Here is a 61581-nt window from a genome sequence, read left to right as displayed (position 1 = left end):
ACACATCTCGTGAGAGTAGATCGAAAATATTGCATGACTTTTTTGTTATTAAAGATAGAGGTTTCATTTAAAAACAGTCAAGTACTCCTAGCGAAGGGGCACCTTGCACATAAATATCAAAATTGAAAAAATTATAGTTTTTGAGAAAAATCGAAATTTCGGTTTTTTACAATTAACATGTACTTTTTTAGATCGAAAATTTTGCATAACTTTTTTGTTATTAAAGATAGAGCTTTCATTTAAAAACTGTCAAGTACTCCTAGCGAAGGGGCATCTTGCACATAATTATCAAAATTGAAAAAATTATAGTTTTTGAGAAAAATCGAAATTTCTGTTTTTTACCATTAACATATACTTTATAAAATCGTAAATTTTGCATAACTTTTTTGTTATTAAAGATAGAGCTTTCATTTAAAAACTGTCAAGTACTCCTAGCGAAGGTGCACCTTGCACATAATTATCAAAATTTAAAAAATTATAGTTTTTGAGAAAAATCGAAATTTCGGTTTTTTTACAATTAACATGTACTTTTTTAGATCGAAAATTTTGCATAACTTTTTTGTTATTAAAGATAGAGCTTTTATTTAAAAACTGCCAAGCACTCCTAGCGAAGGGGCACCTTGCACATAATTATCAAAATTTAAAAAATTATAGTTTTTGAGAAAAATCGAAATTTCGGTTTTTTTACAATTAACATGTACTTTTTTAGATCGAAAATTTTGCATAACTTTTTTGTTATTAAAGATAGAGCTTTCATTTAAAAACTGTCAAGTACTCCTAGCGAAGAGGCACCTTGCACATAATTATCAAATTTGAAAAAATTAAATTTTTGAGAAAAATCGAAATTTTGATTTTTTACAATTAACATGTACTTTTTTAGATCGTAAATTTTGCATAACTTTTTTGTTATTAAAGATAGAGCTTTCATTTAAAAAACTGTCAAGTACTCCTAGCGAAGGGGCACCTTGCACATAATTATCAAAATTGAAAAAATTAAAGTTTTTGAGAAAAATCGAAATTTCCATTTTTTACAATTAACATGTACTTTTTTAGATCGAAAATTTTGCATAACTTTTTTGTTATTAAAGATAGAGCTTTCATTTAAAAACTGTCAAGTACTCCTAGCGAAGGGGCACCTTTCACATAATTATCAAAATTGAAAAAATTATAGTTTTTGAGAAAAATCGAAATTTCGGTTTTTTACAATTAACATGTACTTTTTTAGATCGAAAATTTTGCATAACTTTTTTATTATTAAAGATAGAGCTTTCATTTAAAAACTGTCAAGTACTCCTAACGAAGGGGCACCTTTCACATAATTATCAAAATTGAAAAAATTATAGTTTTTGAGAAAAATCGAAATTTCGGTTTCTTTACAATTAACATGTACTTTTTTAGATCGAAAATTTTGCATAACTTTTTTGTTATTAAAGATAGAGGTTTCATTTAAAAACAGTCAAGTACTCCTAGCGAAGGGGCACCTTGCACATAATTATCAAAATTGAAAAAATTATAGTTTTTGAGAAAAATCGAAATTTCGATTTTTTACAATTAACATGTACTTTTTTAGATCGTAAATTTTGCATAACTTTTTTGTTATTAAAGATAGAGGTTTCATTTAAAAACAGTCAAGTACTCCTAGCGAAGGGGCACCTTGCACATAATTATCAAAATTGAAAAAATTATAGTTTTTGAGAAAAATCGAAATTTCGATTTTTTACAATTAACATGTACTTTTTTAGATCGTAAATTTTGCATAACTTTTTTGTTATTAAAGATAGAGGTTTCATTTAAAAACAGTCAAGTACTCCTAGCGAAGGGGCACCTTGCACATAATTATCAAAATTGAAAAAATTATAGTTTTTGAGAAAAATCGAAATTTCGATTTTTTACAATTAACATGTACTTTTTTAGATCGAAAATTTTGCATAACTTTTTTGTTATTAAAGATAGAGCTTTTATTTAAAAACTGCCAAGCACTCCTAGCGAAGGGGCATCTTGCACATAATTATCAAAATTTAAAAAATTATAGTTTTTGAGAAAAATCAAAATTTCGGTTTTTTACAATTAACATGTACTTTTTTAGATCGTAAATTTTGCATAACTTTTTTGTTATTAAAGATAGAGGTTTCATTTAAAAACAGTCAAGTACTCCTAGCGAAGGGGCACCTTGCACATAATTATCAAAATTGAAAAAATTATAGTTTTTGAGAAAAATCGAAATTTCGATTTTTTACAATTAACATGTACTTTTTTAGATCGTAAATTTTGCATAACTTTTTTGTTATTAAAGATAGAGGTTTCATTTAAAAACAGTCAAGTACTCCTAGCGAAGGGGCACCTTGCACATAATTATCAAAATTGAAAAAATTATAGTTTTTGAGAAAAATCGAAATTTCGATTTTTTACAATTAACATGTACTTTTTTAGATCGAAAATTTTGCATAACTTTTTTGTTATTAAAGATAGAGCTTTTATTTAAAAACTGCCAAGCCCTCCTAGCGAAGGGGCATCTTGCACATAATTATCAAAATTTAAAAAATTATAGTTTTTGAGAAAAATCAAAATTTCGGTTTTTTTACAATTAACATGTACTTTTTTAGATCGAAAATTTTGCATAACTTTTTTGTTATTAAAGATAGAGCTTTCATTTAAAAACTGCCAAGCACTCCTAGCGAAGGGGCACCTTGCACATAATTATCAAAATTTAAAAAATTATAGTTATTGAGAAAAATCGAAATTTCGGTTTCTTTACAATTAACATGTACTTTTTTAGATCGTAAATTTTGCATAACTTTTTTGTTATTAAAGATAGAGCTTTCATTTAAAAACTGTCAAGTACTCCTAGCGAAGGGGCACCTTTCACATAATTATCAAAATTGAAAAAATTATAGTTTTTGAGAAAAATCGAAATTTCTGTTTTTTACAATTAACATGTACTTTTTTAGATCGAAAATTTTGCATAACTTTTTTGTTATTAAAGATAGAGCTTTCATTTAAAAACTGCCAAGCACTCCTAGCGAAGGGGCACCTTGCACATAATTATCAAAATTAAAAAAATTATAGTTTTTGAGAAAAATCGAAATTTCGGTTTTTTTAAAATTAACATGTACTTTTTTAGATCGAAAATTTTGCATAACTTTTTTGTTATTAAAGATAGAGCTTTCATTTAAAAACTGTCAAGTACTCCTAGCGAAGGGGCACCTTGCACATAAATATCAAAATTTAAAAAATTATAGTTTTTGAGAAAAATCGAAATTTCGATTTTTTACAATTAACATGTACTTTTTTAGATCGAAAATTTTGCATAACTTTTTTGTTATTAAAGATAGAGCTTTCATTTAAAAACTGTCAAGTACTCCTAGCGAAGGGGCACCTTGCACATAATTATCAAAATTGAAAAAATTATAGTTTTTGAGAAAAATCGAAATTTCTGTTTTTTACCATTAACATATACTTTATAAGATCGTAAATTTTGCATAACTTTTTTGGTATTAAAGATAGAGCTTTCATTTAAAAAGTGTTAAGTACGTCTTGCAAAAGGGCACCTTGCACACAATTATCAAAATTAAAAAAATTACAGTTTTTGAGAAAAATCGAAATTTCTGTTTTTTACCATTAACATATACTTTATAAGATCGTAAATTTTGCATAACTTTTTTGTTATTAAAGATAGAGCTTTCATTTAAAAACTGCCAAGCACTCCTAGCGAAGGGGCACCTTGCACATAATTATCAAAATTTAAAAAATTATAGTTTTTGAGAAAAATCGAAATTTCGGTTTTTTTACAATTAACATGTACTTTTTTAGATCGAAAATTTTGCATAACTTTTTTGTTATTAAAGATAGAGCTTTCATTTAAAAACTGTCAAGTACTCCTAGCGAAGGGGCACCTTGCACATAATTATCAAATTTGAAAAAATTAAAGTTTTTGAGAAAAATCGAAATTTTGATTTTTTACAATTAACATGTACTTTTTTAGATCGTAAATTTTGCATAACTTTTTTGTTATTAAAGATAGAGCTTTCATTTAAAAACTGTCAAGTACTCCTAGCGAAGGTGCACCTTGCACATAATTATCAAAATTGAAAAAATTAAAGTTTTTGAGAAAAATCGAAATTTCCATTTTTTACAATTAACATGTACTTTTTTAGATCGAAAATTTTGCATAACTTTTTTGTTATTAAAGATAGAGCTTTCATTTAAAAACTGTCAAGTACTCCTAGCGAAGGGGCACCTTGCACATAATAATCAAAATTTAAAAAATTATAGTTTTTGAGAAAAATCGAAATTTCGGTTTTTTTACGATTAACATGTACTTTTTTAGATCGAAAATTTTGCATAACTTTTTTGTTATTAAAGATAGAGCTTTCATTTAAAAACTGCCAAGCACTCCTAGCGAAGAAGCACCTTTCACATAATTATCAAAATTGAAAAAATTATAGTTTTTGAGAAAAATCGAAATTTCGGTTTCTTTACAATTAACATGTACTTTTTTAGATCGAAAATTTTGCATAACTTTTTTGTTATTAAAGATAGAGGTTTCATTTAAAAACAGTCAAGTACTCCTAGCGAAGGGGCACCTTGCACATAATTATCAAAATTGAAAAAATTATAGTTTTTGAGAAAAATCGAAATTCCGATTTTTTACAATTAACATGTACTTTTTTAGATCGAAAATTTTGCATAACTTTTTTGTTATTAAAGATAGAGGTTTCATTTAAAAACAGTCAAGTACTCCTAGCGAAGGGGCACCTTGCACATAATTATCAAAATTGAAAAAATTATAGTTTTTGAGAAAAATCGAAATTTCGATTTTTTACAATTAACATGTACTTTTTTAGATCGAAAATTTTGCATAACTTTTTTGTTATTAAAGATAGAGGTTTCATTTAAAAACAGTCAAGTACTCCTAGCGAAGGGACACCTTGCACATAATTATCAAAATTGAAAAAATTATAGTTTTTGAGAAAAATCGAAATTTTGATTTTTTACAATTAACATGTACTTTTTTAGATCGTAAATTTTGCATAACTTTTTTGTTATTAAAGATAGAGGTTTCATTTAAAAACAGTCAAGTACTCCTAGCGAAGGGGCACCTTGCACATAAATATCAAAATTGAAAAAATTATAGTTTTTGAGAAAAATCGAAATTTCGGTTTCTTTACAATTAACATGTACTTTTTTAGATCGTAAATTTTGCATAACTTTTTTGTTATTAAAGATAGAGCTTTCATTTAAAAACTGTCAAGTACTCCTTGCAAAGGGGCACCTTGTACGTAACAATAAAAAACTAAAAAAATTTTAGTTTTTGAAAAAAATCGAAATTTCGGTTTTTACCATTAACATATACTTTATAAGATCGTAAATTTTGCATAACTTTTTCGTTATTAAAGATAGAGCTTTCATTTAAAAACTGCCAAGCACTCCTAGCGAAGGGGCACCTTGCACATAATTATCAAAATTAAAAAAATTAAAGTTTTTGAGAAAAATCGAAATTTCGATTTTTTACAATTAACATGTACTTTTTTAGATCGAAAATATTGCATAACTTTTTTGTTATTAAAGATAGAGCTTTCATTTAAAAACTGTCAAGTACTCCTAGCGAAGGGGCACCTTTCACATAATTATCAAAATTGAAAAAATTATAGTTTTTTAGAAAAATCGAAATTTCGGTTTTTTACAATTAACATGTACTTTTTTAGATCGAAAATTTTGCATAACTTTTTTGTTATTAAAGATAGAGGTTTCATTTAAAAACAGTCAAGTACTCCTAGCGAAGGGACACCTTGCTCATAATTATCAAAATTTAAAAAATTATAGTTTTTGAGAAAAATCGAAATTTCGATTTTTTACAATTAACATGTACTTTTTTAGATCGAAAATTTTGCATAACTTTTTTGTTATTAAAGATAGAGCTTTTATTTAAAAACTGTCAAGTACTCCTAGCGAAGGGGCACCTTGCACATAATTATCAAAATTGAAAAAATTAAAGTTTTTGAGAAAAATCGAAATTTCCATTTTTTACAATTAACATGTACTTTTTTAGATCGAAAATTTTGCATAACTTTTTTGTTATTAAAGATAGAGCTTTCATTTAAAAACTGCCAGGTACTCCTCGCAAAGGGGCACCTTGCACATAATTATCAAAATTGAAAAAATTATAGTTTTTGAGAAAAATCGAAATTTCGGTTTTTTACAATTAACATGTACTTTTTTAGATCGAAAATTTTGCATAACTTTTTTGTTATTAAAGATAGAGCTTTCATTTAAAAACTGTCAAGTACTCCTAGCGAAGGTGCACCTTGCACATAATTATCAAAATTGAAAAAATTAAAGTTTTTGAGAAAAATCGAAATTTCCATTTTTTACAATTAACATGTACTTTTTTAGATCGAAAATTTTGCATAACTTTTTTGTTATTAAAGATAGAGCTTTCATTTAAAAACTGTCAAGTACTCCTAGCGAAGGGGCACCTTGCACATAATTATCAAAATTTAAAAAATTATAGTTTTTGAGAAAAATCAAAATTTCGGTTTTTTTACAATTAACATGTACTTTTTTAGATCGAAAATTTTGCATAACTTTTTTGTTATTAAAGATAGAGCTTTCATTTAAAAACTGCCAGGTACTCCTCGCAAAGGGGCACCTTGCACATAATTATCAAAATTGAAAAAATTAAAGTTTTTGAGAAAAATCGAAATTTCCATTTTTTACAATTAACATGTACTTTTTTAGATCGAAAATTTTGCATAACTTTTTTGTTATTAAAGATAGAGCTTTCATTTAAAAACTGTCAAGTACTCCTAGCGAAGGGGCACCTTGCACATAATTATCAAAATTGAAAAAATTATAGTTTTTGAGAAAAATCGAAATTTCGGTTTTTTACAATTAACATGTACTTTTTTAGATCGAAAATTTTGCATAACTTTTTTGTTATTAAAGATAGAGGTTTCATTTAAAAACAGTCAAGTACTCCTAGCGAAGGGGCACCTTGCACATAAATATCAAAATTTAAAAAATTATAGTTTTTGAGAAAAATCGAAATTTCGATTTTTTACAATTAACATGTACTTTTTTAGATCGAAAATTTTGCATAACTTTTTTGTTATTAAAGATAGAGCTTTTATTTAAAAACTGTCAAGTACTCCTAGCGAAGGGGCACCTTGCACATAATTATCAAAATTGAAAAAATTATAGTTTTTGAGAAAAATCGAAATTTCTGTTTTTTACCATTAACATATACTTTATAAGATCGTAAATTTTGCATAACTTTTTTGGTATTAAAGATAGAGCTTTTATTTAAAAAGTGTTAAGTACGTCTTGCAAAAGGGCACCTTGCACACAATTATCAAAATTAAAAAAATTACAGTTTTTGAGAAAAATCGAAATTTCTGTTTTTTACCATTAACATATACTTTATAAGATCGTAAATTTTGCATAACTTTTTTGTTATTAAAGATAGAGCTTTCATTTAAAAACTGCCAAGCACTCCTAGCGAAGGGCACCTTGCACATAATTATCAAAATTTAAAAAATTATAGTTTTTGAGAAAAATCGAAATTTCGGTTTTTTTACAATTAACATGTACTTTTTTAGATCGAAAATTTTGCATAACTTTTTTGTTATTAAAGATAGAGCTTTCATTTAAAAACTGCCAAGCACTCCTAGCGAAGGGGCACCTTGCACATAATTATCAAAATTAAAAAAATTATAGTTTTTGAGAAAAATCGAAATTTCGGTTTTTTTACAATTAACATGTACTTTTTTAGATCAAAAATTTTGCATAACTTTTTTGTTATTAAAGATAGAGCTTTCATTTAAAAACTGTCAAGTACTCCTAGCGAAGGGGCACCTTGCACATAAATATCAAAATTTAAAAAATTATAGTTTTCGAGAAAAATCGAAATTTTGATTTTTTACAATTAACATGTACTTTTTTAGATCGAAAATTTTGCATAACTTTTTTGTTATTAAAGATAGAGCTTTCATTTAAAAACTGTCAAGTACTCCTAGCGAAGGGGCACCTTGCACATAATTATCAAAATTGAAAAAATTATAGTTTTTGAGAAAAATCGAAATTTCTGTTTTTTTACCATTAACATATACTTTATAAGATCGTAAATTTTGCATAACTTTTTTGGTATTAAAGATAGAGCTTTCATTTAAAAAGTGTTAAGTACGTCTTGCAAAAGGGCACCTTGCACACAATTATCAAAATTAAAAAAATTACAGTTTTTGAGAAAAATCGAAATTTCTGTTTTTTACCATTAACATATACTTTATAAGATCGTAAATTTTGCATAACTTTTTTGTTATTAAAGATAGAGCTTTCATTTAAAAACTGCCAAGCACTCCTAGCGAAGGGGCACCTTGCACATAATTATCAAAATTTAAAAAATTATAGTTTTTGAGAAAAATCGAAATTTCGGTTTTTTTACAATTAACATGTACTTTTTTAGATCGAAAATTTTGCATAACTTTTTTGTTATTAAAGATAGAGGTTTCATTTAAAAACAGTCAAGTACTCCTAGCGAAGGGGCACCTTGCACATAAATATCAAAATTTAAAAAATTATAGTTTTTGAGAAAAATCGAAATTTCGGTTTCTTTACAATTAACATGTACTTTTTTAGATCGAAAATTTTGCATAACTTTTTTGTTATTAAAGATAGAGCTTTTATTTAAAAACTGCCAAGCACTCCTAGCGAAGGGGCATCTTGCACATAATTATCAAAATTTAAAAAATTATAGTTTTTGAGAAAAATCAAAATTTCGGTTTTTTTACAATTAACATGTACTTTTTTAGATCGAAAATTTTGCATAACTTTTTTGTTATTAAAGATAGAGCTTTCATTTAAAAACTGCCAAGCACTCCTAGCGAAGGGGCACCTTGCACATAATTATCAAAATTTAAAAAATTATAGTTATTGAGAAAAATCGAAATTTCGGTTTCTTTACAATTAACATGTACTTTTTTAGATCGTAAATTTTGCATAACTTTTTTGTTATTAAAGATAGAGCTTTCATTTAAAAACTGTCAAGTACTCCTAGCGAAGGGGCACCTTTCACATAATTATCAAAATTGAAAAAATTATAGTTTTTGAGAAAAATCGAAATTTCGGTTTTTTACAATTAACATGTACTTTTTTAGATCGAAAATTTTGCATAACTTTTTTGTTATTAAAGATAGAGCTTTCATTTAAAAACTGCCAAGCACTCCTAGCGAAGGGGCACCTTGCACATAATTATCAAAATTAAAAAAATTATAGTTTTTGAGAAAAATCGAAATTTCGGTTTTTTTACAATTAACATGTACTTTTTTAGATCGAAAATTTTGCATAACTTTTTTGTTATTAAAGATAGAGCTTTCATTTAAAAACTGTCAAGTACTCCTAGCGAAGGGGCACCTTGCACATAAATATCAAAATTTAAAAAATTATAGTTTTTGAGAAAAATCGAAATTTCGATTTTTTACAATTAACATGTACTTTTTTAGATCGAAAATTTTGCATAACTTTTTTGTTATTAAAGATAGAGCTTTCATTTAAAAACTGTCAAGTACTCCTAGCGAAGGGGCACCTTGCACATAATTATCAAAATTGAAAAAATTATAGTTTTTGAGAAAAATCGAAATTTCTGTTTTTTACCATTAACATATACTTTATAAGATCGTAAATTTTGCATAACTTTTTTGTTATTAAAGATAGAGCTTTCATTTAAAAACTGCCAAGCACTCCTAGCGAAGGGGCACCTTGCACATAATTATCAAAATTTAAAAAATTATAGTTTTTGAGAAAAATCGAAATTTCGGTTTTTTTACAATTAACATGTACTTTTTTAGATCGAAAATTTTGCATAACTTTTTTGTTATTAAAGATAGAGCTTTCATTTAAAAACTGTCAAGTACTCCTAGCGAAGGGGCACCTTGCACATAATTATCACAATTTAAAAAATTATAGTTTTTGAGAAAAATCGAAATTTCGGTTTCTTTACAATTAACATGTACTTTTTTAGATCGTAAATTTTGCATAACTTTTTTGGTATTAAAGATAGAGCTTTCATTTAAAATGTGTTAAGTACGTCTTGCAAAGGGGCACCTTGCACACAATTATCAAAATTAAAAAAATTACAGTTTTTGAGAAAAATCGAAATTTCTGTTTTTTACCATTAACATATACTTTATAAGATCGTAAATTTTGCATAACTTTTTCGTTATTAAAGATAGAGCTTTCATTTAAAAACTGCCAAGCACTCCTAGCGAAGGGGCACCTTGCACATAATTATCAAAATTAAAAAAATTAAAGTTTTTGAGAAAAATCGAAATTTCGATTTTTTACAATTAACATGTACTTTTTTAGATCGAAAATATTGCATAACTTTTTTGTTATTAAAGATAGAGCTTTCATTTAAAAACTGTCAAGTACTCCTAGCGAAGGGGCACCTTTCACATAATTATCAAAATTGAAAAAATTATAGTTTTTGAGAAAAATCGAAATTTCGGTTTTTTACAATTAACATGTACTTTTTTAGATCGAAAATTTTGCATAACTTTTTTGTTATTAAAGATAGAGCTTTCATTTAAAAACAGTCAAGTACTCCTAGCGAAGGGGCACCTTGCACATAAATATCAAAATTTAAAAAATTATAGTTTTTGAGAAAAATCGAAATTTCGATTTTTTACAATTAACATGTACTTTTTTAGATCGAAAATTTTGCATAACTTTTTTGTTATTAAAGATAGAGCTTTCATTTAAAAACTGTCAAGTACTACTAGCGAAGGGGCACCTTGCACATAATTATCAAAATTGAAAAAATTATAGTTTTTGAGAAAAATCGAAATTTCGATTTTTTACAATTAACATGTACTTTTTTAGATCGAAAATTTTGCATAACTTTTTTGTTATTAAAGATAGAGCTTTCATTTAAAAACTGTCAAGTACTCCTAGCGAAGGGGCACCTTGCACATAATTATCAAAATTGAAAAAATTATAGTTTTTGAGAAAAATCGAAATTTCTGTTTTTTACCATTAACATATACTTTATAAGATCGTAAATTTTGCATAACTTTTTTGTTATTAAAGATAGAGCTTTCATTTAAAAACTGCCAAGCACTCCTAGCGAAGGGGCACCTTGCACATAATTATCAAAATTTAAAAAATTATAGTTTTTGAGAAAAATCGAAATTTCGGTTTTTTTACAATTAACATGTACTTTTTTAGATCGAAAATTTTGCATAACTTTTTTGTTATTAAAGATAGAGCTTTCATTTAAAAACTGTCAAGTACTCCTAGCGAAGGGGCACCTTGCACATAATTATCACAATTTAAAAAATTATAGTTTTTGAGAAAAATCGAAATTTCGGTTTCTTTACAATTAACATGTACTTTTTTAGATCGTAAATTTTGCATAACTTTTTTGGTATTAAAGATAGAGCTTTCATTTAAAATGTGTTAAGTACGTCTTGCAAAGGGGCACCTTGCACACAATTATCAAAATTAAAAAAATTACAGTTTTTGAGAAAAATCGAAATTTCTGTTTTTTACCATTAACATATACTTTATAAGATCGTAAATTTTGCATAACTTTTTCGTTATTAAAGATAGAGCTTTCATTTAAAAACTGCCAAGCACTCCTAGCGAAGGGGCACCTTGCACATAATTATCAAAATTAAAAAAATTAAAGTTTTTGAGAAAAATCGAAATTTCGATTTTTTACAATTAACATGTACTTTTTTAGATCGAAAATATTGCATAACTTTTTTGTTATTAAAGATAGAGCTTTCATTTAAAAACTGTCAAGTACTCCTAGCGAAGGGGCACCTTTCACATAATTATCAAAATTGAAAAAATTATAGTTTTTGAGAAAAATCGAAATTTCGGTTTTTTACAATTAACATGTACTTTTTTAGATCGAAAATTTTGCATAACTTTTTTGTTATTAAAGATAGAGGTTTCATTTAAAAACAGTCAAGTACTCCTAGCGAAGGGGCACCTTGCACATAAATATCAAAATTTAAAAAATTATAGTTTTTGAGAAAAATCGAAATTTCGATTTTTTACAATTAACATGTACTTTTTTAGATCGAAAATTTTGCATAACTTTTTTGTTATTAAAGATAGAGCTTTCATTTAAAAACTGTCAAGTACTACTAGCGAAGGGGCACCTTGCACATAATTATCAAAATTGAAAAAATTATAGTTTTTGAGAAAAATCGAAATTTCTGTTTTTTACCATTAACATATACTTTATAAGATCGTAAATTTTGCATAACTTTTTTGGTATTAAAGATAGAGCTTTTATTTAAAAAGTGTTAAGTACGTCTTGCAAAAGGGCACCTTGCACATAATTATCAAAATTGAAAAAATTATAGTTTTTGAGAAAAATCGAAATTTCGATTTTTTACAATTAACATGTACTTTTTTAGATCGTAAATTTTGCATAACTTTTTTGTTATTAAAGATAGAGGTTTCATTTAAAAACAGTCAAGTACTCCTAGCGAAGGGGCACCTTGCACATAAATATCAAAATTTAAAAAATTATAGTTTTTGAGAAAAATCGAAATTTCGGTTTCTTTACAATTAACATGTACTTTTTTAGATCGAAAATTTTGCATAACTTTTTTGTTATTAAAGATAGAGCTTTCATTTAAAAACTGCCAAGCACTCCTAGCGAAGGGGCACCTTGCACATAATTATCAAAATTTAAAAAATTATAGTTTTTGAGAAAAATCGAAATTTCGGTTTTTTTACAATTAACATGTACTTTTTTAGATCGAAAATTTTGCATAACTTTTTTGTTATTAAAGATAGAGCTTTCATTTAAAAACTGCCAAGCACTCCTAGCGAAGGGGCACCTTGCACATAATTATCAAAATTAAAAAAATTATAGTTTTTGAGAAAAATCGAAATTTCGGTTTTTTTTACAATTAACATGTACTTTTTTAGATCAAAAATTTTGCATAACTTTTTTGTTATTAAAGATAGAGCTTTCATTTAAAAACTGTCAAGTACTCCTAGCGAAGGGGCACCTTGCACATAAATATCAAAATTTAAAAAATTATAGTTTTCGAGAAAAATCGAAATTTTGATTTTTTACAATTAACATGTACTTTTTTAGATCGAAAATTTTGCATAACTTTTTTGTTATTAAAGATAGAGCTTTCATTTAAAAACTGTCAAGTACTCCTAGCGAAGGGGCACCTTGCACATAATTATCAAAATTGAAAAAATTATAGTTTTTGAGAAAAATCGAAATTTCTGTTTTTTTACCATTAACATATACTTTATAAGATCGTAAATTTTGCATAACTTTTTTGGTATTAAAGATAGAGCTTTCATTTAAAAAGTGTTAAGTACGTCTTGCAAAAGGGCACCTTGCACACAATTATCAAAATTAAAAAAATTACAGTTTTTGAGAAAAATCGAAATTTCTGTTTTTTACCATTAACATATACTTTATAAGATCGTAAATTTTGCATAACTTTTTTGTTATTAAAGATAGAGCTTTCATTTAAAAACTGCCCAGCACTCCTAGCGAAGGGGCACCTTGCACATAATTATCAAAATTTAAAAAATTATAGTTATTGAGAAAAATCGAAATTTCGGTTTCTTTACAATTAACATGTACTTTTTTAGATCGTAAATTTTGCATAACTTTTTTGTTATTAAAGATAGAGCTTTCATTTAAAAACTGTCAAGTACTCCTAGCGAAGGGGCACCTTTCACATAATTATCAAAATTGAAAAAATTATAGTTTTTGAGAAAAATCGAAATTTCGGTTTTTTACAATTAACATGTACTTTTTTAGATCGAAAATTTTGCATAACTTTTTTGTTATTAAAGATAGAGCTTTCATTTAAAAACTGCCAAGCACTCCTAGCGAAGGGGCACCTTGCACATAATTATCAAAATTAAAAAAATTATAGTTTTTGAGAAAAATCGAAATTTCGGTTTTTTTACAATTAACATGTACTTTTTTAGATCGAAAATTTTGCATAACTTTTTTGTTATTAAAGATAGAGCTTTCATTTAAAAACTGTCAAGTACTCCTAGCGAAGGGGCACCTTGCACATAAATATCAAAATTTAAAAAATTATAGTTTTTGAGAAAAATCGAAATTTCGATTTTTTACAATTAACATGTACTTTTTTAGATCGAAAATTTTGCATAACTTTTTTGTTATTAAAGATAGAGCTTTCATTTAAAAACTGTCAAGTACTCCTAGCGAAGGGGCACCTTGCACATAATTATCAAAATTGGAAAAATTATAGTTTTTGAGAAAAATCGAAATTTCTGTTTTTTACCATTAACATATACTTTATAAGATCGTAAATTTTGCATAACTTTTTTGTTATTAAAGATAGAGCTTTCATTTAAAAACTGCCAAGCACTCCTAGCGAAGGGGCACCTTGCACATAATTATCAAAATTGAAAAAATTATAGTTTTTGAGAAAAATCGAAATTTCTGTTTTTTTACCATTAACATATACTTTATAAGATCGTAAATTTTGCATAACTTTTTTGGTATTAAAGATAGAGCTTTCATTTAAAAAGTGTTAAGTACGTCTTGCAAAAGGGCACCTTGCACACAATTATCAAAATTAAAAAAATTACAGTTTTTGAGAAAAATCGAAATTTCTGTTTTTTACCATTAACATATACTTTATAAGATCGTAAATTTTGCATAACTTTTTTGTTATTAAAGATAGAGCTTTCATTTAAAAACTGCCAAGCACTCCTAGCGAAGGGGCACCTTGCACATAATTATCAAAATTTAAAAAATTATAGTTTTTGAGAAAAATCGAAATTTCGGTTTTTTTACAATTAACATGTACTTTTTTAGATCGAAAATTTTGCATAACTTTTTTGTTATTAAAGATAGAGGTTTCATTTAAAAACAGTCAAGTACTCCTAGCGAAGGGGCACCTTGCACATAAATATCAAAATTTAAAAAATTATAGTTTTTGAGAAAAATCGAAATTTCGGTTTCTTTACAATTAACATGTACTTTTTTAGATCGAAAATTTTGCATAACTTTTTTGTTATTAAAGATAGAGCTTTTATTTAAAAACTGCCAAGCACTCCTAGCGAAGGGGCATCTTGCACATAATTATCAAAATTTAAAAAATTATAGTTTTTGAGAAAAATCAAAATTTCGGTTTTTTTACAATTAACATGTACTTTTTTAGATCGAAAATTTTGCATAACTTTTTTGTTATTAAAGATAGAGCTTTTATTTAAAAACTGCCAAGCACTCCTAGCGAAGGGGCACCTTGCACATAATTATCAAAATTTAAAAAATTATAGTTATTGAGAAAAATCGAAATTTCGGTTTCTTTACAATTAACATGTACTTTTTTAGATCGTAAATTTTGCATAACTTTTTTGTTATTAAAGATAGAGCTTTCATTTAAAAACTGTCAAGTACTCCTAGCGAAGGGGCACCTTTCACATAATTATCAAAATTGAAAAAATTATAGTTTTTGAGAAAAATCGAAATTTCGGTTTTTTACAATTAACATGTACTTTTTTAGATCGAAAATTTTGCATAACTTTTTTGTTATTAAAGATAGAGCTTTCATTTAAAAACTGCCAAGCACTCCTAGCGAAGGGGCACCTTGCACATAATTATCAAAATTAAAAAAATTATAGTTTTTGAGAAAAATCGAAATTTCGGTTTTTTTACAATTAACATGTACTTTTTTAGATCGAAAATTTTGCATAACTTTTTTGTTATTAAAGATAGAGCTTTCATTTAAAAACTGCCAAGCACTCCTAGCGAAGGGGCACCTTGCACATAATTATCAAAATTTAAAAAATTATAGTTTTTGAGAAAAATCGAAATTTCGGTTTTTTTACAATTAACATGTACTTTTTTAGATCGAAAATTTTGCATAACTTTTTTGTTATTAAAGATAGAGCTTTCATTTAAAAACTGTCAAGTACTCCTAGCGAAGGGGCACCTTGCACATAATTATCACAATTTAAAAAATTATAGTTTTTGAGAAAAATCGAAATTTCGGTTTCTTTACAATTAACATGTACTTTTTTAGATCGAAAATTTTGCATAACTTTTTTGTTATTAAAGATAGAGCTTTCATTTAAAAACTGCCAAGCACTCCTAGCGAAGGGGCACCTTGCACATAATTATCAAAATTAAAAAAATTATAGTTTTTGAGAAAAATCGAAATTTCGGTTTTTTTACAATTAACATGTACTTTTTTAGATCGAAAATTTTGCATAACTTTTTTGTTATTAAAGATAGAGCTTTCATTTAAAAACTGCCAAGCACTCCTAGCGAAGGGGCACCTTGCACATAATTATCAAAATTAAAAAAATTATAGTTTTTGAGAAAAATCGAAATTTCGGTTTTTTTACAATTAACATGTACTTTTTTAGATCGAAAATTTTGCATAACTTTTTTGTTATTAAAGATAGAGCTTTCATTTAAAAACTGTCAAGTACTCCTAGCGAAGGGACAACTTTCACATAATTATCAAAATTGAAAAAATTATAGTTTTTGAGAAAAATCGAAATTTCGGTTTTTTACAATTAACATGTACTTTTTTAGATCGAAAATTTTGCATAACTTTTTTGTTATTAAAGATAGAGCTTTCATTTAAAAACTGCCAAGCACTCCTAGCGAAGGGGCACCTTGCACATAATTATCAAAATTAAAAAAATTAAAGTTTTTGAGAAAAATCGAAATTTCGATTTTTTACAATTAACATGTACTTTTTTAGATCGAAAATATTGCATAACTTTTTTGTTATTAAAGATAGAGCTTTCATTTAAAAACTGTCAAGTACTCCTAGCGAAGGGGCACCTTGCACATAATTATCAAAATTAAAAAAATTATAGTTTTTGAGAAAAATCGAAATTTCGGTTTTTTTACAATTAACATGTACTTTTTTAGATCGAAAATTTTGCATAACTTTTTTGTTATTAAAGATAGAGCTTTCATTTAAAAACTGTCAAGTACTCCTAGCGAAGGGACACCTTTCACATATTTATCAAAATTGAAAAAATTATAGTTTTTGAGAAAAATCGAAATTTCGGTTTTTTACAATTAACATGTACTTTTTTAGATCGAAAATTTTGCATAACTTTTTTGGTATTAAAGATAGAGCTTTCATTTAAAAACTGTCAAGTACTCCTAGCGAAGGGGCACCTTTCACATAATTATCAAAATTGAAAAAATTATAGTTTTTGAGAAAAATCGAAATTTCGGTTTTTTACAATTAACATGTACTTTATAAGATCGTAAATTTTGCATAACTTTTTCGTTATTAAAGATAGAGCTTTCATTTAAAAACTGCCAAGCACTCCTAGCGAAGGGGCACCTTGCACATAATTATCAAAATTTAAAAAATTATAGTTTTTGAGAAAAATCGAAATTTTGATTTTTTACAATTAACATGTACTTTTTTAGATCGTAAATTTTGCATAACTTTTTTGTTATTAAAGATAGAGGTTTCATTTAAAAACAGTCAAGTACTCCTAGCGAAGGGGCACCTTGCACATAAATATCAAAATTTAAAAAATTATAGTTTTTGAGAAAAATCGAAATTTCGGTTTCTTTACAATTAACATGTACTTTTTTAGATCGAAAATTTTGCATAACTTTTTTGTTATTAAAGATAGAGCTTTTATTTAAAAACTGCCAAGCACTCCTAGCGAAGGGGCATCTTGCACATAATTATCAAAATTTAAAAAATTATAGTTTTTGAGAAAAATCAAAATTTCGGTTTTTTTACAATTAACATGTACTTTTTTAGATCGAAAATTTTGCATAGCTTTTTTGTTATTAAAGATAGAGCTTTCATTTAAAAACTGCCAAGCACTCCTAGCGAAGGGGCACCTTGCACATAATTATCAAAATTAAAAAAATTATAGTTTTTGAGAAAAATCGAAATTTCGGTTTTTTTTACAATTAACATGTACTTTTTTAGATCGAAAATTTTGCATAACTTTTTTGTTATTAAAGATAGAGCTTTCATTTAAAAACTGTCAAGTACTCCTAGCGAAGGGACACCTTTCACATAATTATCAAAATTGAAAAAATTATAGTTTTTGAGAAAAATCGAAATTTCGGTTTTTTACAATTAACATGTACTTTTTTAGATCGAAAATTTTGCATAACTTTTTTGTTATTAAAGATAGAGCTTTCATTTAAAAACTGTCAAGTACTCCTAGCGAAGGGGCACCTTTCACATAATTATCAAAATTGAAAAAATTATAGTTTTTGAGAAAAATCGAAATTTCGGTTTTTTACAATTAACATGTACTTTATAAGATCGTAAATTTTGCATAACTTTTTCGTTATTAAAGATAGAGCTTTCATTTAAAAACTGCCAAGCACTCCTAGCGAAGGGGCACCTTGCACATAATTATCAAAATTGAAAAAATTATAGTTTTTGAGAAAAATCGAAATTTCGATTTTTTACAATTAACATGTACTTTTTTAGATCGTAAATTTTGCATAACTTTTTTGTTATTAAAGATAGAGGTTTCATTTAAAAACAGTCAAGTACTCCTAGCGAAGGGGCACCTTGCACATAAATATCAAAATTTAAAAAATTATAGTTTTTGAGAAAAATCGAAATTTCGGTTTCTTTACAATTAACATGTACTTTTTTAGATCGAAAATTTTGCATAACTTTTTTGTTATTAAAGATAGAGCTTTTATTTAAAAACTGCCAAGCACTCCTAGCGAAGGGGCATCTTGCACATAATTATCAAAATTTAAAAAATTATAGTTTTTGAGAAAAATCAAAATTTCGGTTTTTTTACAATTAACATGTACTTTTTTAGATCGAAAATTTTGCATAACCTTTTTGTTATTAAAGATAGAGCTTTCATTTAAAAACTGCCAAGCACTCCTAGCGAAGGGGCACCTTGCACATAATTATCAAAATTAAAAAAATTATAGTTTTTGAGAAAAATCGAAATTTCGGTTTTTTTACAATTAACATGTACTTTTTTAGATCGAAAATTTTGCATAACTTTTTTGTTATTAAAGATAGAGCTTTCATTTAAAAACTGCCAAGCACTCCTAGCGAAGGGGCACCTTGCACATAATTATCAAAATTTAAAAAATTATAGTTTTTGAGAAAAATCAAAATTTCGGTTTTTTTACAATTAACATGTACTTTTTTAGATCGAAAATTTTGCATAACTTTTTTGTTATTAAAGATAGAGCTTTCATTTAAAAACTGCCAAGCACTCTCAGCGAAGGGGCACCTTGCACATAATTATCAAAATTGAAAAAATTAAAGTTTTTGAGAAAAATCGAAATTTCGATTTTTTACAATTAACATGTACTTTTTTAGATCGTAAATTTTGCATAACTTTTTTGTTATTAAAGATAGAGCTTTCATTTAAAAACTGTCAAGTACTCCTAGCGAAGGGGCACCTTTCACATAATTATCAAAATTGAAAAAATTATAGTTTTTGAGAAAAATCGAAATTTCGGTTTTTTACCTTTAACATGTACTTTATAAGATGGTAAATTTTGCATAACTTTTTTGGTATTAAAGATAGAGCCTTCATTTAAAAACTGTCAAATACTCCTTGCAAAGGGGCACCTTGTACGTAATTATTAAAATCTAAAAAAATTATAGTTTTTGAGAAAAATCGAAATTTCGGTTTTTTACAATTATCATGTACTTTTTTAGATCGAAAATTTTGCATAACTTTTTTGTTATTAAAGATAGAGCTTTCATTTAAAAACTGCCAAGCACTCCTAGCGAAGGGGCACCTTGCACATAATTATCAAAATTAAAAAAATTATAGTTTTTGAGAAAAATCGAAATTTCGGTTTTTACCATTAACATATACTTTATAAGATCGTAAATTTTGCATAACTTTTTCGTTATTAAAGATAGAGCTTTCATTTAAAAACTGTCAAGTACTCCTAGCGAAGGGGCACCTTTCACATAATTATCAAAATTGAAAAAATTATAGTTTTTGAGAAAAATCGAAATTTCGGTTTTTTACAATTAACATGTACTTTTTTAGATCGTAAATTTTGCATAACTTTTTTGTTATTAAAGATAGAGCTTTCATTTAAAAACTGCCAAGCACTCTCAGCGAAGGGGCACCTTGCACATAATTATCAAAATTGAAAAAATTAAAGTTTTTGAGAAAAATCGAAATTTCGATTTTTTACAATTAACATGTACTTTTTTAGATCGTAAATTTTGCATAACTTTTTTGTTATTAAAGATAGAGCTTTCATTTAAAAACTGTCAAGTACTCCTAGCAAAGGGGCACCTTGCACATAATTATTAAAATTGAAAAAATTATAGTTTTTGAGAAAAATCGAAATTTCGGTTTTTTGCCTTTAACATGTACTTTATAAGATCGTAAATTTTGCATAACTTTTTTGTTATTAGAGATAGAGCTTTCATTTGAAAACTGTCAAGTACTCCTGGCAAAGGGGCACCTTGCACATAATTATCAAAATTGAAAAAATTATAGTTTTTGAGAAAAATCGAAATTTCGTTTTTTTACAATTAACATGTACTTTTTTAGATCGAAAATTTTGCATAACTTTTTTGTTATTAAAGATAGAGCTTTCATTTAAAAACAGTCAAGTACTCCTAGCGAAGGGGCACCTTGCACATAATTATCAAAATTTAAAAAATTATAGTTTTTGAGAAAAATCGAAATTTCGGTTTTTTTACAATTAACATGTACTTTTTTAGATCGAAAATTTTGCATAACTTTTTTGTTATTAAAGATAGAGCTTTCATTTAAAAACTGTCAAGTACTCCTTGCAAAGGGGCACCTTATACGTAATAATAAATAACTAAAAAAATTGTAGTTTTTGAAAAAAATCGAAATTTCAGCTTTTTACAATTAACATGTACTTTTTAGATCGAAAATTTTGCATAACTTTTTTGTTATTAAAGATAGAGCTTTCATTCAAAAACTGCCAAGCACTCCTAGCGAAGGGGCACCTTGCACATAATTATCAAAATTGAAAAAATTAAAGTTTTTGAGAAAAATCGAAATTTCGATTTTTTACAATTCACATGTACTTTTTTAGATCGAAAATTTTGCAAACTTTTTTGTTATTAAAGATAGAGGTTTCATTTAAAAACAGTCAAGTACTCCTAGCGAAGGGGCACCTTGCACATAAATATCAAAATTTAAAAAATTATAGTTTTTGAGAAAAATCGAAATTTCTGTTTTTTACCATTAACATATACTTTATAAGATCGTAAATTTTGCATAACTTTTTTGTTATTAAAGATAGAGGTTTCATTTAAAAACAGTCAAGTACTCCTAGCGAAGGGGCACCTTGCACATAAATATCAAAATTTAAAAAATTATAGTTTTTGAGAAAAATCGAAATTTCTGTTTTTTACCATTAACATATACTTTATAACATCGAAAATTTTGCATAACTTTTTTGTTATTAAAGATAGAGCTTTCATTTAAAAACTGCCAAGCACTCCTAGCGAAGGGGCACCTTGCACATAATTATCAAAATTGAAAAAATTAAAGTTTTTGAGAAAAATTGAAATTTCTGTTTTTTACCATTAACATATACTTTATAAGATCGTAAATTTTGCATAACTTTTTTGTTATTAAAGATAGAGGTTTCATTTAAAAACAGTCAAGTACTCCTAGCGAAGGGGCACCTTGCACATAAATATCAAAATTTAAAAAATTATAGTTTTTGAGAAAAATCGAAATTTCTGTTTTTTACCATTAACATATACTTTATAAGATCGTAAATTTTGCATAACTTTTTTGTTATTAAAGATAGAGCTTTCATTTAAAAACTGCCAAGCACTCCTAGCGAAGGGGCACCTTGCACATAATTATCAAAATTGAAAAAATTAAAGTTTTTGAGAAAAATTGAAATTTCTGTTTTTTACCATTAACATATACTTTATAAGATCGTAAATTTTGCATAACTTTTTTGTTATTAAAGATAGAGGTTTCATTTAAAAACAGTCAAGTACTCCTAGCGAAGGGGCACCTTGCACATAAATATCAAAATTTAAAAAATTATAGTTTTTGAGAAAAATCGAAATTTCTGTTTTTTACCATTAAGATATACTTTATAAGATCGTAAATTTTGCATAACTTTTTTGGTATTAAAGATAGAGCTTTCATTTAAAAAGTGTTAAGTACGTCTTGCAAAGGGGCACCTTGCACACAATTATCAAAATTAAAAAAATTACAGTTTTTGAGAAAAATCGAAATTTCGATTTTTTACAATTAACATGTACTTTTTTAGATCGAAAATTTTGCATAACTTTTTTGTTATTAAAGATAGAGGTTTCATTTAAAAACAGTCAAGTACTCCTAGCGAAGGGGCACCTTGCACATAAATATCAAAATTTAAAAAATTATAGTTTTTGAGAAAAATTGAAATTTCTGTTTTTTACCATTAACATATACTTTATAAGATCGTAAATTTTGCATAACTTTTTTGTTATTAAAGATAGAGCTTTCATTTAAAAACTGCCAAGCACTCCTAGCGAAGGGGCACCTTGCACATAATTATCAAAATTGAAAAAATTAAAGTTTTTGAGAAAAATTGAAATTTCTGTTTTTTACCATTAACATATACTTTATAAGATCGTAAATTTTGCATAACTTTTTTGTTATTAAAGATAGAGGTTTCATTTAAAAACAGTCAAGTACTCCTAGCGAAGGGGCACCTTGCACATAAATATCAAAATTTAAAAAATTATAGTTTTTGAGAAAAATCGAAATTTCTGTTTTTTACCATTAACATATACTTTATAAGATCGTAAATTTTGCATAACTTTTTTGTTATTAAAGATAGAGCTTTCATTTAAAAACTGCCAAGCACTCCTAGCGAAGGGGCACCTTGCACATAATTATCAAAATTGAAAAAATTATAGTTTTTGAGAAAAATCGAAATTTCGATTTTTTACAATTAACATGTACTTTTTTAGATTGTAAATTTTGCATAACTTTTTTGTTATTAAAGATAGAGGTTTCGTTTAAAAACAGTCAAGTACTCCTAGCGAAGGGGCACCTTGCACATAAATATCAAAATTTAAAAAATTATAGTTTTTGAGAAAAATCGAAATTTCGGTTTCTTTACAATTAACATGTACTTTTTTAGATCGAAAATTTTGCATAACTTTTTTGTTATTAAAGATAGAGGTTTCATTTAAAAACAGTCAAGTACTCCTAGCGAAGGGGCACCTTGCACATAATTATCAAAATTAAAAAAATTATAGTTTTTGAGAAAAATCGAAATTTCGATTTTTTACAATTAACATGTACTTTTTTAGATCGAAAATTTTGCAAACTTTTTTGTTATTAAAGATAGAGGTTTCATTTAAAAACAGTCAAGTACTCCTAGCGAAGGGGCACCTTGCACATAAATATCAAAATTGAAAAAATTAAAGTTTTTGAGAAAAATCGAAATTTCGATTTTTTACAATTCACATGTACTTTTTTAGATCGAAAATTTTGCAAACTTTTTTGTTATTAAAGATAGAGGTTTCATTTAAAAACAGTCAAGTACTCCTAGCGAAGGGGCACCTTGCACATAATTATCAAAATTTAAAAAATTATAGTTTTTGAGAAAAATCGAAATTTCGATTTTTTACAATTAACATGTACTTTTTTAGATCGAAAATTTTGCATAACTTTTTTGTTATTAAAGATAGAGGTTTCATTTAAAAACAGTCAAGTACTCCTAGCGAAGGGGCACCTTGCACATAATTATCAAAATTGAAAAAATTATAGTTTTTGAGAAAAATCGAAATTTCGATTTTTTACAATTAACATGTACTTTTTTAGATCGTAAATTTTGCAAACTTTTTTGTTATTAAAGATAGAGGTTTCATTTAAAAACAGTCAAGTACTCCTAGCGAAGGGGCACCTTGCACATAATTATCAAAATTGAAAAAATTATAGTTTTTGAGAAAAATCGAAATTTCGATTTTTTACAATTAACATGTACTTTTTTAGATCGTAAATTTTGCATAACTTTTTTGTTATTAAAGATAGAGGTTTCGTTTAAAAACAGTCAAGTACTCCTAGCGAAGGGGCACCTTGCACATAATTATCAAAATTGAAAAAATTATAGTTTTTGAGAAAAATCGAAATTTCGATTTTTTACAATTAACATGTACTTTTTTAGATCGTAAATTTTGCAAACTTTTTTGTTATTAAAGATAGAGGTTTCATTTAAAAACAGTCAAGTACTCCTAGCGAAGGGGCACCTTGCACATAATTATCAAAATTGAAAAAATTATAGTTTTTGAGAAAAATCGAAATTTCGATTTTTTACAATTAACATGTACTTTTTTAGATCGTAAATTTTGCATAACTTTTTTGTTATTAAAGATAGAGGTTTCATTTAAAAACAGTCAAGTACTCCTAGCGAAGGGGCACCTTGCACATAAATATCAAAATTGAAAAAATTAAAGTTTTTGAGAAAAATCGAAATTTCGATTTTTTACAATTCACATGTACTTTTTTAGATCGAAAATTTTGCAAACTTTTTTGTTATTAAAGATAGAGGTTTCATTTAAAAACAGTCAAGTACTCCTAGCGAAGGGGCACCTTGCACATAATTATCAAAATTTAAAAAATTATAGTTTTTGAGAAAAATCGAAATTTCGGTTTCTTTACAATTAACATGTACTTTTTTAGATCGAAAATTTTGCATAACTTTTTTGTTATTAAAGATAGAGCTTTCATTTAAAAACTGTCAAGTACTCCTAGCGAAGGGGCACCTTGCACATAATTATCAAAATTGAAAAAATTAAAGTTTTTGAGAAAAATCGAAATTTTGATTTTTTACAATTAACATGTACTTTTTTAGATCGCAAATTTTGCATAACTTTTTTGTTATTAAAGATAGAGGTTTCATTTAAAAACAGTCAAGTACTACTAGCGAAGGGGCACCTTGCACATAATTATCAAAATTAAAAAAATTATAGTTTTTGAGAAAAATCGAAATTTCGGTTTTTTTTTCAATTAACATGTACTTTTTTAGATCGAAAATTTTGCATAACTTTTTTGTTATTAAAGATAGAACTTTCATTTAAAAACTGTCAAGTACTCCTAGCGAAGGGGCATCTTGCACATAATTATTAAAATTGAAAAAATTATAGTTTTTGAGAAAAATCGAAATTTCGGTTTTTTTTCAATTAACATGTACTTTGTTAGATCGAAAATTTTGCATAACTTTTTTGTTATTAAAGATAGAGCTTTCATTTAAAAACTGTCAAGTACTCCTAGCGAAGGGGCATCTTGCACATAATTATTAAAATTGGAAAAATTATAGTTTTTGAGAAAAATCGGAATTTTGTTTTTTTTTCAATTAACATGTACTTTTTTAGATCGAAAATTTTGCATAACTTTTTTGTTATTAAAGATAGAGCTTTCATTTAAAAACTGCCAAGCACTCCTAGCAAAGGGGCACCTTGCACATAATTATTAAAATTGAAAAAATTATAGTTTTTGAGAAAAATCGAAATTTCGGTTTTTTACCTTTAACATGTACTTTTTTAGATCGTAAATTTTGCATAACTTTTTTGTTATTAGAGATAGAGCTTTCATTTAAAAACTGTCAAGTACTCCTAGCGAAGGGGCATCTTGCACATAATTATTAAAATTGAAAAAATTATAGTTTTTGAGAAAAATCGAAATTTCGGTTTTTTTTCAATTAACATGTACTTTTTTAGATCGAAAATTTTGCATAACTTTTTTGTTATTAAAGATAGAGCTTTCATTTAAAAACTGTCAAGTACTCCTAGCGAAGGGGCATCTTGCACATAATTATTAAAATTGGAAAAATTATAGTTTTTGAGAAAAATCGGAATTTTGTTTTTTTTTCAATTAACATGTACTTTGTTAGATCGAAAATTTTGCATAACTTTTTTGTTATTAGAGATAGAGCTTTCATTTAAAAACTGTCAAGTACTCCTGGCAAAGGGGCACCTTGCACATAATTATCAAAATTGAAAAAATTATAGTTTTTGAGAAAAATTGAAATTTCGGTTTTTACAATTAACATGTACTTTTTTAGATCGAAAATTTTGCATAACTTTTTTTTATTAAAGATAGAGCTTTCATTTAAAAACTGCCAAGTACTCCTCGCAAAGGGGCACCTTGCACATAATTATCAAAATTGAAGAAATTATAGTTTTTAAGAAAAATCGAAATTTCGGTTTTTTACCTTTAACATGTACTTTTTTAGATCGAAAATTTTGCATAACTTTTTTGTTATTAAAGATAGAGCTTTTATTTAAAAACTGTCAAGTACTTCTTGCAAAGGGGCACCTTATACGTAATAATAAAAAACTAAAAAAATTGTAGTTTTTGAAAAAAATCGAAATTTCTCTTTTTTACAATTAACATGTAATTTTTTAGATCGAAAATTTTGCATAACTTTTTTGTTATTAAAGATAAAGCTTTCACTCAAAAACTGCCAAGCACTCCTAGCAAAGGGGCACCTTGCACATAATTATCAAAATAAAAAAAATTATAGTTTTTGAGAAAAATCGAAATTTCGGTTTTTTACAATTAACATGTACTTTTTTAGATCGAAAATTTTGCATAACTTTTTTGTTATTAAACATAGAGCTTTCATTTAAAAACTGTCAAGTACTTCTTGCAAAGGGGCACCTTGTACGTAATAACCAAAAACTAAAAAAATTGTAGTTTTTGAAAAAAATCGAAATTTCGGTTTTTTACAATTAACATGTACTTTTTTAGATCGAAAATTTTGCATAACTTTTTTGTTATTAAAGATAGAGCTTTCATTTAAAAACTGTCAAGTACTCCTTGCAAAGGGGCACCTTGTACATGATAATAAAAAACTTTTTCGGAAATTTCGGTTTTTTACAATTAACATGTACTTTTTAGATCGAAAAGTTTGCATAACTTTTTTGTTATTAAAGATAGAGCTTTCATTTAAAAACTGTCAAGTACTCCTAGCGAAGGGGCACCTTGCACATAATTATCAAAATAAAAAAAATTATAGTTTTTGAGAAAAATCGAAATTTCGGTTTTTTACAATTAACGTGTACTTTTTTAGATCGAAAATTTTGCATAACTTTTTTGTTATTAAAGATAGAGGTTTTATTTAAAAACTGTCAAGTACTCCTAGCGAAGGGGCACCTTATACGTAATAATAAAAAACTAAAAAAGTTGTAGTTTTTGAAGAAAATCGAAATTTTGGTTTTTTACCATTAACGTGTACTTTATTAGATCGAACATTTTGCATAACTTTTTTATTTGTACAAGGTCCCTAGGTACTATAATGAGCTAGACAAGGATATTATTATTAAATTAAGTATACTTACCGCATATTCTTTTGTAAGGAGAAAGAGGGGATAAATAAAATTTTCCTTTGTGATATTTAATAAGTACCATTTATTGTATCCAATAGACTGTTAGGAATAGAACGCTTTGAATCTTTATAGTTAAGTGGACATTAAATAATAATAAAATATTAATAAACTTGATTTTGTTATTTCTTTAATTAATAACCCAATTTTTCGTTCAAACTGGTACGACCGTCTCCGGTTTGATCGGTCGGTGGTACCCACATGCTGTAGTTCTCCTTTGAGGCGTCTTCGGCGTAACCCTTGCGTTTCTCTATCTCTTTTTTGTGTTGTCTTTGTTCGTTACGTTTCTAATTCTTCTTCTTTCTCTCGTCCTCGGTGGTCGAGTGGTCATCTGCAAATTTTACAACATTAAAGAAGGAGAAGAAGAAGAAGCGAAATAATGATGGTACTCTAGAAGTACCATCAAATAGAAGCCTAAGTTGGGACAAAAGAATTCAGTTTAATGTACTAAGAAAATTTGACCTTGAAAGGTATTTTCAAGGTCACTTGAAGGTCGAATCAAGGTAAGTAGTTCCTAGAAAAATTGGTGCAAGTGAGTTTGACCTCGCAGATAATTTTCAAGGTCACTAGAAGGGCAAGACAAGGTGAGTAGTTGTTAGAAAAATTGGTGCAAGTGAGTTTGACCTCGCGGATAATTTTCAAGGTCACTACAAGGTCGACACAAGGTGAGTAGTTGTTAGAAAAATTGGTGCAAGTGAGTTTGACCTCGCGGATAATTTTCAAGGTCACTCGAAGGTCGAGACAAGTTAAATAGATCGTAGAAAATAAGTGCAAGTGAATATGACCTCGCGGATAATTTTCAAGGTCACTAGAAGGTCGAGACAAGTTAAGTAGATCGTAGAAAATAAGTGCAAGTGAATATGACCTCGCGGATAATTTTCAAGGTCACTAGAAGGTCGAGACAAGTTAAGTAGATCGTAGAAAAATTGGTACAAGTGAGTTTGACCTCGCGGATAATTTTCAAGGTCACTAGAAGGTCGACACAAGATGAGTAGTTGTTAGAAAAATTGGTGCAAGTGAGCTTGACCTCGCAGAAAATTTTCAAGGTCACTCGAAGGTCGAGACAAGTTAAATAGATCGTAGAAAATAAGTGCAAGTGAATATGACCTCGCGGATAATTTTCAAGGTCACTAGAAGGTCGACACAAGGTGAGTAGTTGTTAGAAAAATTGGTGCAAGTAAGTTTGACTTCGCAGGTAATTTTCAAGGTCACTAGAAGGTCGACACAAGGTGAGTAGTTTGTAGAAAAATCGGTGCAAGTGAGTTTGACCTTGCGGATAATGTTCAAGGTCACTAGAAGGTCGAGACGAGGTGAGTAGTTGTTAGAAAAATTGTTGCAAGTGAGTTTGACCTCGCGGATAATTTTCAAGGTCACTACAAGATCGACACAAAATAAGTAGTTCCTAGAAAAATCGGTGCAAGTGAGTTTGACCTTGCGGATAATGTTCAAGGTCACTAGAAGGTCGAGACGAGGTGAGTAGTTGTTAGAAAAATTGTTGCAATTAAGTTTGACCTCGCAGAAAATTTTCAAGGTCACTCGAAGGTCGAGACAAGTTAAGTAGATCGTAGAAAATAAGTGCCAGTGAATATGACCTCGTGGATAATTTTCAAGGTCACTAGAAGGTCGACAAAATGTGAGTAGATGTTAGAAAAATTGATTCAAGGGAGTTTGACCTCGCGGATAATTTTCAAGGTCACTAGAAGGTCGTGACAAGGTAAGTAGATCGCAGAAATTAAGTGCAAGTGAGTTTGACCTCGCAGAAAATTTTCAAGGTCACCCGAAGGTCGAGACAAGTTAAGTAGATCGTAGAAAATAAGTGCAAGTGAATATGACCTCGCGATTAATTTTTAAGGTCACTACAAGGTCGGCACAAGGTAAGTAGTTCCTAGAAAAATTGGTGCAAGTGAGTTTGACCTCGCGGGTAATTTTCAAGGTCACTAGAAGGTCGACACAAGGTGAGTAGTTGTTAGAAAAATTGTCGCAAGTGAGTTTGACCTCGCGGATAATTTTCAAAAATTGGTGAAGAATTATTTACCTTGATTTGGCCTTTAAGTGACCTTGAAAATTATCCGCGAGGTCAAACTCACTTGCACCAATTTTTCTTCGACGCTGTCACCTTGTCTCGACCTTCTAGTGACCTTGAAAATTATCCGCGAGGTCAAACTCACTTGCACCAATTTTTCTTCGACGCTGTCACCTTGTCTCGACCTTCTAGTGACCTTGAAAATTATCCGCGAGGTCAAACTCACTTACACCAATTTTTCTTTGAACCCCTCACCTTGTGTCGACCTTCTAGTGACCTTGAGAATTAACCGCGAGGTCAAACTCACTTGCACTTACTTTCTAAGAGCTACTTACCTTGTGTCGACCTTGTAGTGACCTTGAAAATGATCCACGAGGTTAAACTCACTTGCACCAATTTTTCTTCGACCCTGTCACCTTGTCTCGACCTTCTAGTGACCTTGAGAATTAACCGCGAGGTCAAAATCACTTGCGCCAATTTTTCTTCGACCCTGTCACCTTGTCTCGACCTTCTAGTGACCTTGAAAATTATTCGCGAGGTCAAAATCACTTGCACCAATTTTTCTTCGACCCTGTCACCTTGTATCGACCTTCTTGTGACCTTGAGAATTAACCGCGAGGTAAAAATCACTTGCACCAATTTTTCTTCGATCCTATCACCTTGTCTCGACCTTCTAGTGACCTTGAAAATTATTCGCGAGGACAAACTCACTTGCACCAATTTTTCTTCGACCCTGTCACCTTGTGTCGACCTTCTAGTGACCTTGAAAATTAACCGCGAGGTCAAAATCACTTGCACCAATTTTTCTAATAACTACTCACCTTGTGCCGACCTTGTAGTGACCTTGAAAATTATCCGCGAGGTCAAACTCACTTGCACCAACTTTTCTAACAACTACTTACCTTGTGTCGACCTTCTAGTGACCTTGAAAATTATCCGCAAGGTCAAAATCACTTGCACCAATTTTTCTAACAACTACTCACCTTGTGTCGACCTTGTAGTGACCTTGAAAATTATCCGCGAGGTCAAAATCACTTGCACCAATTTTTCTAACAACTACTCACCTTGTGTCGACCTTGTAGTGACCTTGAAAATTATCCGCGAGGTCAAAATCACTTGCACCAATTTTTCTTCGATTCTATCACCTTGTCTCGACCTTCTAGTGACCTTGAAAATTATCCGCGAGGTCAGACTCACTTGCACCAATTTTTCTTCGATTCTATCACCTTCTCTCGACCTTCTAGTGACCTTGAAAATTATTCGCGAGGTCAAAATCCCTTGCACCAATTTTTCTTCGACCCTGTCACCTTGTTTTGACCTTCTAGTGACCTTGAAAATTAACCGTGAGGTCAGAATCACTTGCACTAATTTTTCTTCGAAACTCGCACCTTGTGTCAACCTTCTAGTGACCTTGAAAATTATCCGCGAGGTCAAGCTCACTTGCACCAATTTTTCTTCGACCCTGTCACCTTGTCTCGACCTTCTAGTGACCTTGAAAATTATCCGCGAGGTCAGACTCACTTGCACCAATTTTTCTAAGAGCTACTTACCTTGTGTCGACCTTGTAGTGACCTTGAAAATTATCCACGAGGTTAAACTCACTTGCACCAGTGTTTCTTGAACCCTCTCACCTTGTGTCGGCCTTCTAGTGACCTTGAAAATTAACCGCGAGGTTAAAATCACTTGCACCAATTTTTCTTCGACCCTGTCGCCTTATGTCGACATTCTAGTGACCTTGAGATATAACAGCGAGGTCAAACTCACTTGCACCAATTTTTCTTTGAACCTGTCACCTTGTCTCGACCTTCTAGTGACCCTGAAGATTATCCGCGAGGTCAAACTCACTTGCATCAATTTTTCTTCGACCCTGTCACCTTGTCTCGACCTTCTAGTGACCTTGAAAATTAACCGCGAGGTCAAAATCACTTACACCAATTTTTCTTCGACCCTGTCACCTTGTCTCGACCTTCTAGTGACCTTGAAAATTATCCGCGAGGTCAAACTCACTTTCACCAATTTTTTTCCGACCCTGTCACCTTGGGTCGACCTTCTAGTGACCTTGAAAATTAACCGCGAGGTCAGACTCACTTGCACCAATTTTTTAAAGATTGGGAAAATTTTACGTGTAAAAACATATAACTACATGGGTAAAAATACGTTTGGAACGAATTTACCAGTATAAAAATACGCCTGGAAAATTTAGAATCTCTCAACAGGTTTTTCCTCATTTTCTCAAAAACTAGTAGGAAAATGGAAATTTTTCATTCAGCATTAGATTCACAATCGAAAATAGAACAAATCATATATAATAACATTTTTCCCTAAATCGAAAAATAAAGAAGTTATGGAGGATTTTCGAGAAAATGAAAAATTGAAGTGCAAAATTGAAAAAAAAATTTAATTTTTTTTGGGCAAATCGATAAATCACTCAAAATGCGTCAAAAAAGTCTTATAAAACTTTTTTGAAAAATGTACCAGAAAAAAGTTATACCCAAAAAGTCTTCGTCAAAAAATCCAAAGGGGTACCCCTGGAAAAATGTTCATGATTTCGGTTTTTATTTTTATTTTGGAAAACTATTAGTCATAGAAAGAAATTGTTAAAACAAAAGTTGTTGCGAATTTCAATACGCATCAGATGCAATAGAAAAATAATTTTTAGGTCTAACAGTTTTCCAGAAAATTGATAAAAACCTCTAAACAGTTTTTCCTAATTTTCTTAAAAACTAGTGGGAAATTGGAAAATTTTCTTTTAGCATTGGATTCACAATTAAAAATAGAACAAATCATATAGAATAATATTTTGTCGTAAATCAAAAAATAAAGAAGTTATAAAAGATTTTCGAAAAATTAAATAATTTTTGTGCAAAAAAATTTTTTTTGAAAAAAAGTTTTTTTTACTAGCTTAAAAAATCCAACGGTTTTGTCTTAGTTTCGTCGTTCTGAATCCAACGAGACTATTCCCAAAGTCGTAGCTCCTTTAATAACTGAGATACAAATTTTCAGTTTCCATATATGTGCACCAAAAACCCAAAGTTTGGAAATCTATATCTCGACTTCTGTCAGTACTAGCTTTAAAAATCTAACGGTTCTCTCTTAGTTTCGTCGTTCTAAATCCAACGCGACTATTCCCAAAGTCGTAGCTCCTTTAATAACCGAGATACAAATTTTCAGTTTCCATATATGTGCACCAAAAACCCAAAGTTTGGAAATCTATATCTCGACTTTTGTCAGTACTAGCTTTAAAAATCCAACGGTTCTCTCTTAGTTTCGTCGTTCTAAATCCAACGAGACTATTCCCAAAGTCGTAGCTCCTTTAATAACCGAGATACAAATTTTCAGTTTCCATATATGTGCTCCAAAAACCCAAAGTTTGGAAATCTATATCTCGACTTCTGTCAGTACTAGCTTTAAAAGTCCAACGGTTCTCTCTTAGTTTTGTCGTTCTGAATCCAACGAGACTATTCCCAAAGTCGTAGCTCCTTTAATAACCGAGATACAAATTTTCAGTTTCCATATATGTGCTCCAAAAACCCAAAGTTTGGAAATCTATATCTCGACCTCTGTCAGTACTAGCTTTAAAAATCCAACGGTTCTCTCTTAGTTTCGTCGTTCTGAATCCAACGAGACTATTCCCAAAGTCGTAGCTCCTTTAATTACCGAGATACAAATTTTCAGTTTCCATATATGTGCTCCAAAAACCCAAAGTTTGGAAACCTATATCTCGACTTCTGTCAGTACTAGCTTTAAAAGTCCAACGGTTCTCTCTTAGTTTCGTCGTTCTAAATCCAACGCGACTATTCCCAAAGTCGTAGCTCCTTTAATAACCGAGATACAAATTTTCAGTTTCCATATATGTGCTCCAAAAACCCAAAGTTTGGAAATCTATATCTCGACTTCTGTCAGTACTAGCTTAAAAAATCCAACGGTTCTGTCTTAGTTTCGTCGTTCTGAATCCAGCGAGACTATTCCCAAAGTCGTAGCTTCTTTAATAACCAAGATACAAATTTTCAGTTTCCATATTTGTGCACCAAAAACCCAAAGTTTGGAAATCTATATCTCGACTTCTGTCAATACCAACTTTAAAAATCCAACGGTTTTGTCTTAGTTTTGTCGTTTTAAATCCAACGCAACTATTCCCAAAGTCGTAGCTCCTTTAGTAACCGAGATACAAATTTTCAGTTTCCATATATGTGCTCCAAAAACCCAAAGTTTGGAAATCTATATCTCGACTTCTGTCAGTAATAGCTTTAAAAATCTAACGGTTTTATCTTAGTTTCGTCGTTCTAAATCCAACGCGACTATTCCCAAAGTCGTAGCTCCTTTAATTACCGAGATACAAATTTTCAGTTTCCATATATGTGCTCCAAAAACCCAAAGTTTGGAAATCTATATCTCGACTTCTGTCAGTACTAGCTTAAAAAATCTAACGGTTCTGTCTTAGTTTCGTCGTTCTGAATCCAACGAGACTATTCCCAAAGTCGTAGCTCCTTAATTAACCGAGATACAAATTTTCAGTTTCCATATATGTGCTCCAAAAACCCAAAGTTTGGAAATCTATATCTCGACTTCTGTCAGTACTAGCTTTAAAAATCCAACGGTTCTCTCTTAGTTTCGTCGTTCTAAATTCAAGGCGACTATTCCCAAAGTCGTAGCTCCTTTAATAACCGAGATACAAATTTTCAGTTTCCATATATGTGCACCAAAAACCCAAAGTTTGGAAATCTATATCTCGACTTCTGTCAGTACTAGCTTTAAAAATCCAACGGTTTTATCTTAGTTTCGTCGTTCTGAATCCAACGAGACTATTCTTAAAGTCGTAGCTCCTTTAATAACCGAGATACAAATTTTCAGTTTCCATATATGTGCACCAAAAACCCAAAGTTTGGAAATCTATATCTCGACTTTTATCAGTACTAGCTATAAAAATCCAACGGTTCTCTCTTAGTTTCGTCGTTCTGAATCCAACGAGACTATTCTTAAAGTCGTAGCTCCTTTAATAACCGAGATACAAATTTTCAGTTTCCATATATGTGCTCCAAAAACCCAAAGTTTGGAAATCTATATCTCGACTTCTGTCAGTACTAGCTTTAAAAATCCAACGGTTCTCTCTTAGTTTCGTCGTTCTAAATTCAAGGCGACTATTCCCAAAGTCGTAGCTCCTTTAATAACCGAGATACAAATTTTCAGTTTCCATATATGTGCACCAAAAACCCAAAGTTTGGAAATCTATATCTCGACTTCTGTCAGTACTAGCTTTAAAAATCCAACGGTTTTATCTTAGTTTCGTCGTTCTGAATCCAACGAGACTATTCTTAAAGTCGTAGCTCCTTTAATAACCGAGATACAAATTTTCAGTTTTCATATATGTGCACCAAAAACCCAAAGTTTGGAAATCTATATCTCGACTTTTATCAGTACTAGCTATAAAAATCCAACGGTTCTCTCTTAGTTTCGTCGTTCTGAATCCAACGAGACTATTCTTAAAGTCGTAGCTCCTTTAATAACCGAGATACAAATTTTCAGTTTCCATATATGTGCTCCAAAAACCCAAAGTTTGGAAATCTATATCTCGACTTCTGTCAGTACTAGCTTAAAAAATCCAACGGTTCTGTCTTAGTTTCGTCGTTCTGAATCCAACGAAACTATTCCCAAAGTCGTAGCTCCTTTAATAACCGAGATACAAATTTTCAGTTTCCATATATGTGCTCCAAAAACCCAAAGTTTGGAAATCTATATCTCGACTTCTGTCAGTACTAGCTTTAACAATCCAACGGTTCTCTCTTAGTTTCGTCGTTCTGAATCCAACGAGACTATTCCCAAAGTCGTAGCTCCTTTAATAACCGAGATACAAATTTTCAGTTTCCATATATGTGCTCCAAAAACCCAAAGTTTGGAAATCTATATCTCGACTTCTGTCAGTACTAGCTTTAAAAATCTAACGGTTCTCTCTTAGTTTCGTCGTTCTGAATCCAACGAGACTATTCCCAAAGTCGTAGCTCCTTTAATAACCGAGATACAAATTTTCAGTTTCCATATATGTGCTCCAAAAACCCAAAGTTTGGAAATCTATATCTCGACTTCTGTTAGTACTAGCTTTAAAAATCCAACGGTTCTCTTTTAGTTTCGTCGTTCTGAATCAAACGAGACTATTCTCAAAGTCGTAGCTCCTTTAATAACCGAGATACAAATTTTCAGTTTCCATATATGTGCTCCAAAAACCCAAAGTTTGGAAATCTATATCTCGACTTCTGTCAGTACTAGCTTTAAAAATCCAACGGTTCTCTCTTAGTTTCGTCGTTCTGAATCCAACGAGACTATTCCCAAAGTCGTAGCTTTTTTAATAACCGAGATACAAATTTTCAGTTTCCATATATGTGCACCAAAAACCCAAAGTTTGGAAATCTATATCTCGACTTCTGTCAGTACTAGCTTTAAAAAACCAACGGTTTTATCTTAGTTTCATCGTTCTAAATCCAACGAGACTATTCCCAAAGTCGTAGCTCCTTTAATAACCGAGATACAAATTTTCAGTTTCCATATATGTGCTCCAAAAACCCAAAGTTTGGAAATCTATATCTCGACTTCTGTCAGTACTAGCTTTAAAAATCCAACGGGTCTCTCTTAGTTTCGTCGTTCTAAATCCAACGCGACTATTCCCAAAGTCGTAGCTCCTTTGATAACCGAGATACAAATTTTTAGTTTCCATATATGTGCACCAAAAACCCAAAGTTTGGAAATCTATATCTCGACTTCTGTCAGTACTAGCTTTAAAAATCCAACGGTTCTCTCTTAGTTTCGTCGTTCTGAATCCAACGAGACTATTCCCAAAGTCGTAGCTCCTTTAATAACCGAGATACAAATTTTCAGTTTCCATATATGTGCTCCAAAAACCCAAAGTTTGGAAATCTATATCTCGACTTCTGTCAGTACTAGCTTTAACAATCCAACGGTTCTCTCTTAGTTTCGTCGTTCTGAATCCAACGAGACTATTCCCAAAGTCGTAGCTCCTTTAATAACCGAGATACAAATTTTCAGTTTCCATATATGTGCTCCAAAAACCCAAAGTTTGGAAATCTATATCTCGACTTCTGTCAGTACTAGCTTTAAAAATCCAACGGTTCTCTCTTAGTTTCGTCGTTCTGAATCCAACGAGACTATTCCCAAAGTCGTAGCTCCTTTAATAACCGAGATACAAATTTTCAGTTTCCATATATGTGCTCCAAAAACCCAAAGTTTGGAAATCTATATCTCGACTTCTGTCAGTACTAGCTTTAAAAATCCAACGGTTCTCTCTTAGTTTCGTCGTTCTGAATCCAACGAGACTATTCCCAAAGTCGTAGCTCCTTTAATAACCGAGATACAAATTTTCAGTTTCCATATATGTGCTCCAAAAACCCAAAGTTTGGAAATCTATATCTCGACTTCTGTCAGTACTAGCTTTAACAATCCAACGGTTCTCTCTTAGTTTCGTCGTTCTGAATCCAACGAGACTATTCCCAAAGTCGTAGCTCCTTTAATAACCGAGATACAAATTTTCAGTTTCCATATATGTGCTCCAAAAACCCAAAGTTTGGAAATCTATATCTCGACTTCTGTCAGTACTAGCTTTAAAAATCTAACGGTTCTCTCTTAGTTTCGTCGTTCTGAATCCAACGAGACTATTCCCAAAGTCGTAGCTCCTTTAATAACCGAGATACAAATTTTCAGTTTCCATATATGTGCTCCAAAAACCCAAAGTTTGGAAATCTATATCTCGACTTCTGTCAGTACTAGCTTTAAAAATCCAACGGTTCTCTCTTAGTTTCGTCGTTCTGAATCCAACGAGACTATTCCCAAAGTCGTAGCTCCTTTAATAACCGAGATACAAATTTTCAGTTTCCATATATGTGCTCCAAAAACCCAAAGTTTGGAAATCTATATCTCGACTTCTGTCAGTACTAGCTTTAACAATCCAACGGTTCTCTCTTAGTTTCGTCGTTCTGAATCCAACGAGACTATTCCCAAAGTCGTAGCTCCTTTAATAACCGAGATACAAATTTTCAGTTTCCATATATGTGCTCCAAAAACCCAAAGTTTGGAAATCTATATCTCGACTTCTGTCAGTACTAGCTTTAAAAATCTAACGGTTCTCTCTTAGTTTCGTCGTTCTGAATCCAACGAGACTATTCCCAAAGTCGTAGCTCCTTTAATAACCGAGATACAAATTTTCAGTTTCCATATATGTGCTCCAAAAACCCAAAGTTTGGAAATCTATATCTCGACTTCTGTCAGTACTAGCTTTAAAAATCTAACGGTTCTCTCTTAGTTTCGTCGTTCTGAATCCAACGAGACTATTCCCAAAGTCGTAGCTCCTTTAATAACCGAGATACAAATTTTCAGTTTCCATATATGTGCTCCAAAAACCCAAAGTTTGGAAATCTATATCTCGACTTCTGTCAGTACTAGCTTTAAAAATCCAACGGTTCTCTCTTAGTTTCGTCGTTCTGAATCCAACGAGACTATTCATAAAGTCGTAGCTCCTTTATTAACCAAGATACAAATTTTCAGTTTCCATATATGTGCTCCAAAAACCCAAAGTTTGGAAATCTATATCTCGACTTCTGTCAGTACTAGCTTTAAAAATCCAACGGTTCTCTCTTAGTTTCGTCGTTCTAAATCCAACGCGACTATTCCCAAAGTCGTAGCTCCTTTAATAACCGAGATACAAATTTTCAGTTTCCATATATGTGCACCAAAAACCCAAAGTTTGGAAATCTATATCTCGACTTCTGTCAGTACTAGCTTTAAAAATCCAACGGTTCTCTCTTAGTTTCGTCGTTCTAAATCCAACGCGATTATTCCCAAAGTCGTAGCTCCTTTGATAACCGAGATACAAATTTTCAGTTTCCATATATGTGCACCAAAAACCCAAAGTTTGGAAATCTATATCTCGACTTCTGTCAGTACTAGCTTTAAAAATCCAACGGTTCTCTCTTAGTTTCGTCGTTCTGAATCCAACGAGACTATTCCCAAAGTCGTAGCTCCTTTAATAACCGAGATACAAATTTTCAGTTTCCATATATGTGCTCCAAAAACCCAAAGTTTGGAAATCTATATCTCGACTTCTGTCAGTACTAGCTTTAAAAATCCAACGGTTCTCTCTTAGTTTCGTCGTTCTGAATCCAACGAGACTATTCCCAAAGTCGTAGCTCCTTTAATAACCGAGATACAAATTTTCAGTTTCCATATATGTGCTCCAAAAACCCAAAGTTTGGAAATCTATATCTCGACTTCTGTCAGTACTAGCTTAAAAAATCCAACGGTTCTGTCTTAGCTTCGTCGTTCTGAATCCAACGAGACTATTCCCAAAGTCGTAGCTCCTTTAATAACCGAGATACAAATTTTCAGTTTCCATATATGTGCTCCAAAAACCCAAAGTTTGGAAATCTATATCTCGACTTCTGTCAGTACTAGCTTTAAAAATCCAACGGTTTTCTCTTAGTATCGTCGTTCTGAATCCAACGAGACTATTCCCAAAGTCGTAGCTCCTTTAATAACCGAGATACAAATTTTCAGTTTCCATATATGTGCTCCAAAAACCCAAAGTTTGGAAATCTATATCTCGACTTCTGTCAGTACTAGCTTAAAAAATCCAACGGTTCTGTCTTAGTTTCGTCGTTCTGAATCCAACGAGACTATTCCCAAAGTCGTAGCTCCTTTAATAACCGAGATACAAATTTTCAGTTTCCATATATGTGCTCCAAAAACCCAAAGTTTGGAAATCTATATCTCGACTTCTGTCAGTACTAGCTTTAAAAATCCAACGGTTCTCTCTTAGTTTCGTCGTTCTGAATCCAACGAGACTATTCCCAAAGTCGTAGCTCCTTTAATAACCGAGATACAAATTTTCAGTTTCCATATATGTGCTCCAAAAACCCAAAGTTTGGAAAACTATATCTCGACTTCTGTCAGTACTAGCTTTAAAAATCCAACGGTTCTCTCTTAGTTTCGTCGTTCTGAATCCAACGAGACTATTCCCAAAGTCGTAGCTCCTTTAGTAACCGAGATACAAATTTTCAGTTTCCATATATGTGCACCAAAAACCCAAAGTTTGGAAATCTATATCTCGACTTCTGTCAGTACTAGCTTTAAAAATCCAACGGTTCTCTCTTAGTTTCGTCGTTCTGAATCCAACGAGACTATTCCCAAAGTCGTAGCTCCTTTAATAACCGAGATACAAATTTTCAGTTTCCATATATGTGCTCCAAAAACCCAAAGTTTGGAAATCTATATCTCGACTTCTGTCAGTACTAGCTTTAAAAATCCAACGGTTCTCTCTTAGTTTCGTCGTTCTGAATCCAACGAGACTATTCCCAAAGTCGTAGCTTTTTTAATAACCGAGATACAAATTTTCAGTTTCCATATATGTGCACCAAAAACCCAAAGTTTGGAAATCTATATCTCGACTTCTGTCAGTACTAGCTTTAAAAAACCAACGGTTTTATCTTAGTTTCATCGTTCTAAATCCAACGAGACTATTCCCAAAGTCGTAGCTCCTTTAATAACCGAGATACAAATTTTCAGTTTCCATATATGTGCACCAAAAACCCAAAGTTTGGAAATCTATACCTCGACTTCTGTCAGTACTAGCTTAAAAAATCCAACGGTTCTCTTTTAGTTTCATCGTTCTAAATCCAACGCGACTATTCCCAAAGTCGTAGCTCCTTTAATAACCGAGATACAAATTTTCAGTTTCCATATATGTGCTCCAAAAACCCAAAGTTTGGAAATCTATATCTCGACTTCTGTCAGTACTAGCTTTAAAAATCCAACGGTTCTCTCTTAGTTTCGTCGTTCTAAATCCAACGCGACTATTCCCAAAGTCGTAGCTCCTTTGATAACCGAGATACAAATTTTTAGTTTCCATATATGTGCACCAAAAACCCAAAGTTTGGAAATCTATATCTCGACTTCTGTCAGTACTAGCTTAAAAAATCCAACGGTTCTCTCTTAGTTTCGTCGTTCTGAATCCAACGAGACTATTCCCAAAGTCGTGGCTCCTTTAATAACCGAGATACAAATTTTCAGTTTCCATATATGTGCTCCAAAAACCCAAAGTTTGGAAATCTATATCTCGACTTCTGTCAGTACTAGCTTAAAAAATCCAACGGTTCTGTCTTAGTTTCGTCGTTCTGAATCCAACGAGACTATTCCCAAAGTCGTAGCTCCTTTAATAACCGAGATACAAATTTTCAGTTTCCATATATGTGCTCCAAAAACCCAAAGTTTGGAAATCTATATCTCGACTTCTGTCAGTACTAGCTTTAAAAATCCAACGGTTCTCTCTTAGTTTCGTCGTTCTGAATCCAACGAGACTATTCCCAAAGTTGTAGCTCCTTTAATAACCGAGATACAAATTTTCAGTTTCCATATATGTGCTCCAAAAACCCAAAGTTTGGAAATCTATATCTCGACTTCTGTCAGTACTGGCTTTAAAAATCCAACGGTTCTCTCTTAGTTTCGTCGTTCTGAATCCAACGAGACTATTCCCAAAGTCGTAGCTCCTTTAATAACCGAGATACAAATTTTCAGTTTCCATATATGTGCTCCAAAAACCCAAAGTTTGGAAATCTATATCTCGACTTCTGTCAGTACTAGCTTTAAAAATCCAACGGTTCTCTCTTAGTTTCGTCGTTCTGAATCCAACGAGACTATTCCCAAAGTCGTAGCTCCTTTAATAACCGAGATACAAATTTTCAGTTTCCATATATGTGCTCCAAAAACCCAAAGTTTGGAAATCTATATCTCGACTTCTGTCAGTACTAGCTTTAAAAATCCAACGGTTCTCTCTTAGTTTCGTCGTTCTGAATCCAACGAGACTATTCCCAAAGTCGTAGCTCCTTTAATAACCGAGATACAAATTTTCAGTTTCCATATATGTGCTCCAAAAACCCAAAGTTTGGAAATCTATATCTCGACTTCTGTCAGTACTAGCTTTAACAATCCAACGGTTCTCTCTTAGTTTCGTCGTTCTGAATCCAACGAGACTATTCCCAAAGTCGTAGCTCCTTTAATAACCGAGATACAAATTTTCAGTTTCCATATATGTGCTCCAAAAACCCAAAGTTTGGAAATCTATATCTCGACTTCTGTCAGTACTAGCTTTAAAAATCCAACGGTTCTCTCTTAGTTTCGTCGTTCTGAATCCAACGAGACTATTCCCAAAGTCGTAGCTCCTTTAATAACCGAGATACAAATTTTCAGTTTCCATATATGTGCTCCAAAAACCCAAAGTTTGGAAATCTATATCTCGACTTCTGTCAGTACTAGCTTTAAAAATCCAACGGTTCTCTCTTAGTTTCGTCGTTCTGAATCCAACGAGACTATTCCCAAAGTCGTAGCTCCTTTAATAACCGAGATACAAATTTTCAGTTTCCATATATGTGCTCCAAAAACCCAAAGTTTGGAAATCTATATCTCGACTTCTGTCAGTACTAGCTTTAAAAATCCAACGGTTCTCTCTTAGTTTCGTCGTTCTGAATCCAACGAGACTATTCCCAAAGTCGTAGCTCCTTTAATAACCGAGATACAAATTTTCAGTTTCCATATATGTGCTCCAAAAACCCAAAGTTTGGAAATCTATATCTCGACTTCTGTCAGTACTAGCTTTAAAAATCCAACGGTTCTGTCTTAGTTTCGTCGTTCTGAATCCAACAAGACTATTCCCAAAGTCGTAGCTCCTTTAATAACCGAGATACAAATTTTCAGTTTCCATATATGTGCTCCAAAAACCCAAAGTTTGGAAATCTATATCTCGACTTCTGTCAGTACTAGCTTTAAAAATCCAACGGTTCTCTCTTAGTTTCGTCGTTCTGAATCCAACGAGACTATTCCCAAAGTCGTAGCTCCTTTAATAACCGAGATACAAATTTTCAGTTTCCATATATGTGCTCCAAAAACCCAAAGTTTGGAAATCTATATCTCGACTTCTGTCAGTACTAGCTTTAAAAATCCAACGGTTCTCTCTTAGTTTCGTCGTTCTGAATCCAACGAGACTATTCCCAAAGTCGTAGCTCCTTTAATAACCGAGATACAAATTTTCAGTTTCCATATATGTGCTCCAAAAACCCAAAGTTTGGAAATCTATATCTCGACTTCTGTCAGTACTAGCTTTAAAAATCCAACGGTTCTGTCTTAGTTTCGTCGTTCTGAATCCAACGAGACTATTCCCAAAGTCGTAGCTCCTTTAATAACCGAGATACAAATTTTCAGTTTCCATATATGTGCTCCAAAAACCCAAAGTTTGGAAATCTATATCTCGACTTCTGTCAGTACTAGCTTTAAAAATCCAACGGTTTTCTCTTAGTATCGTCGTTCTGAATCCAACGAGACTATTCCCAAAGTCGTAGCTCCTTTAATAACCGAGATACAAATTTTCAGTTTCCATATATGTGCTCCAAAAACCCAAAGTTTGGAAATCTATATCTCGACTTCTGTCAGTACTAGCTTAAAAAATCCAACGGTTCTGTCTTAGTTTCGTCGTTCTGAATCCAACGAGACTATTCCCAAAGTCGTAGCTCCTTTAATAACCGAGATACAAATTTTCAGTTTCCATATATGTGCTCCAAAAACCCAAAGTTTGGAAATCTATATCTCGACTTCTGTCAGTACTAGCTTTAAAAATCCAACGGTTCTCTCTTAGTTTCGTCGTTCTGAATCCAACGAGACTATTCCCAAAGTCGTAGCTCCTTTAATAACCGAGATACAAATTTTCAGTTTCCATATATGTGCTCCAAAAACCCAAAGTTTGGAAATCTATATCTCGACTTCTGTCAGTACTAGCTTTAAAAATCCAACGGTTCTCTCTTAGTTTCGTCGTTCTAAATCCAACGCGACTATTCCCAAAGTCGTAGCTCCTTTAATAACCGAGATACAAATTTTCAGTTTCCATATATGTGCACCAAAAACCCAAAGTTTGGAAATCTATATCTCGAATTCTGTCAGTACTAGCTTTAAAAATCCAACGGTTTTATCTTAGTTTCGTCGTTCTGAATCCAACGAGACTATTCCCAAAGTCGTAGCTCCTTTAATAACCGAGATACAAATTTTCAGTTTCCATATATGTGCACCAAAAACCCAAAGTTTGGAAATCTATATCTCGACTTCTGTCTGTACTAGCTTTAAAAATCCAACGGTTCTCTCTTAGTTTCGTCGTTCTGAATCCAACGAGACTATTCCCAAAGTCGTAGCTCTTTTAATAACCGAGATACAAATTTTCAGTTTCCATATATGTGCTCCAAAAACCCAAAGTTTGGAAATCTATATCTCGACTTCTGTCAGTACTAGCTTTAAAAATCCAACGGTTCTCTCTTAGTTTCGTCGTTTTGAATCCAACGAGACTATTCCCAAAGTCGTAGCTCCTTTAATAACCGAGATACAAATTTTCAGTTTCCATATATGTGCTCCAAAAACCCAAAGTTTGGAAATCTATATCTCGACTTCTGTCAGTACTAGCTTTAAAAATCCAACAATTCTCTCTTAGTTTCGTCGTTCTAAATCCAACGCGACTATTCCCAAAGTCGTAGCTCCTTTAATAACCGAGATACAAATTTTCAGTTTCCATATATGTGCTCCAAAAACCCAAAGTTTGGAAATCTATATCTCGACTTCTGTCAGTACTAGCTTTAAAGATCCAACGGTTCTCTCTTAGTTTCGTCGTTCTGAATCCAACGAGACTATTCCCAAAGTCGTAGCTCCTTTAATAACCGAGATACAAATTTTCAGTTTCCATATATGTGCTCCAAAAACCCAAAGTTTGGAAATCTATATCTCGACTTCTGTCAGTACTAGCTTTAAAAATCCAACGGTTCTGTCTTAGTTTCGTCGTTCTGAATCCAACGAGACTATTCCCAAAGTCGTAGCTCCTTTAATAACCGAGATACAAATTTTCAGTTTCCATATATGTGCTCCAAAAACCCAAAGTTTGGAAATCTATATCTCGACTTCTGTCAGTACTAGCTTTAAAAATCCAACGGTTCTCTCTTAGTTTCGTCGTTCTGAATCCAACGAGACTATTCCCAAAGTCGTAGCTCCTTTAATAACCGAGATACAAATTTTCAGTTTCCATATATGTGCTCCAAAAACCCAAAGTTTGGAAATCTATATCTCGACTTCTGTCAGTACTAGCTTTAAAAATCCAACGGTTCTGTCTTAGTTTCGTCGTTCTGAATCCAACGAGACTATTCCCAAAGTCGTAGCTCCTTTAATAACCGAGATACAAATTTTCAGTTTCCATATATGTGCTCCAAAAACCCAAAGTTTGGAAATCTATATCTCGACTTCTGTCAGTACTAGCTTTAAAAATCCAACGGTTCTCTCTTAGTTTCGTCGTTCTGAATCCAACGAGACTATTCCCAAAGTCGTAGCTCCTTTAATAACCGAGATACAAATTTTCAGTTTCCATATATGTGCTCCAAAAACCCAAAGTTTGGAAATCTATATCTCGACTTCTGTCAGTACTAGCTTTAAAAATCCAACGATTCTCTCTTAGTTTCGTCGTTCTGAATCCAACGAGACTATTCCCAAAGTCGTAGCTCCTTTAATAACCGAGATACAAATTTTCAGTTTCCATATATGTGCTCCAAAAACCCAAAGCTTGGAAATCTATATCTCGACTTCTGTCAGTACTAGCTTAAAAAATCCAACGGTTCTGTCTTAGTTTCGTCGTTCTGCATCCAACGAGACTATTCCCAAAGTCGTAGCTCCTTTAATAACCGAGATACAAATTTTCAGTTTCCATATATGTGCTCCAAAAACCCAAAGTTTGGAAATCTATATCTCGACTTCTGTCAGTACTAGCTTTAAAAATCCAACGGTTCTCTCTTAGTTTCGTCGTTCTAAATCCAACGCGACTATTCCCAAAGTCGTAGCTCCTTTAATAACCGAGATACAAATTTTCAGTTTCCATATATGTGCACCAAAAACCCAAAGTTTGGAAATCTATATCTCGACTTCTGTCAGTACTAGCTTTAAAAATCCAACGGTTCTCTCTTAGTTTCGTCGTTCTAAATCCAACGCGACTATTCCCAAAGTCGTAGCTCCTTTAATAACCGAGATACAAATTTTCAGTTTCCATATATGTGCACCAAAAACCCAAAGTTTGGAAATCTATATCTCGACTTCTATCAGTACTAGCTTTAAAAATCCAACGGTTCTCTCTTAGTTTCGTCGTTCTAAATCCAACGCGACTATTCCCAAAGTCGTAGCTCCTTTAATAACCGAGATACAAATTTTCAGTTTCCATATATGTGCACCAAAAACCCAAAGTTTGGAAATCTATATCTCGACTTCTGTCAGTACTAGCTTTAAAAATCCAACGGTTTTATCTTAGTTTCGTCGTTCTGAATCCAACGAGACTATTCCCAAAGTCGTAGCTCCTTTAATAACCGAGATACAAATTTTCAGTTTCCATATATGTGCACCAAAAACCCAAAGTTTGGAAATCTATATCTCGACTTCTGTCAGTACTAGCTTTAAAAATCCAACGGTTCTCTCTTAGTTTCGTCGTTCTGAATCCAACGAGACTATTCCCAAAGTCGTAGCTCCTTTAGTAACCGAGATACAAATTTTCAGTTTCCATATATGTGCTCCAAAAACCCAAAGCTTGGAAATCTATATCTCGACTTCTGTCAGTACTAGCTTAAAAAATCCAACGGTTCTGTCTTAGTTTCGTCGTTCTGCATCCAACGAGACTATTCCCAAAGTCGTAGCTCCTTTAATAACCGAGATACAAATTTTCAGTTTCCATATATGTGCTCCAAAAACCCAAAGCTTGGAAATCTATATCTCGACTTCTGTCAGTACTAGCTTAAAAAATCCAACGGTTCTGTCTTAGTTTCGTCGTTCTGCATCCAACGAGACTATTCCCAAAGTCGTAGCTCCTTTAATAACCGAGATACAAATTTTCAGTTTCCATATATGTGCACCAAAAACCCAAAATTTGGAAATCTATATCTCGACTTCTGTCAGTACTAGCTTTAAAAATCCAACGGTTCTCTCTTAGTTTCGTCGTTCTGAATCCAACGAGACTATTCCCAAAGTCGTAGCTCCTTTAATAACCGAGATACAAATTTTCAGTTTCCATATATGTGCTCCAAAAACCCAAAGCTTGGAAATCTATATCTCGACTTCTGTCAGTACTAGCTTAAAAAATCCAACGGTTCTGTCTTAGTTTCGTCGTTCTGCATCCAACGAGACTATTCCCAAAGTCGTAGCTCCTTTAATAACCGAGATACAAATTTTCAGTTTCCATATATGTGCTCCAAAAACCCAAAGTTTGGAAATCTATATCTCGACTTCTGTCAGTACTAGCTTTAAAAATCCAACGGTTCTCTCTTAGTTTCGTCGTTCCAAATCCAACGCGACTATTCCCAAAGTCGTAGCTCCTTTAATAACCGAGATACAAATTTTCAGTTTCCATATATGTACACCAAAAACCCAAAGTTTGGAAATCTATATCTCGACTTCTTTCAGTACTAGCTTTAAAAATCCAACGGTTCTCTCTTAGTTTCGTCGTTCTAAATCCAACGCGACTATTCCCAAAGTCGTAGCTCCTTTAATAACCGAGATACAAATTTTCAGTTTCCATATATGTGCTCCAAAAACCCAAAGTTTGGAAATCTATATCTCGACTTCTGTCAGTACTAGCTTTAAAAATCCAACGGTTCTCTCTTAGTTTCGTCGTTCTGAATCCAACGAGACTATTCCCAAAGTCGTAGCTCCTTTAATAACCGAGATACAAATTTTCAGTTTCCATATATGTGCTCCAAAAACCCAAAGTTTGGAAATCTATATCTCGACTTCTGTCAGTACTAGCTTTAAAAATCCAACGGTTCTCTCTTAGTTTCGTCGTTCTGAATCCAACAAGACTATTTCCAAAGTCGTAGCTCCTTTAGTAACCGAGATACAAATTTTCAGTTTCCATATATGTGCACCAAAAACCCAAAGTTTGGAAATCTATATCTCGACTTCTGTCAGTACTAGCTTTAAAAATCCAACGGTTCTCTCTTAGTTTCGTCGTTCTGAATCCAACGAGACTATTCCCAAAGTCGTAGCTTTTTTAATAACCGAGATACAAATTTTCAGTTTCCATATATGTGCACCAAAAACCCAAAGTTTGGAAATCTATATCTCGACTTCTGTCAGTACTAGCTTTAAAAATCCAACGGTTTTATCTTAGTTTCATCGTTCTAAATCCAACGAGACTATTCCCAAAGTCGTAGCTTTTTTAATAACCGAGATACAAATTTTCAGTTTCCATATATGTGCACCAAAAACCCAAAGTTTGGAAATCTATATCTCGACTTCTGTCAGTACTAGCTTTAAAAATCCAACGGTTTTATCTTAGTTTCATCGTTCTAAATCCAACGAGACTATTCCCAAAGTCGTAGCTCCTTTAATAACCGAGATACAAATTTTCAGTTTCCATATATGTGCACCAAAAACCCAAAGTTTGGAAATCTATACCTCGACTTCTGTCAGTACTAGCTTAAAAAATCCAACGGTTCTCTTTTAGTTTCATCGTTCTAAATCCAACGCGACTATTCCCAAAGTCGTAGCTCCTTTAATAACCGAGATACAAATTTTCAGTTTCCATATATGTGCTCCAAAAACCCAAAGTTTGGAAATCTATATCTCGACTTCTGTCAGTACTAGCTTTAAAAATCCAACGGTTCTCTCTTAGTTTCGTCGTTCTGAATCCAACGAGACTATTCCCAAAGTCGTAGCTCCTTTAATAACCGAGATACAAATTTTCAGTTTCCATATATGTGCTCCAAAAACCCAAAGTTTGGAAATCTATATCTCGACTTCTGTCAGTACTAGCTTTAAAAATCCAACGGTTCTCTCTTAGTTTCGTCGTTCTGAATCCAACGAGACTATTCCCAAAGTCGTAGCTCCTTTAATAACCGAGATACAAATTTTCAGTTTCCATATATGTGCTCCAAAAACCCAAAGTTTGGAAATCTATATCTCGACTTCTGTCAGTACTAGCTTTAAAAATCCAACGGTTCTCTCTTAGTTTCGTCGTTCTGAATCCAACGAGACTATTCCCAAAGTCGTAGCTCCTTTATTAACCAAGATACAAATTTTCAGTTTCCATATATGTGCTCCAAAAACCCAAAGTTTGGAAATCTATATCTCGACTTCTGTCAGTACTAGCTTTAAAAATCCAACGGTTCTCTCTTAGTTTCGTCGTTCTAAATCCAACGCGACTATTCCCAAAGTCGTAGCTCCTTTAATAACCGAGATACAAATTTTCAGTTTCCATATATGTGCACCAAAAACCCAAAGTTTGGAAATCTATATCTCGACTTCTGTCAGTACTAGCTTTAAAAATCCAACGGTTCTCTCTTAGTTTCGTCGTTCTAAATCCAACGCGACTATTCCCAAAGTCGTAGCTCCTTTGATAACCGAGATACAAATTTTCAGTTTCCATATATGTGCACCAAAAACCCAAAGTTTGGAAATCTATATCTCGACTTCTGTCAGTACTAGCTTTAAAAATCCAACGGTTCTCTCTTAGTTTCGTCGTTCTGAATCCAACGAGACTATTCCCAAAGTCGTAGCTCCTTTAATAACCGAGATACAAATTTTCAGTTTCCATATATGTGCTCCAAAAACCCAAAGTTTGGAAATCTATATCTCGACTTCTGTCAGTACTAGCTTTAAAAATCCAACGGTTCTCTCTTAGTTTCGTCGTTCTGAATCCAACGAGACTATTCCCAAAGTCGTAGCTCCTTTAATAACCGAGATACAAATTTTCAGTTTCCATATATGTGCTCCAAAAACCCAAAGTTTGGAAATCTATATCTCGACTTCTGTCAGTACTAGCTTAAAAAATCCAACGGTTCTGTCTTAGTTTCGTCGTTCTGAATCCAACGAGACTATTCCCAAAGTCGTAGCTCCTTTAATAACCGAGATACAAATTTTCAGTTTCCATATATGTGCTCCAAAAACCCAAAGTTTGGAAATCTATATCTCGACTTCTGTCAGTACTAGCTTTAAAAATCCAACGGTTATCTCTTAGTTTCGTCGTTCTGAATCCAATGAGACTATTCCCAAAGTCGTAGCTCCTTTAATAACCGAGATACAAATTTTCAGTTTCCATATATGTGCTCCAAAAACCCAAAGTTTGGAAATCTATATCTCGACTTCTGTCAGTACTAGCTTTAAAAATCCAACGGTTCTCTCTTAGTTTCGTCGTTCTGAATCCAACGAGACTATTCCCAAAGTCGTAGCTCCTTTAATAACCGAGATACAAATTTTCAGTTTCCATATATGTGCTCCAAAAACCCAAAGTTTGGAAATCTATATCTCGACTTCTGTCAGTACTAGCTTTAAAAATCCAACGGTTCTCTCTTAGTTTCGTCGTTCTGAATCCAACGAGACTATTCCCAAAGTCGTAGCTCCTTTAATAACCGAGATACAAATTTTCAGTTTCCATATATGTGCTCCAAAAACCCAAAGTTTGGAAATCTATATCTCGACTTCTGTCAGTACTAGCTTTAAAAATCCAACGGTTCTGTCTTAGTTTCGTCGTTCTGAATCCAACGAGACTATTCCCAAAGTCGTAGCTCCTTTAATAACCGAGATACAAATTTTCAGTTTCCATATATGTGCTCCAAAAACCCAAAGTTTGGAAATCTATATCTCGACTTCTGTCAGTACTAGCTTTAAAAATCCAACGGTTTTCTCTTAGTATCGTCGTTCTGAATCCAACGAGACTATTCCCAAAGTCGTAGCTCCTTTAATAACCGAGATACAAATTTTCAGTTTCCATATATGTGCTCCAAAAACCCAAAGTTTGGAAATCTATATCTCGACTTCTGTCAGTACTAGCTTAAAAAATCCAACGGTTCTGTCTTAGTTTCGTCGTTCTGAATCCAACGAGACTATTCCCAAAGTCGTAGCTCCTTTAATAACCGAGATACAAATTTTCAGTTTCCATATATGTGCTCCAAAAACCCAAAGTTTGGAAATCTATATCTCGACTTCTGTCAGTACTAGCTTTAAAAATCCAACGGTTCTCTCTTAGTTTCGTCGTTCTGAATCCAACGAGACTATTCCCAAAGTCGTAGCTCCTTTAATAACCGAGATACAAATTTTCAGTTTCCATATATGTGCTCCAAAAACCCAAAGTTTGGAAATCTATATCTCGACTTCTGTCAGTACTAGCTTTAAAAATCCAACGGTTCTCTCTTAGTTTCGTCGTTCTAAATCCAACGCGACTATTCCCAAAGTCGTAGCTCCTTTAATAACCGAGATACAAATTTTCAGTTTCCATATATGTGCACCAAAAACCCAAAGTTTGGAAATCTATATCTCGAATTCTGTCAGTACTAGCTTTAAAAATCCAACGGTTTTATCTTAGTTTCGTCGTTCTGAATCCAACGAGACTATTCCCAAAGTCGTAGCTCCTTTAGTAACCGAGATACAAATTTTCAGTTTCCATATATGTGCACCAAAAACCCAAAGTTTGGAAATCTACATCTCGACTTCTGTCTGTACTAGCTTTAAAAATCCAACGGTTCTCTCTTAGTTTCGTCGTTCTGAATCCAACGAGACTATTCCCAAAGTCGTAGCTCCTTTAATAACCGAGATACAAATTTTCAGTTTCCATATATGTGCTCCAAAAATCCAAAGTTTGGAAATCTATATCTCGACTTCTGTCAGTACTAGCTTTAAAAATCCAACGGTTCTCTCTTAGTTTCGTCGTTTTGAATCCAACGAGACTATTCCCAAAGTCGTAGCTCCTTTAATAACCGAGATACAAATTTTCAGTTTCCATATATGTGCTCCAAAAACCCAAAGTTTGGAAATCTATATCTCGACTTCTGTCAGTACTAGCTTTAAAAATCCAACGGTTCTCTCTTAGTTTCGTCGTTCTAAATCCAACGCGACTATTCCCAAAGTCGTAGCTCCTTTAATAACCGAGATACAAATTTTCAGTTTCCATATATGTGCTCCAAAAACCCAAAGTTTGGAAATCTATATCTCGACTTCTGTCAGTACTAGCTTTAAAAATCCAACGGTTCTCTCTTAGTTTCGTCGTTCTGAATCCAACGAGACTATTCCCAAAGTCGTAGCTCCTTTAATAACCGAGATACAAATTTTCAGTTTCCATATATGTGCTCCAAAAACCCAAAGTTTGGAAATCTATATCTCGACTTCTGTCAGTACTAGCTTTAAAAATCCAACGGTTCTGTCTTAGTTTCGTCGTTCTGAATCCAACGAGACTATTCCCAAAGTCGTAGCTCCTTTAATAACCGAGATACAAATTTTCAGTTTCCATATATGTGCTCCAAAAACCCAAAGTTTGGAAATCTATATCTCGACTTCTGTCAGTACTAGCTTTAAAAATCCAACGGTTCTCTTTTAGTTTCGTCGTTCTGAATCCAACGAGACTATTCCCAAAGTCGTAGCTCCTTTAATAACCGAGATACAAATTTTCAGTTTCCATATATGTGCTCCAAAAACCCAAAGTTTGGAAATCTATATCTCGACTTCTGTCAGTACTAGCTTTAAAAATCCAACGGTTCTGTCTTAGCTTCGTCGTTCTGAATCCAACGAGACTATTCCCAAAGTCGTAGCTCCTTTAATAACCGAGATACAAATTTTCAGTTTCCATATATGTGCTCCAAAAACCCAAAGTTTGGAAATCTATATCTCGACTTCTGTCAGTACTAGCTTTAAAAATCCAACGGTTCTCTCTTAGTTTCGTCGTTCTGAATCCAACGAGACTATTCCCAAAGTCGTAGCTCCTTTAATAACCGAGATACAAATTTTCAGTTTCCATATATGTGCTCCAAAAACCCAAAGTTTGGAAATCTATATCTCGACTTCTGTCAGTACTAGCTTTAAAAATCCAACGGTTCTCTCTTAGTTTCGTCGTTCTGAATCCAACGAGACTATTCCCAAAGTCGTAGCTCCTTTAATAACCGAGATACAAATTTTCAGTTTCCATATATGTGCTCCAAAAACCCAAAGTTTGGAAATCTATATCTCGACTTCTGTCAGTACTAGCTTTAAAAATCCAACGATTCTCTCTTAGTTTCGTCGTTCTGAATCCAACGAGACTATTCCCAAAGTCGTAGCTCCTTTAATAACCGAGATACAAATTTTCAGTTTCCATATATGTGCTCCAAAAACCCAAAGCTTGGAAATCTATATCTCGACTTCTGTCAGTACTAGCTTAAAAAATCCAACGGTTCTGTCTTAGTTTCGTCGTTCTGCATCCAACGAGACTATTCCCAAAGTCGTAGCTCCTTTAATAACCGAGATACAAATTTTCAGTTTCCATATATGTGCTCCAAAAACCCAAAGTTTGGAAATCTATATCTCGACTTCTGTCAGTACTAGCTTTAAAAATCCAACGGTTCTCTCTTAGTTTCGTCGTTCTAAATCCAACGCGACTATTCCCAAAGTCGTAGCTCCTTTAATAACCGAGATACAAATTTTCAGTTTCCATATATGTGCACCAAAAACCCAAAGTTTGGAAATCTATATCTCGACTTCTGTCAGTACTAGCTTTAAAAATCCAACGGTTCTCTCTTAGTTTCGTCGTTCTAAATCAAACGCGACTATTCCCAAAGTCGTAGCTCCTTTAATAACCGAGATACAAATTTTCAGTTTCCATATATGTGCACCAAAAACCCAAAGTTTGGAAATCTATATCTCGACTTCTATCAGTACTAGCTTTAAAAATCCAACGGTTCTCTCTTAGTTTCGTCGTTCTAAATCCAACGCGACTATTCCCAAAGTCGTAGCTCCTTTAATAACCGAGATACAAATTTTCAGTTTCCATATATGTGCACCAAAAACCCAAAGTTTGGAAATCTATATCTCGACTTCTGTCAGTACTAGCTTTAAAAATCCAACGGTTTTATCTTAGTTTCGTCGTTCTGAATCCAACGAGACTATTCCCAAAGTCGTAGCTCCTTTAATAACCGAGATACAAATTTTCAGTTTCCATATATGTGCACCAAAAACCCAAAGTTTGGAAATCTATATCTCGACTTCTGTCAGTACTAGCTTTAAAAATCCAACGGTTCTCTCTTAGTTTCGTCGTTCTGAATCCAACGAGACTATTCCCAAAGTCGTAGCTCCTTTAGTAACCGAGATACAAATTTTCAGTTTCCATATATGTGCTCCAAAAACCCAAAGCTTGGAAATCTATATCTCGACTTCTGTCAGTACTAGCTTAAAAAATCCAACGGTTCTGTCTTAGTTTCGTCGTTCTGCATCCAACGAGACTATTCCCAAAGTCGTAGCTCCTTTAATAAACGAGATACAAATTTTCAGTTTCCATATATGTGCACCAAAAACCCAAAGTTTGGAAATCTATATCTCGACTTCTGTCAGTACTAGCTTTAAAAATCCAACGGTTCTCTCTTAGTTTCGTCGTTCTGAATCCAACGAGACTATTCCCAAAGTCGTAGCTCCTTTAATAACCGAGATACAAATTTTCAGTTTCCATATATGTGCTCCAAAAACCCAAAGCTTGGAAATCTATATCTCGACTTCTGTCAGTACTAGCTTAAAAAATCCAACGGTTCTGTCTTAGTTTCGTCGTTCTGCATCCAACGAGACTATTCCCAAAGTCGTAGCTCCTTTAATAACCGAGATACAAATTTTCAGTTTCCATATATGTGCTCCAAAAACCCAAAGCTTGGAAATCTATATCTCGACTTCTGTCAGTACTAGCTTAAAAAATCCAACGGTTCTGTCTTAGTTTCGTCGTTCTGCATCCAACGAGACTATTCCCAAAGTCGTAGCTCCTTTAATAAACGAGATACAAATTTTCAGTTTCCATATATGTGCACCAAAAACCCAAAGTTTGGAAATCTATATCTCGACTTCTGTCAGTACTAGCTTTAAAAATCCAACGGTTCTCTCTTAGTTTCGTCGTTCTGAATCCAACGAGACTATTCCCAAAGTCGTAGCTCCTTTAATAACCGAGATACAAATTTTCAGTTTCCATATATGTGCTCCAAAAACCCAAAGCTTGGAAATCTATATCTCGACTTCTGTCAGTACTAGCTTAAAAAATCCAACGGTTCTGTCTTAGTTTCGTCGTTCTGCATCCAACGAGACTATTCCCAAAGTCGTAGCTCCTTTAATAACCGAGATACAAATTTTCAGTTTCCATATATGTGCTCCAAAAACCCAAAGTTTGGAAATCTATATCTCGACTTCTGTCAGTACTAGCTTTAAAAATCCAACGGTTCTCTCTTAGTTTCGTCGTTCCAAATCCAACGCGACTATTCCCAAAGTCGTAGCTCCTTTAATAACCGAGATACAAATTTTCAGTTTCCATATATGTGCACCAAAAACCCAAAGTTTGGAAATCTATATCTCGACTTCTGTCAGTACTAGCTTTAAAAATCCAACGGTTCTCTCTTAGTTTCGTCGTTCTAAATCCAACGCGACTATTCCCAAAGTCGTAGCTCCTTTAATAACCGAGATACAAATTTTCAGTTTCCATATATGTGCTCCAAAAACCCAAAGTTTGGAAATCTATATCTCGACTTCTGTCAGTACTAGCTTTAAAAATCCAACGGTTCTCTCTTAGTTTCGTCGTTCTGAATCCAACGAGACTATTCCCAAAGTCGTAGCTCCTTTAATAACCGAGATACAAATTTTCAGTTTCCATATATGTGCTCCAAAAACCCAAAGTTTGGAAATCTATATCTCGACTTCTGTCAGTACTAGCTTAAAAAATCCAACGGTTCTCTCTTAGTTTCGTCGTTCTAAATCCAACGCGACTATTCCCAAAGTCGTAGCTCCTTTAATAACCGAGATACAAATTTTCAGTTTCCATATATGTGCTCCAAAAACCCAAAGCTTGGAAATCTATATCTCGACTGTTGTCAGTACTAGCTTTAAAAATCCAACGGTTCTCTCTTAGTTTCGTCGTTTTGAATCCAACGAGACTATTCCCAAAGTCGTAGCTCCTTTAATAACCGAGATACAAATTTTCAGTTTCCATATATGTGCTCCAAAAACCCAAAGTTTGGAAATCTATATCTCGACTTCTGTCAGTACTAGCTTTAAAAATCCAACGGTTCTCTCTTAGTTTCGTCGTTCTGCATCCAACGAGACTATTCCCAAAGTCGTAGCTCCTTTAATAACCGAGATACAAATTTTCAGTTTCCATATATGTGCTCCAAAAACCCAAAGTTTGGAAATCTATATCTCGACTTCTGTCAGTACTAGCTTTAAAAATCCAACGGTTCTCTCTTAGTTTCGTCGTTCTAAATCCAACGCGACTATTCCCAAAGTCGTAGCTCCTTTAATAACCGAGATACAAATTTTCAGTTTCCATATATGTGCACCAAAAACCCAAAGTTTGGAAATCTATATCTCGACTTCTATCAGTACTAGCTTTAAAAATCCAACGGTTCTCTCTTAGTTTCGTCGTTCTAAATCCAACGCGACTATTCCCAAAGTCGTAGCTCCTTTAATAACCGAGATACAAATTTTCAGTTTCCATATATGTGCACCAAAAACCCAAAGTTTGGAAATCTATATCTCGACTTCTGTCAGTACTAGCTTTAAAAATCCAACGGTTTTATCTTAGTTTCGTCGTTCTGAATCCAACGAGACTATTCCCAAAGTCGTAGCTCCTTTAATAACCGAGATACAAATTTTCAGTTTCCATATATGTGCACAAAAAACCCAAAGTTTGGAAATCAATATCTCGACTTCTGTCAGTACTAGCTTTAAAAATCCAACGGTTCTCTCTTAGTTTCGTCGTTCTGAATCCAACGAGACTATTCCCAAAGTCGTAGCTCCTTTAGTAACCGAGATACAAATTTTCAGTTTCCATATATGTGCTCCAAAAACCCAAAGCTTGGAAATCTATATCTCGACTTCTGTCAGTACTAGCTTAAAAAATCCAACGGTTCTGTCTTAGTTTCGTCGTTCTGCATCCAACGAGACTATTCCCAAAGTCGTAGCTCCTTTAATAACCGAGATACAAATTTTCAGTTTCCATATATGTGCACCAAAAACCCAAAGTTTGGAAATCTATATCTCGACTTCTGTCAGTACTAGCTTTAAAAATCCAACGGTTCTCTCTTAGTTTCGTCGTTCTGAATCCAACGAGACTATTCCCAAAGTCGTAGCTCCTTTAATAACCGAGATACAAATTTTCAGTTTCCATATATGTGCTCCAAAAACCCAAAGCTTGGAAATCTATATCTCGACTTCTGTCAGTACTAGCTTAAAAAATCCAACGGTTCTGTCTTAGTTTCATCGTTCTGCATCCAACGAGACTATTCCCAAAGTCGTAGCTCCTTTAATAACCGAGATACAAATTTTCAGTTTCCATATATGTGCTCCAAAAACCCAAAGTTTGGAAATCTATATCTCGACTTCTGTCAGTACTAGCTTTAAAAATCCAACGGTTCTCTCTTAGTTTCGTCGTTCCAAATCCAACGCGACTATTCCTAAAAGTCGTAGCTCCTTTAATAACCGAGATACAAATTTTCAGTTTCCATATATGTGCACCAAAAACCCAAAGTTTGGAAATCTATATCTCGACTTCTGTCAGTACTAGCTTTAAAAATCCAACGGTTCTCTCTTAGTTTCGTCGTTCTAAATCCAACGCGACTATTCCCAAAGTCGTAGCTCCTTTAATAACCGAGATACAAATTTTCAGTTTCCATATATGTGCTCCAAAAACCCAAAGTTTGGAAATCTATATCTCGACTTCTGTCAGTACTAGCTTTAAAAATCCAACGGTTCTCTCTTAGTTTCGTCGTTCTGAATCCAACGAGACTATTCCCAAAGTCGTAGCTCCTTTAATAACCGAGATACAAATTTTCAGTTTCCATATATGTGCTCCAAAAACCCAAAGTTTGGAAATCTATATCTCGACTGTTGTCAGTACTAGCTTTAAAAATCCAACGGTTCTCTCTTAGTTTCGTCGTTTTGAATCCAACGAGACTATTCCCAAAGTCGTAGCTCCTTTAATAACCGAGATACAAATTTTCAGTTTCCACATATGTGCTCCAAAAACCCAAAGTTTGGAAATCTATATCTCGACTTTTGTCAGTACTAGCTTAAAAAATCCAACGGTTCTGTCTTAGTTTCGTCGTTCTGAATCCAACGAGACTATTCCCAAAGTCGTAGCTCCTTTAATAACCGAGATACAAATTTTCAGTTTCCATATATGTGCTCCAAAAACCCAAAGCTTGGAAATCTATATCTCGACTTCTGTCAGTACTAGCTTAAAAAATCCAACGGTTCTGTCTTAGTTTCGTCGTTCTGAATCGAACGAGACTATTCCCAAAGTCGTAGCTCCTTTAATAACCGAGATACAAATTTTCAGTTTCCATATATGTGCTCCAAAAACCCAAAGTTTGGAAATCTATATCTCGACTTCTGTCAGTACTAGCTTTAAAAATCCAACGGTTCTCTCTTAGTTTCGTCGTTTTGAATCCAACGAGACTATTCCCAAAGTCGTAGCTCCTTTAATAACCGAGATACAAATTTTCAGTTTCCATATATGTGCTCCAAAAACCCAAAGTTTGGAAATCTATATCTCGACTTCTGTCAGTACTAGCTTTAAAAATCCAACGGTTCTCTCTTAGTTTCGTCGTTCTGAATCCAACGAGACTATTCCCAAAGTCGTAGCTCCTTTAATAACCGAGATACAAATTTTCAGTTTCCACATATGTGCTCCAAAAACCCAAAGTTTGGAAATCTATATCTCGACTTCTGTCAGTACTAGCTTTCAAAGTCCAACGGTTCTCTCTTAGTTTCGTCGTTCTGAATCCAACGAGACTATTCCCAAAGTCGTAGCTCCTTTAATAACCGAGATACAAATTTTCAGTTTCCATATATGTGCACCAAAAACCCAAAGTTTGGAAATCTATATCTCGACTTCTGTCAGTACTAGCTTTAAAAATCCAACGGTTCTCTCTTAGTTTCGTCGTTCTGAATCCAACGAGACTATTCCCAAAATCGTAGCTCCTTTAATAACCGAGATACAAATTTTCAGTTTCCATATATGTGCACCAAAAACCCAAAGTTTGGAAATCTATATCTCGACTTCTGTCAGTACTAGCTTTAAAAATCCAACGGTTTTATCTTAGTTTCATCGTTCTGAATCCAACGAGACTATTCCCAAAGTCGTAGCTTTTTTAATAACCGAGATACAAATTTTCAGTTTCCATATATGTGCACCAAAAACCCAAAGTTTGGAAATCTATATCTCGACTTCTGTCAGTACTAGCTTTAAAAATCCAACGGTTTTATCTTAGTTTCATCGTTCTAAATCCAACGAGACTATTCCCAAAGTCGTAGCTCCTTTAATAACCGAGATACAAATTTTCAGTTTCCATATATGTGCACCAAAAACCCAAAGTTTGGAAATCTATACCTCGACTTCTGTCAGTACTAGCTTAAAAAATCCAACGGTTCTCTTTTAGTTTCATCGTTCTGAATCCAACGCGACTATTCCCAAAGTCGTAGCTCCTTTAATAACCGAGATACAAATTTTCAGTTTCCATATATGTGCACCAAAAACCCAAAGTTTGGAAATCTATATCTCGACTTCTGTCAGTACTAGCTTTAAAAATCCAACGGTTCTCTCTTAGTTTCGTCGTTCTAAATCCAACGCGACTATTCCCAAAGTCGTAGCTCCTTTAATAACCGAGATACAAATTTTCAGTTTCCATATATGTGCACCAAAAACCCAAAGTTTGGAAATCTATATCTCGACTTCTGTCAGTACTAGCCTTAAAAATCCAACGGTTCTCTCTTAGTTTCGTCGTTCTAAATCCAACGCGACTATTCCCAAAGTCGTAGCTCCTTTAATAACCGAGATACAAATTTTCAGTTTCCATATATGTGCTCCAAAAACCCAAAGTTTGGAAATCTATATCTCGACTTCTGTCAGTACTAGCTTTAAGAATCCAACGGTTCTCTCTTAGTTTCGTCGTTCTGAATCCAACGAGACTATTCCCAAAGTCGTAGCTCCTTTAATAACCGAGATACAAATTTTCAGTTTCCATATATGTGCTCCAAAAACCCAAAGTTTGGAAATCTATATCTCGACTTCTGTCAGTACTAGCTTTAAAAATCCAACGGTTCTGTCTTAGTTTCGTCGTTCTGAATCCAACGAGACTATTCCCAAAGTCGTAGCTCCTTTAATAACCGAGATACAAATTTTCAGTTTCCATATATGTGCTCCAAAAACCCAAAGTTTGGAAATCTATATCTCGACTTCTGTCAGTACTAGCTTTAAGAATCCAACGGTTCTCTCTTAGTTTCGTCGTTCTGAATCCAACGAGACTATTCCCAAAGTCGTAGCTCCTTTAATAACCGAGATACAAATTTTCAGTTTCCATATATGTGCTCCAAAAACCCAAAGTTTGGAAATCTATATCTCGACTTCTGTCAGTACTAGCTTTAAGAATCCAACGGTTCTCTCTTAGTTTCGTCGTTCTGAATCCAACGAGACTATTCCCAAAGTCGTAGCTCCTTTAATAACCGAGATACAAATTTTCAGTTTCCATATTTGTGCTCCAAAAACCCAAAGTTTGGAAATCTATATCTCGACTTCTGTCAGTACTAGCTTTAAAAATCCAACGGTTCTGTCTTAGTTTCGTCGTTCTGAATCCAACGAGACTATTCCCAAAGTCGTAGCTCCTTTAATAACCGAGATACAAATTTTCAGTTTCCATATATGTGCTCCAAAAACCCAAAGTTTGGAAATCTATATCTCGACTTCTGTCAGTACTAGCTTTAAGAATCCAACGGTTCTCTCTTAGTTTCGTCGTTCTGAATCCAACGAGACTATTCCCAAAGTCGTAGCTCCTTTAATAACCGAGATACAAATTTTCAGTTTCCATATATGTGCTCCAAAAACCCAAAGTTTGGAAATCTATATCTCGACTTCTGTCAGTACTAGCTTTAAGAATCTAACGGTTCTCTCTTAGTTTCGTCGTTCTGAATCCAACGAGACTATTCCCAAAGTTGTAGCTCCTTTAATAACCGAGATACAAATTTTCAGTTTCCATATATGTGCTCCAAAAACCCAAAGTTTGGAAATCTATATCTCGACTTCTGTCAGTACTAGCTTTAAAAATCCAACGGTTCTCTCTTAGTTTCGTCGTTCTAAATCCAACGCGACTATTCCCAAAGTCGTAGCTCCTTTAATAACCGAGATACAAATTTTCAGTTTCCATATATGTGCACCAAAAACCCAAAGTTTGGAAATCTATATCTCGACTTCTGTCAGTACTAGCTTTAAAAATCCAACGGTTCTCTCTTAGTTTCGTCGTTCTAAATCCAACGCGACTATTCCCAAAGTCGTAGCTCCTTTAATACCCGAGATACAAATTTTCAGTTTCCATATATGTGCTCCAAAAACCCAAAGTTTGGAAATCTATATCTCGACTTCTGTCAGTACTAGCTTTAAAAATCCAACGGTTCTCTCTTAGTTTCGTCGTTTTGAATCCAACGAGACTATTCCCAAAGTCGTAGCTCCTTTAATAACCGAGATACAAATTTTCAGTTTCCATATATGTGCTCCAAAAACCCAAAGTTTGGAAATCTATATCTCGACTTCTGTCAGTACTAGCTTTAAAAATCCAACGGTTCTCTCTTAGTTTCGTCGTTTTGAATCCAACGAGACTATTCCCAAAGTCGTAGCTCCTTTAATAACCGAGATACAAATTTTCAGTTTCCATATATGTGCTCCAAAAACCCAAAGTTTGGAAATCTATATCTCGACTTCTGTCAGTACTAGCTTTAAAAATCCAACGGTTCTCTCTTAGTTTCGTCGTTCTGCATCCAACGAGACTATTCCCAAAGTCGTAGCTCCTTTAATAACCGAGATACAAATTTTCAGTTTCCATATATGTGCACCAAAAACCAAAAGTTTGGAAATCTATATCTCGACTTCTGTCAGTACTAGCTTTAAAAATCCAACGGTTCTCTCTTAGTTTCGTCGTTCTGAATCCAACGAGACTATTCCCAAAGTCGTAGCTCCTTTAATAACCGAGATACAAATTTTCAGTTTCCATATATGTGCTCCAAAAACCCAAATTTTGGAAATCTATATCTCGACTTCTGTCAGTACTAGCTTTAAAAATCCAACGGTTCTCTCTTAGTTTCGTCGTTCTGAATCCAACGAGACTATTC

General features: G+C 32.5%; 3 long non-coding RNA genes across 11 annotated transcripts; 2 read left to right on the top strand and 1 right to left on the bottom strand.

The window, feature by feature from the left end:
• Positions 1–966: 966 nt before the first annotated feature.
• Positions 967–18571, top strand: LOC126749618 (uncharacterized). Of its 6 annotated transcripts, none has more exons than XR_007665209.1 (4): positions 967–4059; positions 6127–6951; positions 11779–11950; positions 18165–18571. It is a non-coding gene; the product is annotated as an uncharacterized LOC126749618 (long non-coding RNA). The 6 variants fall into 6 exon arrangements; XR_007665205.1 differs by lacking the exon at positions 18165–18571 and adding an exon at positions 17129–17979; XR_007665207.1 differs by lacking the exon at positions 18165–18571 and adding an exon at positions 15403–15914.
• On the bottom strand, positions 11845–24350 carry LOC126749620 (uncharacterized). Of its 4 annotated transcripts, none has more exons than XR_007665213.1 (4): positions 24228–24350; positions 22235–22510; positions 19243–19482; positions 14142–14235 (listed from the first exon to the last, which is right to left on the bottom strand). It is a non-coding gene; the product is annotated as an uncharacterized LOC126749620 (long non-coding RNA). The 4 variants fall into 4 exon arrangements; XR_007665214.1 differs by lacking the exon at positions 24228–24350 and adding an exon at positions 23885–24007; XR_007665212.1 differs by lacking the exons at positions 14142–14235; positions 19243–19482; positions 22235–22510; positions 24228–24350 and adding exons at positions 11845–11992; positions 23027–23199; positions 23885–24012.
• On the top strand, positions 22518–27440 carry LOC126749619 (uncharacterized). Its single transcript, XR_007665210.1, has 3 exons — positions 22518–24014; positions 24186–24357; positions 27094–27440. It is a non-coding gene; the product is annotated as an uncharacterized LOC126749619 (long non-coding RNA).
• The last annotated feature ends 34141 nt before the right edge of the window (positions 27441–61581 follow it).

This window comes from Anthonomus grandis, unplaced genomic scaffold (assembly GCF_022605725.1).
Source record: "Anthonomus grandis grandis unplaced genomic scaffold, icAntGran1.3 ctg00000385.1, whole genome shotgun sequence".
NCBI classification, from domain to species: domain Eukaryota; kingdom Metazoa; phylum Arthropoda; class Insecta; order Coleoptera; family Curculionidae; genus Anthonomus; species Anthonomus grandis.
Note: the sequence above shows the minus strand (reverse complement) of the source record. Positions and strands in the feature narration are given on the sequence as shown.